We start from the raw sequence: 72,089 nt of genomic DNA on the forward strand, positions 1-72,089 counted from the left end.
TAGGTGTTTCTTCGCAAATGTTGCAAATGCCATTTGTCTTGTGGGTTTTTTAAACTTGAATCATCATGTTAAAAAGTAAGTAACAGAAATCATTAACAAAATTTCATACCATAATAATGAGTTTCTCCTTTCCTCTATAGCCAAGTACTTGTACATGGTATCCACATAGTATGTTCTAATAGACAAATACTTTGAGTGATTTAGATGTGAAGCCTGTCCAGATGTGTTCCGTATGTATGGACTGAAGTTTTTTATAGAATAAAATGTGAATTTACCTTTGCATTACCTTATGCTTTCATTCTGTCCTGTATGCCTGAAGATAACATTGCGCAGAAATTTTGGGAGAATATGGGCTGTATTTCACGCAGCCTCCAGGGGTACTAATAGACTCTGGCATATCAGACAGATTCAGGGCTCCAGATCAGGTGTCTCAGGTGTTTTGTTAACCAGTAAGGTTGCAAGATCACATACATTATGCAATCTCATTATTTTAAATGTGTGAACACAAGTCTGGGTCATGCCGTGCAGAAGTGGCAGTCGGTGGCAGCAATATGTGTTTCAGATCTCCATACGTGTTTGTAGCAAAGCCTCAGGGCTGAAGGAATCACACACTTTGGAATTTTCTCTGCTGATGGAGAGCTACTTTCCTTTCCCACTTTTCCAGCAAGAAATGTTCTGGTAAAATGTAGGAGGCACAGTAACATTGGTGAGAAAAATAAGTAAGTGTGGGAAATGCCAAAGAAGTGACTGGGTCTTCATACATAATTTTCTATCTGGTTCACTCTTTAAAGTAACCATCAAAAATGCAGAGCCCTGAGGATGTTCAGTCAGGAAGTCAAAGGGAACCTCTACTGATTTTTGTTTTGAAAGGGGTGGTGAATTTCAAGTACATCTTGAATGGACGTCCTCACAACCTTGTTTAACTTGTCTTCCTGACATCTTGCATGGAGCCTGCTGAACAAATCAAACCTGCGCCTTCTGTTTCCTTAGACAGGTAGCGTGTTCCAACATTAGGAGTGGCCCAGCTATCATGTGGTCCATCCAGCCCCGTATCCCACCTCTAACTATGAACCTTCAGGAAGAGTATAAGAACTAGCATGTGTAAAGCAGGCCTTCTCACCTCTGTCTTCCTAGATTTTGGTACGTTCATGCTTGTAAAGAGATAATACAGGCAGGCTGAAAGATAGAAATCAGTCAGGTCTACACGAGTGAATGCAGGCAGCAGTGGTCTGCTTCTGCTCAGCGTAATGCAACAGCCCCAAGTGCAGAGCAGAAACACCCCGTCTGTCCACTGGTGGAAGGACTTCAGGCACGCACAGAGCAATTGCATTCTCACAGCATTGTCCAGAAGCTGATAAACCACAGCCACTGGACATCCAGCTCCACGCTGGTAGCACTGGATGGAGCCCAGCAGTCTGGGAAGCCCTGAATTGCTTGCCCGGGGCACTTCACTCCGTCCTTTGCCTAGGAACTACCCTCCTATCTTCTGAGGAGCCTCCCAGAGGAACTGCTGAGTCAGGTCGGGTTTTGACAGTCACGTACCTTAGGTTCAATGACAGTTTAATTAATACAAGCTTCTCAGAAACATTTCATTTATTTAAATGGAAAAATCTCAGATGTTATTTCACAAAAGCAATGAGGGTTGAGAAAATCTGGTCCCTTTCAAAATTCCTGAGGATCAAAGCACTTAATACTTATAAAAGGTAATTTCTTGTGTTAATGTTTGTTTTCTCCTCTGATTTAACAATCAATTTAATCCATGTCTCCATAAACAGATCTCTTTTTCCTCCTACCCCACCTGCCCCCAAAATGAGATTATGGTTGTTGGTATCAATCAGCAATACAGAGCTACCCAGATTTTCACTGCCCTGATTCATTGTCTCCACCATAAATGAAGTTTTTCCATTGTTTGCAGAAATTCTTGAAATAATGGCTTCAGTTTCCTTGTTAATTATTCTTTTATTAATGATCTTTCAGATAGTTTTTCAAAGAGACTATGAATCTCTCAGTGAAAGTAATGGGCAGCTACTCACAGGAGCAATCCCATTACAATCAGCTGCACTACTGTTTGTCATTTGGAGTAAGGTGCTAGAGCTCTGACCCTTACTGATTTACCACTCTTCATAATTAGTTGCAGTGATTAAAATGCATTTTAGATTACACTGCAGTTTCCCTTCCTTAAAAGTTTTTTTCACTGAGGACAAACTCTGGTTCTGAAGGTGAACAATTGTCCTCCAGTGTAAAACAATAGCAGCGAAGAGGAATGCCACAGATAAGGCTTATAAAAGAAATCAGAAGCAGAGATGCTCGGGCAAAAAGGGTTGCTGGGGGCAGGGGGGCTGTCTTAGATGACAGAGACAGCTCATGCAGGAATTTAGCATACTAGCTTAATGAAACTGAAAACACTGCACAAAACACTGACAGCAGCACATGGAAATAAGGAAACAATCTGTTGCATCTGTATCTAATTAAGAATCATTATAATATAGCCTTTTCCTCTAGTGATCAGGATTAGTGGATACCCCACAGGAAAGAGGCTAATAAATAGATCCAAGTGCCAGGACATTTTACATCTTTATCTAGGACTGTGGTTCTCAAGCACTTTTCTTCAATGACCCCAAGTCCAGGCAGACTATCTCTCCTGTGAGAATCTGACACAGTCAGGATTCCTTTGTAGGGGTTTTCAAGGCACTGCAGGGGAAAAAAAAAAAAAGAAAGAAAGAAAGAGAGAAAGAAAGAAAGAAAAAAAAAAAGCTGATGGTTTGGATACTGCAAATAGTTTCTGGCAAGGACAGACATTCTACTTCTGCTACAATTAGAAAAGTAGTTTCCTTATTTTTTTCATTTTTTCCTCCCTCTCTTCTGCCCTTCCTCCTTCCTCCTCCTCAAAAAATCATTAAGTTGCTAAGAGCTTCATCTGCTTTAAGTCTCTTTGGAGATCTGTTATTTTACCCAAGGGTACAAATAACCCCGCAGGAGTCAGTATTACTAACTGGCACCCTACAGCCAGATGATATATACCTTGAGAGTGGACGGGATTCCTGTATTTTTTTTTTCCTCCTGACTGTTTGCAGAACATATTTTATTTATTTTATTTTGTCCTTTTTTTGGGGGGAGGGGGAGAGTGGGGTGGTTTTTGAGATTTTTTGAGGGGGATGGAGCAAAGGCTCCTCAGTTGGGGAAAAGGCTCTGCCATGCCTTTCTTTCTCCTGCCTGCTAGGGTTTCTTTTTTTTTTCTGCTATGATGGTTTAGATCCCAGGGGAAGCAATCTAGGATCATTGCTGAGATAAAGAGAGGAAAGCTACAGAGTGGAGTCTCAAAGCTGTCCCGCACGTCTTAGTGAAGCTCGAGGTAAAATGTTTCAGTGCCTCCATGAGGCCAGCTCTCCCCTGGGTGCTGAAGACAGCTCTGGATGGAGCCCGGTGCGAGGAGGGGGCGCTGGGAGCTGCGCCAGGAAAACACTAAACTGAGCATCATTTGTTGTAGCATTCATGGGATGCCTCTGCTGTGTCACACCGTGTGCAGTAAAGAGCATTGTTCCTCTAATGTTCATCTCTTTTGGAACTGCAAGTGAATGTACAGTCCAATTAGTGCAGCAGCTTAAAACAATAAACCCTCCAGAATCTCTGGTGGGGGAAGCATGCTTTTATCTATTTGGTAAATAATTTATTAATCACACTGATGTATCCTCCTTGACAGCGACAGAGCCAGATAAGTGATGGTTCAAAATCAATTTGTCATGGTCCAATGTGCACTCGGTGACCTACTTGGTCTGTTATATAGGTCAAACTTGTACATGATGCTCTGATAGTACAGGCACTTCTTAAAAAAAAAAAACAGCAACAGAAAACTCATGGCACGATTCAGACTGTGGGACCCTGTGCTGGCTGGCACGCAGCCACACAGCTCAAAAACTAGCTTACAGAGGGGGGCGAGGACAGGAGCTGGGTAGGTGATGTTTTGGGCTCTCAGTGAAACTGCCTCAAAAATGCCCCGCACCGGCAGTACAGCAGGAGTATCCAGGAGGTAGATCCATACTCTGTGACCTAATTCTATGACTTTGTTTTTGTCAGCTGCCCTTTGCCATTGACAACATCCCCAGCATCCCCTTACTCTTTCCCTCTTTGTCCTGCTTCAGTCTCTGCTTTTCCTGCTCTCCCCTACTCCCAACATCTTTTTCTTCAGATGAGGTGGAAATCCATTCCCTCCTCCTGTTTGTACCCCTGCTGTGGATTCCACAGTTTGAAGTCTGTTTCTGAGCAGGCTAGTTGGGTTAAGGAACTAGATTATTTTAAACTGCAAGGAGAGAGAAATTAAAACCTGTGACAGAGCTTTTGGGTAGTCAGTTGGCTGGTGCTCCCTTTGTGGCTTGATAGAAAACTTGGTTGTCATTTGTTGACTGAATTTGTTGCACTATCTTTCTATTTCATTAATGCAGGCTTCAGGGGTTTCCACCAGTGATACCTGGAGAACTAAGTGATGTGTGAGGTGACGTGTTGAATGGGCAGTGCTGACACTCCCAAGAATTTCAAGCGGTCTGGTGATGGTCTGCACGCTGTGTCTCATTCACCTGGCATCAGAAAGCAATGTCTCCCAAAATCATGTTGGTAACCACTGGTTTAGGGAGGTGATGTGGGCCTTAATCCTCTGAGCATTTCCACCAAACCAGTGCTCCGCTGCTGAGCGAGCTGGGCTTCCGACTGGACCCATGAGCTTTCTTCCTCTCTTCCCATTGCACATACTAGGGTGGTGGGGGTTTTGATCTTTTTACATAACAGCTTTATTTTTTTATAGATTGTTAAGGAGTTCTTTGTGGCCAATGGTATGTAGTGGTGTAGAGTGGGCATTTTCCTAATACTGAACACTAAACATTTATTCAGTAGTGACCATAATTGGAGGGTATTGCACTGAATGACCCAGGTAGGTCACTGCAGTCCTATATTTTACTGTGTTCCCTATGATTATCTTGAGATTATGAGGAGGAAAGAGGTTTTCTCTTCAATGACATGTGCATGTTTTTTAAGAAGTTTTCTCCTCACTCCTGCTTGGCACTGCACCACCGCAGGGTTGCAGCCTTCAGGGTCCAGCGTTAGGTTTCAGTCCTCCTGTATGTCCTGCATGGTTAGACCAATACACTGGTGACAGTGACAGCTGGATGCAGGAGGGGATGTATGCATGTATGCATGTGCATATGCAGGAAGAGCATAGCAGAAGTAAGGCCTAAAATTTGGGATTTTTTTTTCACATGGAACATGGATATTTTTTCAGCTGTGACTGGAAGGAGCTAATACTTTCTACAATAATGGTAGTGAATAAAGTCTAGGCTTGTAATCCTTCTTTGCATTAGTGTTATCACCCTGTTTGTGAATATATGCCACTGGTTCTTATTTTGTCCAAATTCTGTTTCCTCCATGGCTGGCAATGAGAAAAGCAGCCAGGCTGCCAGAAGGGCTACCACCGCCACAGGCAGGAACTGAAGGGACTGGAAATAAACCCACCGGCGTACAGTTTTGAATAAACAGTGTGTACCTTTAAGGATGTTTATAGCACTGACAAACACAGGACAGATTCCTTCCATTTTTCTTGCCATCTTTCCAGGCGCACAGTAAATTCTGGAAACCGAGAAGGACCTCTGGGGTTGTGCCATGAGCTTCTCGTTTGGCCTTGGGAAATCAATAAAATCCCGCTTGCCCCACCAACAGTCTCTGATAGCACCGTCTCCTCCCGTGGATTCCCTGAAGGGCACCCTCAACCCAGGATTTTGTACAAATCACAGAATACGCCCTGGAGACAGGATACAAATCTTTCCTAAAACCAACATCCAAGTAAACAGACAAACCCCCAGCAGGCCATTTTCAGCGCTTTGGAATTGTTTGTGTTCTGTCAGCCTTTAATAATTTAATTGAAGAGTGATACAAGATGCAGGCCCAGCATGACAAAAAAAGATATTTGTTGGGATATTTTAATAAGATGACTCTTAATGTTTTCCAGGAGGTGTCAGCAGTTCTTTAAACCAGGCAAGGGCTGCAACAAATGGCTTCTTTTGCTGAGAATTCAAAAGATATTCTTTAAAGTCTGCAAACTGCCAGTGAGCTTCAATAGAGCAAGTGTTCTCAAGGTGTATTTATGTTGTCTCTATAGCACTCCAAAGGATTTCTGCCAGCACACCCCATTACAATGAGTAATGTTTCCTTTAAAAGCAAATGAAGAAGACTTAGATCTTGGTTAATTAAATAATCTTCTCTTTTTTTTAATTATTTACAATAGGAGACTGACACCAACCTCCTAGTTTACCCACTCTGAACCTCAGGACATTATTGTGTTTACCTTGATAAAAGCTGAAGGGTCAAAACATTTGTGTTATCTACCTGTCAGGTAATGAAAGGGTAGAGAATGTGTAATTAAGTACAGATTAAGACTTCCACAAGATTCATTTAAAAAAAAAAAAAAAGTGGCTTCCTATGTGGTGGGATGTACTGGCAGCCAGTTTTGGCACAACGCATTGACAATGGTGGAGCAGCACCAGGTGAGCTCTTATCTCCTCATTTTTATTTATTGCCAATGGAGGCTGGCAGTTCTCCACGTGGAATGCTGCTTCTGGGAGATTTATCTGTGGTGTGTAAGTAGCACACTGGCATCATGAATGCCCATCTATCAAAAATGCTGAAGCATCCTCCATGACAGAAAAAGGATGTTTTTGCTGAATGCAGAGCAGAGAAGGAGAATGTAAACACTCTGAAAAGAGCAAGCAGCAAATATTATAGTCTCAAAATCATTTTATGTCAGGCAGGGAAGTATGACAGGAGGACCAAAGTGCAGAGCAGGGCCAACTTCTAACAGTTTACCGAAGTACCAGTCTCCTTGGTGTCTAAACTCCACAGACAAGAATGAACGTCTCTGTGTCAGTTCCAAAGTCCCAAAGAATTAGCAGTTCTCTTCTTCATCCAGTGCTTGGGTATAGTTTTTTTGTTGTTTTGTTTTGCAGTGTAAGACCTATATGAAGGAATGAAAAAAAAAAAAAAAAAAAAAAGGTACTTTTTTTCACTCTCTGTTTGCTATGAAGCCTTCTCTTTCCCGTCTTTCCTCTGGATTGGAAATTCTCAAGGTATGGAATATTGAATTTGCTGCATTTTCATTCATTATTTGTTACCATAAGCCTAAGACCTCAGGCTCTATCTCAGGAATGGTCCCACTGCAGAAAAAAACAAGGGAGGAGGGCAATTCTTGCCTAAATAAATAAAGAGATAAATAAATAAATGCACAAATCAGGATAGCTCATCTTTATGCAACTGGAAGTGCTTTTTACTCTTTTTTCTAAACAAGAATTTTACAGCTGGCAACGTATACCCTCCATTATTTGTTGCTGGCTCGTACCAGACTTTGTCCCAAGCTCTGGCACCTACGTCTCAAATGACTCAGTGTGCAAAAATACAGGGAAAGAAGCAATCTTTGGGGTACCTAGAAGATCGGCAGTCAGAAAATTGCAATAGATCAGAGAGAATCTTCATGAAAACTAACACTCTCCAAAGCACTTAATGAGGGCTTCCATTTGCAATTGGCAGCCAAAATGCACCTTTATCCTGATATAGAGATGAAGACCATCGGCTGCCTCTTTGGACTTCAGCTAGAGCTGAAGATGCTTAACATTTCAGAAAATCAAGTGAATGTGTCACAAGCCGGACATTCAGAGTTAGTGACTCTTGCTGAAAGTGTGATTTTATTTTCTGTTTCTCCACTTACCCCTCTTTAAAGTGGGACGAATGCTATTCACCTATCATGTAAATGTTCTGAGGCCTAATTAGTTAATGTGTGTAAATTGCTTTTGAGATGAACAGTGCTAAGTATTATTATTACTATATTAAAATATGGCCAGCAGCCAACCTCTCCATGTAGCTGCAGGGTAATGACAAAGCTGATCAACTGCAGGATTTTATTGCTAGTGATCTGAAACAACAAATAATTTCTGTGCATTTATCCAGGAACAAGTACAAACAAATAATATAAATTTAGTCTGAATGTTAGTAAACAGACAGGCAGCTGAATTTTTTTAATGCAATTTTTGATATCCCAAAATATTACCTCAGTACAAAGAGTCGATCTGTGTGCAATTTACCATGTAGAGCAGAATGTTTCTCTTGTGTACTGTTTTAGAAGGTCAAATTTCATTCTCTAAACAGTTAAAGAAAATTGAAGAAAAGGTGGACCTCTCAGGACATCAGTCAAGGAGGAGAGGACAGAAGATTGTGTAAACTAAGAAAGAGACACTGTTGTGACCTTACCTTCCTTATTCTAACTCCTGATTCACAGGCAATATAGAAGAGGTTTGCTGAAATCAGCAGGCATGATATGCTCAAGGCTAATCACACAGATCTGAACTAAGGATCTAGGTGAAGGAACACTTTTCTCAGGAGTAGTCCTATATTTTGACCTGCCAGCAGACTAAAGTCCAAATCCAGATATATTCAACGCTCCAGTATAAGCCAACAGGAAATCATATGGTGTGATTTCTTCCCATTTATCCCATTTATCTTGTAAGTGGTAGCTCCAGAATCTTTTATACAATTTGTTCCACCATACAGGAACATGATAATTCACTAAATTTTTAGTTTCTGGTGGATTTAATGAATCCATGAAGCTTATGCCTTGACTTAGTTTGGAATTTACTGTTCGAGGACAATATGTTGTTTCATTTGCTTTACACAAAGAAAACAAGGCAGAAATATGATGATAAGCATGACATACAATAATTTTTTTTAAAGTTATACCCAATTACATTGGGGAAAACAATTACGGGAAATCCCGAATGGGATTGGTTATGATCTGGAAACAAAGTGGATAGTTCTGTGAACTTTGAGAAGCCACGTGTCAAGAAACATTTCTGGCCTTGTACCATATACACTTGGTCCCAGACAAGTGATTTCTGGAGAGTTATCCCATCATCTGCATGTGAAAGTAAGAAAAGCCCTTTAGAACTCTGTAAATGATCAATAAGAATAAAAGCCTTTTTTTTTTTTCCCCCCTTTATTAAATTATCCGCTTTCAGATTCTAGTCCTGTAGACTACTCTTATCTATGTTCAGGATAAAACACAAAGTTCAAGTCAATAGAAAATCTTATAGTAGGACTTTAACCCAAGTATATGGTCTTTCATTTTCTTTTTCTTTCCTTCCTGTCTTCCTTCCTTTTCTATTCCTTCTTTAGCTACAAAATGCATCAAAATTACAAGAATAACTTAGGGCTTCTGATGCTCACTGTCTAAAATTAAACTCTATCTTTGGCAAATCTTTCAGAGATCGTGATTTTTGCTTGTCTGAAAGCAAACTGCCAAATTAATCTTGGTTCCTTTAGCCCCTGGGTCACCTCAAGTGGCAATTTTAAGTGAAAAGAATAAATTGATCATCTAATAGAAACCCTTCTGAGATTATGAAAAGCCAGGGCATCAATAGCATATTTCTACCAAAATACAATACTGAAATGATTTTAACCTTCAACATCCTATGTAGTCAGAAAACTGTTTAGGTTGACTGGACCATCACTGTTGTAAACACTTCAGTTTTCATCAAGTCTTGCTATGCATGAACAGACTTTATCTGCTGGACACACTAACCACATCAGAACCACAGCAGGCTGTGGCTCACAGCTGGACTCTGATCCTACTATGTGATTCGAGCATCCTACCTGTTTTTTCTGCAGAGGCTAAAGAGGAAATGTATGTATTTCATAACAGACGTGTATGAACAACATTCAGTCACATTCTGGACTATTAGTTCTAGTGAGAGCCAGAAACAAAACTATCCTGAATGCTTGTTGAGACTTTTTCTACACATTGTTTTGATCAGTTATTTTTGAAAGCACTAGTGTCATATTTATGTGCAAAATATTGCTTTACTTGTTTAATGACTGTTATTAAAGTATTACTTCAGTGTTGTGGTCATATTCCACTTACTATTCAGTACAATTCAAATCTTTAAACTAAATAAATATTATCTGTTGATGTCAGATGCTCTATGCTGGAGCTTAAAAAAGTCATCACGTGGTATAATTTTGACTCAGTGTTTAGACCTGTGAGAATAGTCTACAATACAGTTGGCAAATTAAATATTTCTTCTACATTTTTACAAAGGGTAGATTGCTGTCCACCGAAGTTTGGTGCCTGACTTGGGCAAAGCCCCACAAAACTTTTAAATACCCAACTGCCAGGGCAATTGCAATATAACAGAGCAGCCTACACGCTGTCCTAAATCAAGGGAGACAGAAGTGCTTCTGAAGATCTGAAGGAAGCAATCTTTTTTTCTTTCTTTAAATTCCTCCTCACACCATTGACCAAAATAGTAGCAATCTTTCTCTACTCTAAAGACAAACTATAAGATATGCTAATCATCTCTATTAACACTTTCCTTGCTGGTATTGCTTTTCCACAGTCACTGAGTGGTTTTGCACACTCACCCATGACCTGGGAGGACACGATGAGGGGAATTAAATCTATATAACCTTCCAAAGGGCCCTCATGACTGAGCTATGGGGTATCCTTAGGGAGAATGTCTCCAGCCATCTGATCAAAGCTGGGCCATCCTTCTGGTAGATGTACAAGAACAATGTGCCCTGAAAAGACTACAGACAAGGGGGGCCCTGATCCTCGCCTACGTTTCTCTGTTGCAAAGGCTTATACAGCTTTGGTCCCTACCTCTAGGACTGCTTTTGTTTCTTCTTGGAGACGATGTAATGTAAAATTCATAAATATTCCAACAAAGACCATAGTTTCAGATAAGTGTCCCAGCACCTACTTTATAATCATCTTTCCTCCTTCCCTCTTTCTCATGGAGCAAGAAGTCTTGCACATCTGTTTGCACAATAAGTTAGCTTCAGGTATAAGGGCAAAGAGCAGTTTTAATCAGGATATCTCATGGCTTGTGGTTAGGACATTTTCCAAAGAATATGAGGTCAATCCCATTAAAGCTGAATAACGAAATGTATCATTCTCTGAGTGAGTGTTCTGACCATGGGATTATGACACAAAAGCTGAGTAGCATCATTATTACTATGATGATATTAAACTAAGTTAACCATATTTGTAATGACATCTAACATTTTGTATTGCTCGGAGTTATTTTTGAGGAATCAAGTATTTATCAACTTAATCCTGAACATAGGAGAGCTCTAGTTGAGCGATAAATATAGATTTCCCTAGAGTATGTACAGTTGAATAAAATTAAGTACTCAGAGAATTCTTCTGGCACCAAATGAAATTAGATAGTCTACAGAGTTAGGTATTTCAGGCCTAAAAATAGGAAAAACTTAATTGCTGTCTGGAATTTCCATTGGTTTTAGGTGCCAGAAAAGTAACAATTTTAAGTGGGATTACAGCAGTCCTAAAATTTCAGTAGATACTATGGACCAGATTCACTAGAGAGATGCTTTCCTTAAAAATCTATCAATAAAAATATACAATTTTTATTTTTTTTCCCCCACATTGGAGTAGTGCAAAGCAGCATAAGGAATTGGGGAAGGTGGTCTTGTCTTTTTAAACATCGGAATACTCCTGGTATGTCTACAGCTTCACCATCTGGTTCTCAAAAACTTCACAATGAAGCTAATTAGGAATGTAAGAGGAAAAAAGTTGGAATTAGCTACTGTAGTGCAATTCTGTACACTTTAAAAAGGCTAAAAACTAACCAAGTAAAAAATCCAAAACATAACAATATAAGACATTAAAAATTAGTAAAGAAACAAATATTAAAGTTTACCTTTGGCTAAACTAAGCTTTAACATGAAGCAGTGATCTAAAGAGAAATGTAGACAGTGATTCATAAATTGTGGGAGACCACTGTCTCAGCAGGTTCCTTTTATCCTAATTAATCACTTTCTAAAGAGGTGATATAATTCATGAGTTGGGTCATTGAAATTGTCCTTACAAACAGTGAAGTATTCTTAATAGATCAGGAAGATCTTTTTCTAAACCATAATGATGAAATCATTTGCTTGAATAGATTTAGCCACATGGTGCCAGTTTCCATTATAATCCGAATAAACTAGCCATTCAAATTAAGAACATACCTGTGGTGATTTCAGGACAAAACAGAATGAAACCAGCCTCTGGGAATTTCCATAATGGAAATAACATTTGATATATCTTTCATTATGCCAACCACATGTTTCATTGTAATGTTCAATTTTTTTTTTTAAATCTCTTATTTTATTCTCGGTTTAAAGATCAGAAAATTTATACTGATATCTCCAAATTTTTCTTCATACATTATGAAACAGAAATATGCTATCTGAAATTTGAAAGTTATTATGATGCAACAGTGTCCTTGTATACTTATTAAGAAATCATGGATTATCAACCTGCTGTAGTATTATTCATGGATGTACAAGGAAATTGATTGTCCCTTATCTACATGTATTTACTCAGGTTTGGAGCTGGCCAGGATAAATAGTAGCTAGGAGCATAATAGGTTACCGCTGTCTCTAGGTTATATAGAATAAGTGGCTTTCCTATCATTTTGGTACGGGAATGAATGAAACTACTTGATGGAGATATAATACTTTAAAAAATCAAATATTTTGTATATATAATTAACACCAATCATAGAACAAACCAAGTCAAAAGGGAATGGTTATTTATGAAATTGAAACAGTTAATGATAAAAGAAAAAAACCCAGGTTATTCTCATAATGATTATTAAGGAGAATATGAAACAAGGAAAGTTCTTACACATTTTGGTCTTTTGCAAGGCTTAAATATTTTGAATAAATTAGCAAACACACTCAACTGCTCTGAAAATTTCCCAGGGCGTACCTTGAGGCATACGTCATATACATGCGCCAGCATGCCTCCTTGGGGAATATCTTTCCACTTCTTTGCGGTTCCTCCCAGAGAAAGAGGACAGGGCTTTGCAGGGCAGGATGTTTGCTCCAGGGCTGCCCACCTGCCGGCCGGCCAGGAAGCTTTGCCTCCCCAAACTTTGTCAGCGCACAACAAAGGATGTCTCACTGCACCACAGTGAAAATGAGAAATCAACATCTTCATGCAGAGTCACTTGGGAAACTGTAATTTTAGGGTTTTCCCATTTTCCTCACATAATCCTTGCGAAACACTGAAAAACTGGTTACCTTATGCAATTTGTCAATATTTTATGCTGTAAAATCATACAATCATACAGGAAAGGATCTCTGGAAGTCATCTGGTCCAACGCCCTGCTCAAAGTAAACAGCAGAAGTTACCTTGAGTTTCACTCTACAGTTTGAGTTTCAGGAAATCCGTTTCATTATGCCTCTAAAATTTCAAAAACTTCCAGACATCCTTTAAAATGAATACTATTAATCTGTCATAAGTAATATGAACAGACTAAAAGTTCAGTTAAGAATATGTATGAGCATATACCTCTACAAAACTTCCCTGAAACTTCCCTCTACCTATGAAACTAAACATAAACCTTTTGTCAGATCAGATGCATGACTCCTATTAAACATTCATTTGAGTAGTACTGTTGTACTGTATAAATTGAACATATTTAGAAAACATTAGATAATTAATAGATTTATTTCTGAATAATATTTTAAAATAATTTATTTCTAAAATAGTATTGTGCCATTTTAAAGCACACTCCTGCTATCTTTTAATCTTATTTTAATCTTATTTTAATCTTAATTTCTTAATCATATCTGTTTTTCTCTCTGTATTTGACAATCTTCTGTCTGACACAATACCGAAACTTTCCAATTTGTAAGCAGATTCATATTACTGATGTTTTGGGGTTTTTTTTAATTCACAGATATTAATCCAAGGTTCTGTCCATGAATGTGATTCTTTCCTAACTATTGTTTCAGGAGAGCAATTAGTCCATTAGATGGACTTTGCACAGAAATAAAAAAAAAAATATTTTCTACTTTCTAGATTTTTTGGAGGGTCCCTGCTTTTTCTGTTCCAGTTTTATGATATACACTAGCATTAGCATTGCTCCTGCTGAGCAAAATAAGAGGAAGCATTTGCCCATATATTCTCTGTAGCTGCAGCTTTGCTGGCTAAGGGCACTGTCTCCTCAGATGCTTGTCATTATTCCTACTACTATTTATTAACTACTCAAACCTGCTGTTTGTCCCTGCTGGTCCTCCTAATACCTTTTGGCAAACACAAACCATACTTACTTAAAGAGCTCTTTACAAACCTGGTTCATTTCAAAAGACCTGGACTAGTGAAACAGGTTAGGGGATTACTCATACAAGCAGCTCCTCTGCCTGTTCTGCTGGAGAGTTTCTGCTGGGGAGCGGGGGCTGAGCAGCGAGGGGGTGGCGAACTCTTCAGCCAAGACAGTAAAGAAAACTTGGGCAAGGAAAATAGACTGGTAGGTTTGGTGTGAAAACTCACCGTTAGCTGTGGACAACTACAGATGTGCTTCTACTCTTTTCCCGTCCATCATTAGGATAGGAGAAATTTAATATCAAAGGTTTGCTTTCAAAGTGATACACTCTGGATCAATTCAGTTTTTATCCTTTGGCTTAGTTTTTCACTTATGACTTCGGGTTCCTCTTGTATCTCCCTGGATTTTATATCTTTATCCATTTACAGTATTTAAAGGGAGAGATGTTCTGTGATGTGTTACGATATTTATCTTCCTTTGTGCAGACAGCGATAATTCATGACTGGCACAGCCAGAAGTGACTTATTAGGGCTTTCTTCACTAGAGAAGAAAAAGGTCGTAAAGTAACTCAGTACATCTTGTGCTTTATGATTATAGCTATATTGTATAATACACTTCCTCCCGCCCTTGCAGTTTACCAAGTATATATCTTTAGTCTACCTGGACCTTTCAAACAATATCTGTTGCCATAAACTTGGTGCAGTCAGATTCCACCCCTGTTTGGTTTCAAAAGTCACATTATAATATTCTTTTTAAAATATGTGACTAGACTGGGAGATCTTCAGAGTCTCTAGTGCCTTCATTATTCCTAAAAGCACAAATGCAATACCATGCATGTTGCTTATTTTGCTGCTTTCCCTGGACACTTTCTCTCTCTTTCTCTCCCTCTTTCTTTTTCTCAGAAAATCATTGAGGAAAAAATTCAAAGTCTGCTTGGCCAGGACAATGAACTGTGGGGCACCTGCAGACATGCACATTGGACACACTCAGTCTTAGAGGGCAGGTGGGACACAGTTGTGTTCAGTACAGCTGACTTACTGCCTGTGTATGAAACTCACACTTAGTGAGTCTGGCATGTCCCACCTACATCAGACACACTAACACTCATACATATATTTTCAGGAATAATTAACTGGGGATGCTGGGGAACCTCCTTCACTGACAAGCTTTGAGAAAGGGTGACACCAAAATGCTCCCAGAGCTGTTCCCAGCTTGCAGTGGAGAGGGGGGCTCCCCAACCCTGCTGCTGTGCTGGACCCCATGGCCATGCTGCCAGGCTCAGCGTGTGTCCCAGGCCACCGGACCAGGGTACGGTGCTTCACATACAGCTAGTGACGCAGTCACACACAACTGATCCCAAAGCGTTTCTATGAAAAAGGCTGCAGAGCTGTACTTCAGCACATCGTGCAGTGCAGCCAAGGTTCACACCATTTGTACATTATCAAACAAGGAAATGTTATTCAGGATTTGCTGAAAGAGTAGATTGTTTCGAGCTGCTAATTCAGTGATGGAAGATCTTTTGTCAGCTGGAAGTTACATTTTATTTTCACTCAGATTACGAATTCCTTAAGATATTTATATGAAGATATTATATTGTATTAGATTCCTGCCTTAAAAAACCCTGTGTCATTACCTTTCTTGCATAAAGGGATGACTTAAACAAAGGATTCTTAATAACCTGCTCTTCAAGCACCTTTTCCAGTAGATTATTCTCCACAAAGTCATCTCTCTGGTCTTGCAATGTTAGCAAGCACATCAAATAATATCACAGTTACTCATCATGATTCAGTAAATGATATTAAAGGACAAAGAGGAGCCATTCACACATGGGTGTGCCAATGAAAGAGGAGGCAAGTGGTTGGTATTTTTTATTTGTACTCTGAAAGCATTTTGGGACTGCACAAATACCGACCAAATTGTTCTTGCCAAAAGAGTTTATATTGTAAGAAAAAGTCCTTCTTATTCTGAGAAGTGCAAGCTAGCACTGTTATAATTGCCAGTACTCTGGGATCAGCAGGACAGATAGGGAAGGAAGTTGAATACAGCCCTACAATGTTCTTTCCAAATCATTGCAAAGATTCAATGTGAGATTAAGGGAGGTCCAAGTAGCCACGTTGCACTCATTCAATTTGGTTTATACATAGTCAGGACTCAGCAGTATAACTGAGTCATGCACAAACAGAAACAAATGAGTACACTTATTAAAATGCACCTTTTTCCCAGACTCTCATATATTTTTTTCTGTCTTCTGTGGTTGTCTCTTTGATAGTCTGTGCCCTTGAGACATTTAGATGATCGCTTTAAGAGATGCTGAGCAAACTTCCTGCTTCGAACCTGGTATGTGCCCATTTCTGTATCACTTGTTTCAAGAGTCTGGCATCCTCTTGAAATCAGTTGAATTTCTAGTCAATGCCCACTAAAATATCCATTTATACTGTCTTTTGTCTTACAGTAATTACCACATGGACTTCTGTGCATATTTGGGACTGTTATTGATCACACTGCTACAGTGGATTTCACTGCCTTCGTTGCAAGATATATCATCTTTAAAGTTTGATCCCATTAGAATCAATGGAAAAAACCCTCATTGATTTCACAGGCTTTGGAGCAGGCCCTAAATCAGTTTCTGGTTTAGTTTTTAAGACAAAATAACTTAAGTATTTTTCTACTATGTACTTGTTCCATTGTGCAGCAGTTATCTGGACAAATTACATAAAAAGATACTGTCTTTGGAAGGCTCACAATCTTCAGCCCTATCTCTCCATTATGGGTATTTTATCTTTGGGTTTCTAAACAGCAAAATCAAAGCTGTGTCATCTATAACTACATGAAGATGAACTTCATAAATGTAAACATAAAAGTGACTGCTGCATCCACAGACTACAGCAAATGCTTTATCTGCTTGCAAGTATTTCTGCTCCATGTCAATTAATCTATGACTGGCACTTGAAATAATATTTTTGCTCTGTACAGCCTGTCTTCACTCCTAGCACTGCTCATACTCTTGGAGGGCTGGAATTCACTACAGTTACTCCTTCCACTCTTCTGTACTATATTCAACACACTGCACAATTGGCACCAAAAAAAACCCCACAACTTTTTCCAAGGGTTAGACCACCAGTTCTTGAAGGTCCAGGGTCAGATCATAAAATTGGTGCATAACAGCAAAGCTGTCACACAGAAAGCAGTTATGCTGAATTACCACCTGAGCATCTAAACCGTGCTGTGTTCCTGGTGGGAAAAGCTCCGCTAAAGAGCCAGCAGTGCTCCTGCCAGAGGAGGAGCAGGGAGTTTGTATATGAGCCAATACCAGAACCACAGTCTCTTAGGGGAACATACAATTTGTTTTCAGTCCCTCAGTTGACAGTTTTTCCAAGAATTCATCATTTGCATTTAGCACAATGTCAATCAGAGAGACAAGCTGAAATGTTTGACTTTCAGGTTTCTTCTAGAGTCTGACTAGTAGACTGGGCCTACTTAAAATACTATGGGGCTGATGGTAGAGAGGAGTGTAAAAATTTAGAGTCAGAATTTGGAACAAGATTGCACAACATCTTTTCAATGAGCAAGCCTCAGGAAACTCTTCAATGTAATGCCGTTTTAATGTTTTTCAGAAGGCAGGAAATTCACTATTTTTCAGGCAGGCAGAATAAAGCTTATGAATTTATTTCTCTTTGCTGAGCTGGGCCCTGGGACTTAAATTTCTCTTTGGGTAGGAGTAAAATGTAGCTGAACAAGATGTTGCTTTCAGAAATAAAGCAAGCTTTAGAAAGTTGCCATTTTTCCCCTGGCTTCATATCACTGACTATTCCTAAGAAGGGGTTTTAACCCCTTCAGTTACCCGTTTTTCACGTCAGCCCCACAATGGTGTTAGTGCACTTGATGGGGTCAAGAATGAGTGGCCAGGAATGACAGCCTGCTCATAAACCCATTGCGCTCTTGGGGATCATCTAATCCAGCTCTAGGAGGCCTTTCGGGAGACCTCATCCAGCTGCTCACAATGCTCCTTTTTTTTCAGTCCTCCTGCACACACCCAGAAACAATTACTTTGTTGTGCTGAGGTCTCCTTCACTCCCAAGGTATTTCCATACCTCCAGTCCTCCCTTTCAAGACCCAATAATCTTTACCTGGGCATAGATCTGCAGCCCCTTTGTCTGGACAAGACCTGATTGGGTTGGGGCATATTTGGCTCCTTTCAGATCTTCTTTAGCTGTTCCCCGCATTATGATTCTGCCCAAAATGTATAATATTTTAACTGAGCTGAACACCTTGGGGTCGATCTGAGACTCACAAACCTATGGTCTAGAGGGTCTAAAGCACAGAAATAGGCTCTTTCCTCAGGGGATTGCTTTGGTTGGGCTAGATATGATTAAGTGGTCCACAGCCAAAGGAACATTTCAGATACGAAATATTTTGGGAGATTTCCCACTGAAACTCCCAAATACATCTAGACTGGCACAAACTCAAACCCTAAACTTCCTCCAGGGAACTAGCAGCTCAACATTTCATTGCTAGAGCACAGTGCATAAATTTAGGCATGGTAACCCATACTGTGACACCACCTAAGTAATTTGCAAAAATGTACATATACATGGTTACCTGAGATTATCATGGCAAGCCCAGGTGCTTTTTTATGCACAAATGTGAATATTACCAGGAATATATGTTTAACAAAAAAAAAAAAATTAAAAAATCTTAGGTATCATGTGAGTTATAGGAAGCTTGATTAAGCTCCACAAGAAGAATTGAATCGAATCAAATCAAATCAAATCAAATTGAATCAAATTGAATTGAATTGTTTGAATTTGAAGGGACCTTAAAGATAATCTAGCTCCAACCCCCCTGCCAAGGGCAGGGACACCCTCCACTACACCAGGCTCCAAAGCCCCATCTAACCTGGCCTTGAACACTTCCAAGGAGGAGCATCCACAGCTTCTCTGGGCTTCTTCGTGGCCTTTCTCTGGACTTGCTCCAACAGGTCACATTATGAAGCTGTTGAAACTCTTAACTTCTGCCATCAGAAAAGCTTCAGAAATTATAAACTGAAGGACTAGGGCCTCAAGGTAACAGAGAATACACAAGGCTCCTCAGATTTGCAAATTATTTTGCTGCCTTCGTTGAAGTTCTCAGAACGTAATTATTCAAAAGCTGAATGTGAAAAGTAAGGGCATGTAAACTCAATATGAATATTCAAAGAACCCAACCGATGTTTAGCACAAATATAGAAAGCAGAGAAGAAGCATGAGAAGCTGTTAAATCAAGCTATGTGTCTGCCTGTCAGACAAATGTGTGTAATCCCAAACAAAACGCCAGCGGGTCAGATCCTCAGCTGGTGGAAACTGGCTTAACTCCCCTAATTCACAAGAATTCAGCTGACTACCTGGTCTTATCCTACCAGTTTTCTCTTAGAAGTTTATTTTCATATTTATTTTAATAGCCTGTACTGTGTGACTAAAAGAACTCCCTGTCCATTTAGAAAATGACTTCCTGTCAGAGAGATGCTCAAGATCATTAAGAGCTTTCTAAAAAGAGCTTGCTAAAAAGAGCTGTGTACTCTGTGATTTTGAATTAAAAAAAAAAAAAAAGAGGGGGGGAGGGAGCGGAGGAGTGGGGATAATATTCACCTCTGCTTTGAAATCCAGCATAAAGACTATGTATGACCAAAACCAAGGGAATTTTATTACAGGTAAATGCCATGGAGTCAACAGCATCTTTCTCTTGAGGAATTTTTTGTTTTCAAACAAATTTCTTCAATTCAGATTATCTCTGTTTTAAGAATAGATGATTCTCTTTATTTGAAAGCTTTAATGAAAAAATATTTTCATAACTGATTCTCAAATTATATAACACATTTGGTCAATTTTGAGATGCTTTTGTCAAATGGTCTTTGGTCTTCCTGAGGTGTTTTGCTCTGTACATTGTTGAATGGAAGCTGGACATAAAGAGAAACTGCAGCATAGGTACCTGTAAAACAGATACTTTTTTCTTTTTTTCTTTTTAGGAACATGTTAACAGGTAATAAAATGACTTTGCAGTAATAAAACTGGAAACTGTGAAAAAGGAAAGATAATTCTCTTATATACTATGAAATGTATGAGCTAATAAAACTGCACATTTTCCAAGAACCTGGGAATTGAAGCAATATAGAAGTGAACAGAAATTTTTAAAATAATTGTTAATCAAAGCTAGTTCAAGGAGAAGACATCTGGTTAGATTAATATCAGTATGAATGATTAGTTTCATTTTTCCTATTTTGACTACTGAATCAATATTAAGGTCAAGCAGTTTTACTTCAGAAGGATTTAAACTTAGCTTCATTTAAATAGAAATAGAAAACAAGAAACTGTTTTTAAAGCATAAGAAGATAAAATGATAGATATGTCCCAGGATGTATAAAATAGCTATCAATTGGAGTAAATACAGTATGTAAGCATATACTGTGTTTACTAGGGTTACTTAAAAAAATTGCATGTGAAACACTTTCCTATCAGAAGACAGTTTTGTTTAAATAGAAAGAACTTGTAGTGCAACTGGTTTGCAAAGACATTGTCATTCGAAAATGTTTTGGTTGGGACTTACTCAAGCATAACATTTCAGTAGGGTTTAGAAACCACAAACCAAGAGTGTTTTGTGGGGCTGCTGTTTCCTCTATGTGCAATACCACGGTTGCCTATTAGCAAGGAAACGGATGTCTCCTGTCTGCACCGGGGCCTTCCTCAGTCTTCACATGCACTTTGCGAGTTTTCAAGAGACGAAGCTGCTGTGTATAACATTGCTCCCAGTTTGGGAGATTGCAAACCATGTCAGGACCCAAACCACAAAATGCTGCTGCATACATCCCAGCACTGCAAACTCCTTTGGCCTGTTGAAGGAAATAATATCTTTAATATGTTTGTACCTTTTTTACATGTTAAGTTTCTTTTAGACAAGAATGCCAGGGTAAGGTGGGAACTCTCTTTGGGGATCAGCTGAGGATGAGCAAGAGAGAAAACCAGCCAAACTCAAGGGTGCTGCAGAGAAGGGAGAGAGTCACAGGCATAAATTGTAACCCGGGGCAGCAGAGACAGAGGGACTTTTGTGATGAGGAGGGAGACAGCAAGAAACTTCAGAAGTGATGGAAGAAGCTCTGCTGAGAAGGGACTGCTCAGGGTTAGCTGCAGCTCAGAAAGCCCAAAGTGAACTGAAACCCAAACTGCAAGTGAAAGATGCAGAGTGCAAGAGAGTTTTAAATATAAAGTCCTTCTTCCTGATTTAGTGACTTTGAGTTTTCTCTGAAAAATCTGTATTCTTATTTATATTCTAATGCAATATAAATTTGTTGGGTTTTTGTTTGGTTTTGAGGGGGTTGAATGTGTGTGTGTGACCATTAAAACAACTTGGTTTTCTTTTGGCAACTCAATAGATGGAAAAAAGAATTATACAGGTCTGCCTCAAATGTCTAGTCAATTCAGGGCATCACCATTGGATTTCTGTTAGTTTTAAAGCTAGCCTTGATTAGAAATGGAACAAACCATTTTTAATCAAAAGATTGGGGGATTTTCATTTCCCTGTGAAGTTTGGGACTTAATTTTGTTTCATTTGAAGGTGTATCAAAATATTAGAATTTCTTAAAAGATAGAAATCCTATATTTTTTTCTTGATTTCTTAAGGAAAACAGGTTAAGAGTGTGCTGCTTCTCTGGTTTTTTTGTCCTTAATTTCTTAATATGGTGGCCAATTTCAAGTAATATGGCAGTCAAGAAGAGGAATGGAACTTCATTACTGAGTTTCATGTTGGAGGGAAATGTTAGAGCATGAACTCTTGTTCTATTAGATAGAACAGTGATCAGGCAAAAGAGAAATTTGCTTCTACCTGGGAAAAAAAATAAACCAGAGTTTTCGATCAATAACGAGAGAGAAAAACATGGTAATTCTTGTATTTAGGAAGTCTAGAAATCCAGCTTTCATTCACCCCAATGCTCATGGACTAAAAATTGTTTTGTTATGGCAAGAGTCTGAAAGAAAGTCCAAACTATTGTTAAAGTGGAATGCAACCAAGTCATACTTTCACAACATGTACACACAGGAACTTGGCAGAGTATTATATACTTAAGAGTGTCTAACTGAATAAAGCCTTGTCTAAACTAGCTTATCTTCTTCCAGGCTGATTTGCAAGTACAGGCAAGTCTAACTGTGAGCAAAAAGACAAAAGATGGGCATGAGTAAACAGCATATGACATTGCCTGTACAATTGACAACTATAAATAACAATACCAGTCAAAGACCAAAACAGCTACATGGCTGAGGTTATGTCAGATAACACACGTTTACACTGTACTGAGAAAAGTTGTAACAGTCCTTGCTAGTGAAGCCTCATCTCTGGTGTGGGCTCACTTTAAAACACCGCTTGTCCTCTGCCTGTCCACAAAAGCAGTGCAGTTTCATCCTGCGTAGCAGGAGTTGGCAGGGGTGTTTACTGACTGTGGAACCGCACAATTTTCACCGCTTGCTACAAAAGCCATTCATTGTCCTTACAAAAATCTGTTTGCTTCTCAAAATAGCAATGTACCTTCACTAGCCTGGACTTGTGGTAGGATATTATGATAGGAATCCCATAAAGTTCCATTGAGCAGTGTAACCTAAGAACTCATCATGAAGATTAGACTGTCTTCTCCATACACGGGGGTTTTGAAGAGTTAATTTATCCATTTTGACAGCATATTCAAATATGTTTATAGTGACTCTCAATTTATGAGTACATTTCTCAAAGCAGTTTCAGAATAATTTATATAGGATCTCCTTGTTGAACTCTTCTTTAAAGAAAAGGAAATACAGGTAAAGCATATGTATAACAATCCCTTCATGTTTGGTTTTGATTTACTTCACAGTGGAAAAATCTCTGGAGCTTCCTCTTCCCATGCATTTTTTAAGCAGTGAAATAGATGATGTTCATGCTAATTAAGCCACTGATCACTCTATCCATTCACCGGTAAAGCCTAGATCACAGTCAGGCTATCATTTCTTTGAAGCAAGGCAATATTCTTGGAAATCACGTTCTAAGTTGCTAATAGGGAAGTATACATACTCCACAAGCAGATTATTATTAACATGAGTACATAAATCAGACTTTATTAGCCACTTAATACTAATAGCATTTGTTGTTCAGTTTATTGAACACTCAGTAGCTCTAAAAAAAAAGTCCTATTGGTGTGCTTCAATTACGTTTGTGGGAGAAAAGGTTTTTACATCCCATCTGATTTCAAAAGTTAAATACCTGTGTGAATAAGGAACAAGAAATAATGACCTGAAAACAATTTCATTTTAAGTGCACTATTTTTCATGTTTAAGAATATTTATCCCCAAAGCATGAACATACCAATGTAGAGTGGAGTGGTTTCCAGACAGAGCTTATTTTGTAATACCCCCAGTAGCAAGATATAAGGCATCCAGCAGGTAAGGTGTTATTTTTTTTCCTGTTATGACTTAGCTGGACTGGGTTATAAAAAGAAAAAAAGACTTGTTTTGTCTTCTCTGTAGCTTTTGAGTGCTACAGTTAGGGTGTAGGAACAGCAGTTGCATTGTCCTCATGTTTTGATTTTGGAAATAAAGCCAGTCTAGAAGAAAGGAATGAGAAGTAACTTGCATTTCTCTGACTTCTGAGACTTCAGTTTACAGACCTTATTTTTTCATTCCATTCTAGTAAAAAATATTTTAATGTCAGCCCAAAGCAAAGGATCAAAATGAAACTGCAAAAGTATGAATTACTAATGTAGTAATAACTTCTGGGCTTTATTTACTTTGTTGATGTTTTCTGTTTAGCCAAGGAGTACAAACTTCTTTTAAAAATGAGAACAGGATTTTTCACTTATTGATCTAAGAATTGAAGAGAAAAACATTAATATTGGATAATCTTCAATAAAGAACCACAAGAGGTGGCCATGCTGTATAATAAATCTCCAGTTCATTTACCCTTTGGCATGAAATTTCCCATGTTTGGTCTTTGGCCAGAGGTGGCTTTCTGTTTTTAAAAAAATGTACAATTTTTTAGCCGTTTGTTGCTGTAATACAGAAATAAAAATGGCCTTTAGCTATTTTTCAGGTATGGATGCATTACAGCCTTATTAAAAAGTGGCCATGTCTTCTTAGACATGACTAAGCTGAGACAAGGCTTTTCATGAGCTTCCACCATCAACAGTCCTTAGCAGCTGAGACTGCAAAAGTTTCCAGCAGTGTCTCTCACTGTTCACCCATGCAACGCCTCCAGCTACAGAATACTGGTCTCTGCTGGGGTGCATCCGAAAATGCAAAGCAGGGATTCACAGACTCTGCCAGGTACTGGCCTGCACCAAGAATAGCTCTGTTAGCAGATAACTCTGTTGGGAGTGACAGGTCCTGTCTGTGTGCTGACATATTCATTACTTTGAAGATAGTCTCATACCATCAGTGGCACATGTTCTGCAGTTTGCTTCCTCTATTAAAAAAAACCCAAACAAACAATCTGAAAAAAAAAAAAGTAGATTTGGAGAACATGATAAAATCAGATTTTGATCAATGAGGACTGTTCCAGCTCCCCACCTGCAGGGTCGTCACTAAGCTTTGTCTGGCAATAACAATTTTTCAGGAGCCTCCTCCTGTTTGCCCCTACCTGTTGCTTACTGCCTCCTGGAGACAGAAGCTTGCTGAGACATCCTTACAGCCTGTGCATGACAGACTAGAGGAGAATGAAAGCTTGCACAGGTGGAGAGAATCAGGGCTGGGGGAACCTGGCCTGGAGAGCAGTGGTGCTGGGAGAAAGGAGGAGGACCAGCAAGCTGCTGCTGCTCTCTGTTAACATCGTCCTGCTGCTGGGGAGGAGGCCAAGCTGTCATGCCCACAGTCAGCCCCACGACACTGTGACCTGGATTGCTCCTATGTATCGCTCCTTGGATCTGCCAAAAATATGAGTAAAGTGATCTCCTAAATTATTTCAGTAAGGGATATGGGTCTTCCAACCGGAATATGGGAAATCCCCTATTATGTGGGCTGATAGTCCTAATAATAGCATGGAAGGCCTGTGCTTGTAAAAGTCAACTTCTCAGTAAGAGAACTATTTAAAGAGCTGAAGTAATTGCAGCTGGCACAGCAGCCATGCAGTACATGCAGACTGGTGACTTCCAAAGGAGGTTTTTTTCTACAGCACATGTTCTTTCCCGCAGCTCCAGTGAAGGATGCTCCAGTAGAAAAAGTTTCAGAGGCACAAGCAGGATCATTGTCAGCTTCATCTCTTTGCACTGTAATTATCCCGAGCTTCTTTTTGACCTTGCCTCCCTTAAGAGAAAAATAAATACATGTTTATGTGCTTGGATATGAGTCCATGTATAAATAGTTTTTAAAAATTCAGACAGACCATTCCCTCGCACACAGATTTCTCCCTGTAGAGAGGATGAGAACATGACAAATATTAGTTCTGTTGCTTATTGCTCTTCTGGAAAGCACCCAGATTTTCCTCCAATTAGTGTAAGAGAAGCAATATAAAACAGAAAGAAGGCCCCTGCCACTAAGGGGACGCAATCTTCCATCTTTATGTTTAAATCCTCAGTACAACCCTATTTGGAATTTTTATTTAAGATCTGGACACCCAGAAGGAGATGCAGATCCCACAGAGTGGTCTGTGGTATGTGTATCTAGGCCAGATGGGACAGGGGGACAAACATAGCAGCTCAGTGCTGCTGAACGGGGACAACCTTGCTGCCTCTTGCTCAGGTTGCCCGCTGCCCCCCGCTCTCTGCTGCAGGATCTCTCCCCCTCTCGCAGCCCAGCACTGGTGTCTGTCTGACCCCTGGGGAACGGGTTCCCATCGGTGTTCTGGCAGACTGCTGGAGCTACAAAAACTGGAAGTAGTTGTTTGCTGGGTTAGTGAGCTGAATTATCTCAGCAGGGGATCAGAAAACTGCCAGGACTGGTACAGGACTGGAAAGAAAGCTGGGAGAAGAGCGGAGGTGGAAGGGAGCAGAAGCATTGCTGCTGTGGAAAGCCCTGAGTTGGCAGGGGACATCGACCATCTCACATCATCGCTCCTGAGCAGACAAATGCTGCCCGGGTCAGCGAAACTGGGGAAGCCCTCAGGCAGGTCCTGCAGCTGCCGCGTCTCCTAGGGAGTGAGACAGGGACACGGCTGGTCCCCACACAGGGTGCAGCAGATCGCACCGTGTGGTGGGGAGGGGCGGTTAAACTGTGCCTGGGAACACGCAGCTGAGAAGTTTCTTCGTTCATGGGCCCTATGACATGGTTGACTCCTGAGAAAGACCCTGGGAGACAGTTACAGCTATGGGAAACAGGGGGGATGGTAGGGATCAGTAACGGGGTCAATGGCATGCACACATGACTCGGGGAAAACACAGACTGAGGGAGGTACGGTTACCACTATTGTCATTTTCCTGCAACAGCAATGCAAATCTTGTTCAAATGCATGGGATTCCTCTTCAAAATAACAAATACTTTTGGCTCCAACCCATAATCAGAATAATGGGAAACATAAACATCTCCCCAGGCATATGCTCTGGGCAATAATTCCCTGTTTGCAAGTACCAAAATGGCATAGAAAGAGGTGAAAAAATATTAGAGGGAAAGGAAAGAACACCAACTTGGGAAAATGTATACGTGTGCATGTATGTTAATAATTAACAAAGTATTGCCAAAGATCACATGGGAGTATGTTTTGCTTCTTATTCATACATATTATATAAATAACAATATTTAATCTTTGCTTAGGTAATGTTTTCCTCTGGGAAAATATCTGTCTGTACTCTGGTCACACATTCACTGCAGGCAAGCCACCGTTTCTTTTACTTTTCAGTCAACCTTTCAGTACTTCGAGCCTGATCATGTTAGGCGCTGTGTGACCTTCATTTCCATCGCGGTCAGCCACTTTGCAGGAAGAGGTGGGAGATTTCTCTCCTGTTTCAAGCGCGGCACATGCTCTACTGGCATGCAACCAGGCTGTTCAGCACCTTTCAGGATCAAGATCTTAGTTTATCATGCATGAAAATATTCTAAAAAAAAAAAAAAGGAAAAAATAGCCTGCAAAAAATCTTTCATGTCCCTGTAGGCAGGGCTGTTTGGTTTATATGATCTGAAGAGTTCAGAGCCCCGTGGTGGTGCAGCAGCAGGATCAGGCGGTGCATCTGCCTGAGCTTTCTGACTCCTCTTCCCAGGTAGGAGACATCAGCCTGAGCCATGCAACAGCTATGGGGTCACTCCATCGTGCCTTGGCAGAAGTGGAGCACAGCCATTAGGGATGCACGGTGAAAAACGAATGCAGTCCTACAGACTATGCTAAATGCAAAAAGACAAAGAAAATGTGACAGGGTATTGTAAGGTATTAATGGCTACAGCAGCATCGCTTGCCATTAGAGGATATTATTCTAATTTTCAAGCAGTTACATGGTAACCCCCATCCTGCTGAGAGAGAAAGAGCAAATGTGAGTGTGAGAGTGAGAAAGAGCATGCATGGGGAGCTCTAAGTGCTCGGCTTGAGGGACTCTTAATCTGGTCTTCCTAGCAGGTCAGTACCTGTGCCAAGCATTTGGCTCAATCTGACAAAGGAGATTGCTTATAAATGTCAACATGGATACTCTTTCATAACTGTTCTAGCCTCGTAAAATGTAGTCCTAGGCACATCTTTTGAAAAGGCAGTAATAACGCTCATTAGTATTCTCATTAGCTTGCCCTCAATAGCTACAGTTGTTTCCTGCTTTCCGTATTACTGAAACAGCCACTGGAAATATTCAAATCACGGTGGTGACCTTGTTAAGAAAGAGCATCACCCCTACCAGGACTGTAATCTGTAAGAAAGAATAACTTCTTGTAGTGATATTAGGAAATTTTTTTTATTTTTTTTTCCGGTCCATTGTTCTTCAGTGTTTCCCATAGGACAATGTTGGGTGTGTCTTTCCTCATACTATGCAAAATATCAAGATGGGATCTATGCAATCATTCATTAAATCTCTTTAAGCCTTAAGTAAAAATGTAACAAGTGCACACTTTGGACCTCTGAAAGGGTGTACGTGTCTCAGAGCAAACAAGATTGGTCCTCATCTTACTTTTATGGTCTAGAAAACCTTACTCAGCGATGAAATTCTTGGGTGATATTCCAGTTACCATGCCAGTCAGGGAGTTGACTAAGAAGTTATTTCAGCTATGTCCCAGCCTTAACTTGAACAGGTCTATGAGTAAGAGTCATATCTGAACTAGTCAGGGTTGGGGGATTCTGAAAAGTGAATTCTAGTCCAAATCTTGTATGGTTCTGAAATATAAATTCAACTCCAAGATTTGAAAAGGTCTGTTCTCTTATATTGTTATGAAGAAGCTTGGAAGGGACATTGAAATTTCACTTTCCTTAAATGGGAATTATTTTAATTTCTGTCTTGGGAAAAAAAGTTATTTCCATCTTGCAGTGGAGGCTTTAAACAGATGACATGTCACACAGATCTAATTTAGATGGGGGAAGCCCAAGGGGTAGAGGAACTGAACACTGCAAAACGAATCCCAAATAAATAATAGATTAGAAAATACAATAGAACTGCAAACTTGGTCTAACTGATCTCAGCACAAAACTGCTGTTTGCAATACAGAAAGATACTTTCACCTCTTTTCTGTTTCTTAATATGTCGTTCTTCATTTCATTGTTGTGATCAGTCTATAATCTTTTTGTACATGAATTAACTTTAAAATTCTACTCCTATTGAGCCATGTCTCCAGCAATACCTAGTGTACTAATGCTTAAATAAACTCAGCGTTAGCTACTGAGGTTTTGGGTTCTTTTTATAGCTGTTGTTTAATTCTTATTCACACATTGCAATGAATTAATATCATCCTGGCCAAAAAAACCCTCAGCTCAGTTGATTTGTCAGAGCTAGTTTACTCTTTCATGAAAGTTCAAAATATTGCTTCTGGTGTTTCTATATTTTTATCATGTTACCACATTAATTTTAAACTATCAAGTTAACTTTAATTTTATTTTTATGACTTCATGAATTTTTAGCTGACATTCCCATTTCTCACTTAGGACAGCTAACAAAAAGAAAATTAAAAAGGAAACACTTTTGATTATAGTTGGTTAATGGATTATCATAAAATACAACTGAATTCTTTCACCAACTTTGATAAAGTCATAGATTATTCAAGGCCTTTTATCAACAGAAGTACATCATCTGCATATAATAGAGCTTTATTCTGAATATCTTTATTTTAGATTCCTTTTACAACTTCCTTGTTCCATCTCGTTAAAAGATGCTTTCAAGGGTATCTTTTCCGAAAGGCGGGGGGGGGGGGGGAACAGTGATGAGGTCCAAGACATTGAATAGTAATGGTAAAATATAACTTGTTATTTACATATACATATATATTAAGTCCTTATCTTTATTAATGTTAAGTTGCATTACTGTGACATGTTATGCATATCATAAAGAGCAAATATGGTTTCAAAAACTTCTAATATGAAAAGACAAAAGGGAATTTTTTGAATGATGGATACTCAGATATATATATAGATGCACAGACTGATCACAACAGTAGATACATTTGAATATCAAACTGACCCCAACCTGTTATTTTAGATATTTCTTAGCATACGAACAACTCTATCACTTTATTTAAACAAAGTTACAGAAGAGAACACAATTCACACTGGAAAGAAAAGTTATCCTGGTTATGTAAATGTATGTACAATTATTTAGATAAGCAAATATGGCTTTGCAAATAGAGAAGTATACTAGGGTTTAGTTTCCATTTCTGCTTGTACTACTGACTGACTTAGTTACCTGAGCCAGTCCCCTCGTCTGTCTTCATCAAAATTTTCCCAGTGGTAAAGAGAGAATAAGACATTTCCATTACCCAGCAAAACTTCCTTACAAAGTGTTTCGAACACACGAGTGTCTATAAGCTAAGGTATTGTTGCATTATAAAGTAGGGAGTGGAAGATCTTTGTTTACTCATCCTCATTATCCCTGCTGACCAGTTAAGGTGAGATGCCCAAGGGCTGAGGTTTTCCATGGATACGTTATATCACACACAGCCTTACAGGACTCTTAAAAGGGGGGCACACAGGGGAAAGACATAATTGCATTATATTGTTTTTTATATTTGTTTCATTGGGCAGAACAGGCATGGAGACAGTACTATCTTCAACCTTCCATGTTCACATCAATCCTATGCATACATAAAAGTAAGATACTCCAAAGTCAGGAAATGACAAACTAAAGTTGTCCAGGCAAGGTTAAGTATGCTCTTTGGTGCCAAAACATTATGGTACAATTCTTAATAATATGACCATGCACTATTTTTAGCTCCCATAGGCAGTAGTCTTGTGTGGAATATTAAAACTAAACAGTTTGTGGTAGGTTTGGATTTCTTTTTTTTCTTATTCTTCTTTTCCTGCCTTCCTTCCACCCCCCTACCTGAAGTATATTTGATTGCTTCCAGTGTGAATACATTAAAATTAAATAGTAATAGTCAATTATCCAATCAAGCAACAACTTCCAACAATTCACAAATTCTTCCAAGGTAGATAATTATTTAGCAACTGAAAATGCTTGAACATCTTGAATTACAAACACATATGACCTTGCATTTTCTACAAGTTTGTTTTCTGATGTATATTAGAAGCATTCTACAGTGGACAGAGCATTGAAAATTCCACCTGTAGTTCCACTAGTCTTAGAAATAAATTTGCAAGAGGAGAGCCTCAGAAAAAAAAAAAAAAAAAAAGCCAAATTACTTTCTGAATTAATTTTGCTGATAACAAACCAGAAGATTCCATCTCTCCATTTTCTAATTAATTAAAGAGCATTGGTATGAGAACATCCAAAATGAAAAATTCTTGTTGTGTGAAAGGTATCATCAGTTAATACGTAGATCCCACAGCTGTGGCCATTAATTACCCTGTTGTTCTCTTCCCTTCCAAAGGGCTGACTCTTCAGCTGACATAAATCAGTTGTGATTTAATATATCTTTTCCAGGTTGAGGAAGTGGTCTGAAGTGTCTTTGGTAGTGTGATGTCCCAACTTCCCATTTACATTAGGTGTTGTGTAGTGCTCAATAGATATGTGTTGTACCCCGTGGTAAAATGATATAATTTCTGCTCTCATTTTATATATAAAGCATGGATATCATTCCATGTAAATTATGCCAATTAGACCAAAATTTGAGAAAAAAGTAAAAGAGGTATTTCCAGTCATATCTTTTTTTTTTTCTATTCTTGTCAAGAACTCTTCAGTTTTCTCCAGATGAGCAAAACAGGACCTCTCTTATTTCAATTAATGTAGCAGGTCCTGTATTCTTTGTTCTGCAGTTTTACCAAATTATGATATCTCTCCCTCTCTGAAGTGCTGTCACCCAGGCCACATCTGCACATGTTTATAAATGTGATCCTTCTGGTCCCCAGGTGTTCTGCTGCCTGTTTTTAATTATTTGCTTCCAAATTTGCTTTTTATCTACCTAACTTCAGAATCTTATTATCTAAGTCTTGGAAGAAGTACAGGGGAACTCACTGCCCTCCTGACAAGAGTGTCAGATTAGGCGTATCTGTAGGGGTAACACCTGGAAGATCAGGAGATATCCCAGACCACATGCAGATGCCTAGGATTGACCTCAGCTGTGGTCAACCCTACTGGAACCTGTCCTTTGCGCTAGCGGGTCAAGTACTGATAAATCTTAGTTTAGACTAGACTAACTTCCTTATTATCTGCCTTTCTCCCTGGATCGTTTTTACAACCCACACAGAATTACCTACTGCTGCTGTAGCTCTGCTCTCACCATTATCTGAGCCAGAAAATTTGAAGCCATTTGGAGATGTCTGAACGAGCTGCAGTCATTACAGAGACTATAGTTCATATATATCCTGAAGTGCCCTCTAGGGGGAAATCAAGAATTCTGTACATAGAAGTGCAAGAAATCTCTAGGTGTCAATATTTGTGGCACTGAGAAAAAACACTGGTGCACATCCAGGGAGTGTGAGCTTCTGAAAGTATCCTGAGGACATCAGCTGCCAGGGTAAAGTCAAACTCTCTTCTGCCTGATCTCCTGGGTCCCTTACTCTTGCATTCCAAGCTGCACAATGACCCAGCCCCTCAAAAGGGATGGTGCCTGTTCATTTAGTCCCTTAATTTAGGAACTCAACTGGGGAAGCTGCATTTTTTTTGTAACGTATTCCTGTCACTTTTGCAACTTAGGCAACACTTTTGCCAGTGGAGTATTAAGAGAAATAATATCTAAACCCTGCCATGACACTGAATCCCAGTGTCTTAAAGACAGTGAGCTGCAACTACCAGATAAGCACTAGGTCCAAGCAGGAAATGTTTTCTAAAATAGATTCTTTCTTCAGGACTTCCAGCAGGATGGCTGAAGTGTCCTAGGACTTAGCATGTTAGCAGCCATGAACCCCTGTGGAAGATACTCATATCCCTGCCTGTGGTGTATAATAAATGCCTGGCTTCTAAGTCAGCCTTATGATTTTTGTTCCTGCAACTTGAGCTTTACAGCACTCAAGTAGTTTCCTTGCGTTTAAATTGCTTAAAGTCTAATTCTAACAAATTCTCTATTTGGAAAGATTGTGTATGTGGAATAAACAACAGAGCGGCATGCAGAGGCTAAGAGCTCCTACAGCCAATACATTGTAACCCAGAGGCTGTCTCAGGTTCAGACTGTTTTCTCTGAAAATGTCACGTCCTTGGGAGCAGATGCATGTCCTGAATAAAGAAATCCTAATTGTAGCTTATGATCTTTGTTGTATCATACATACCACATTTATGAACATAAGACAGGAAATTACAAAAATTGGCAAAGTATGATTGTCATGGACCTTTGATCAGTAGGACACTGAAGGAACATAAACCACTCGAGCCATGGAAAGCTGAAGATGACTGACAATATTATCCAACTAGAAAAACATGTGCAAGGCCATATTCAGGTGTTTTAATGAAAACTTACAGAAATTTCAATGTCAGTGTTGAATAGGTAGTATATAAAAGGTGTTGGATAATAACTAGGTCTTAAAAGAGCAATTACACCCAACCCAGAGGGAAATATTTCAGTAACTAAATAAGTTAAGAGTAAGTTAATAGTAGATACTAACTATTAGTGGATAAGTTTATACTAATGCCTGTTAAATTCAACATTTGAAATTCATTATTGTAGTGCATTTTACTTCAAACAAGATATGAACATGTCTGTGTTACTTACAAAAGTCCCTTTTGTTGGGTCTTACAGTGGAACTTCCAAATTTCTGTGTTTTTCCACTCCACTAAGAGAGAGATTTTTAGGTCTTCTAGTAAACTATTAAGTATATGAGCAAAGCAGTGTATTATGCTTAAATTTGCTGTGTCAAATAAATGGAATAGAGTGAAATTCCTAGAATGATAACTTCCAGATGGTAGTTGTTATGATACAATATATTTCCTTGTATATTTAACTTCAGCATAAACTCATCCAACATACTTGAAGGTACTTATTTGCAGAACCTATCACAGGAGCATGGGGCAGCTATGGTATATAGCCATTTGCTTGTACAGCAAATGGAAAAGATGGAGACGTGCAATTAATCCTCTGTCTGTTAATGTTAAGGAGAAACTATAGAGACAAGATTGCTTATGTAGGCAGCCCATTAAGTTTCCGGAGTTAGGAAGAATGAAGCTGGGTCTGAAGCACCCTACTTTCAAGAATGCCGGAGAAAATCAAAACAGTGCACTGACTTGCCTTTCTCCTCTCATGCTTGCGTGCTGAACATGCAGTTTACAGGCATAAAGCTAAGTTTCATGAGTTTAATTGTAACATCACAGTTAAATATATGTCTTAAGAGGTTTTTGAGAGCATTTATATGTTAAGCTTTTCCTCCAAGTCTCTTCCTTTGGGGACATCTGATACAATTTCTCTTGCTGCGTGCTGAAGTTCTACATTAGTTACTCTGTTTTCCTTGATTTATAGGACTTCATGCAAACCTTTAAAACTTTTCCAAAGGTAAGCATGGTGAGTGGAATTTCTGAGAAATCCTGAGTAATCTAAAAGCCCACGTCCCATTCACTTTCAATAAAACTTGAGTGCTTGAGGCCCAGGCTTTTAAAACACTCAGTTACTTAAAGGTGAAAATAGTTGTCTAATGGGATTTACTAAAGTGCCGTGGTTAGTCTGAGACTGTTCTTTGCTTATCTGCTCTATTTATATTGTTTACTTTATTACTTCCCGCTTAAAATGTGTAATAAATTTTCTCCCATACAGTTTTGGGTTTGTTTTTTTGTGAGGTTTGGGGTTGGTTTCTTTGATATATTGTTCTTCCTGTGTAAAGTGGGACTGTCCAGAGCTTCCCCAAGTGACTGTTTTCTATGGAATTCAACCTTTTGCATTTATTACTTGTTATCTGTACAAAAGTTAACTTCTGTAATTTTGCTGCTTTTCCACAGTTCCCTGCTGACAGCAGCAAGACCCAGACTCACAAAGGAAATTAGTCACTGCCATGCTGACTGCCTAAGCAAGCACTGAGGGGAGTGTGCTTGCACCAGTGATGAGGTCCTTCAGTGACTAAGCAGGATATCTGTTAATCACTGTTACAGAGGAAAACTCTACCTAAGGTGAAACATCAGTGCCTGCCTTCTGCTGTGGCTGTTAAACGCTGGGGACAAAGTTCTAGTCTCACTTTTAGCTCTGTGAATTCGAAGTAAGTCGATTGACTTCAGTCTAGATTTATACTATTGCGGTCTCATCCAACTCCAATTTGGAAAGTTTCTGCTGATTTTAACTACAGTTGGACCAGACCTGGAGTCATTTCTATTGCAATAATCTGGTTACCTTATGTCAGGCTTCCTTCTTAAGTGCATAAACTTAATTACTGAACATTCATTGATTGAAATGAAATTAAATGTAAGGCTGATCATTTATGCAGGCTTATTCCCTACACCAGCATGAAGTTAATGGTTTCTTTATGTCAAAGTATTAATTTTCAGTTATTTCCAGGTTCCATTTCTAGCAATTTAGAATAAGTATCTAAACCTTGAAATTAAGCTGAGGCCCTCAAAGTTGAAGTCCCAATCAAAAATATTCAGGGCATCTGTGTTGACATCTTAGTCGAACATCACAATTCATAAGCATTTCCAATGATACAATACTAACCTGGAGTGATATTCGACATTTTTCTAGCATCAGCAGGGAGGTATGAGCACTGGACTGGACAGAGCCTTGCAGGTCACTGAGTCCACTTCCCTGGAATGGGGAGAAATAACTTCCGTAAAGTCTACTTTAGAAGGATTCTCTTCTACATGACACAGCCCCAACATCACAGACTTCAAAATATTCACCAGCAGCCTATAGGAAACATTAGCCCTGAAGTAAAAGACTAAAATCCACAACTATCATTTGCCACAGAAGGTAATAAGGCAGGATTAAGAGCCTTACCAGTAAATGTTTTACTAAAGAAACCTCCTAGGTGACGCTAAGAGGGAAGTCAAATCCCTGCTACAAAGGAGGCCAAAAGAGAAAAGCAGTAGTCTCCACCTATCTGACCTCAGGGAGACATTATTTCCTTCCACCCAAAGTCCTAATTGCTTTAATCTCAAGATCTGAGGGGATCTAATGTCAGTAAGAGCACCAGGACATGAACCTACAGCCTATTTCCAGCTGTGGCTAGTCTCCAGTGTTTCAGAAGATGACAAAAAAGAAAAGTAAAAAAACCCAGAAGCTAAATTATTCAGCCTGTGGGGAAGGAAAAGAATTAAAACCTGAGATGCCAACGTTACATATAGTGCCTCTGAGGAAGCTAGTGGGAACCCATATCAGAGTATTCCAAGGTGGAGAAGGCACAATGTCATCCTTTTTCATAATTATGTGGGAACCTGTATCTTCACTGATTTGAAGCATTTCTCTCCATTGTTTACCACAGCCATTTGCAAAGCAAGATGGAAAAACATTCCCCATCTGAATGTGGATTCCTGTGTCTGGAAGATCTTTGTCACTCTGTGGAGCTAAGACTGATCATTCAAATAGGCTGAGGGAGATCTTCAGGCCTAATCCCAAATGTCAATGTAGACATACCCCATAACACTTTCTCTCCACTGTCACAGTATCTCAGCAACTTACAGTTGCTAAAATATTTGTCCCTGTAACACTCCCAGGAGTGCTATATACCTCAAAGAGGAATTGATAAGCAGAGAGGATGAAGGGAGATTTGCTCTATAGAAGTTTTGGTAGTGTCTTTGTATGTTTATTGAAAGGAAATCAGTGCTTTTAAGAGATGATTTTGAGCACTTAATTGAAGTATCAGGTGTAAAATGTAGCATTCATAATTGCTGTTTGGAGGTGCCTGCCTCTCTCATTTATTCACAGAGAGACAAGGCTCTCAAGGCACTTCTCTGGCTGTTGGGGGTCAGTTCTTTCTGTAGTACTCCCCTAACAGTTACATTGCAGGCTAATATAAATATCAGTTCCACTTTTAAAAAAGTAAAAAAAAATTATGTATTTTAAATTTCACATAATCCATTTCATGATCCCATTGCTCGCATACTCTGTTTTTACAATATGGCAGAAACAAGAGGCAGGGAGCATGAGCGCATCAACCCAGGATTACCATGCAGTGTGAAACTTCACCTTCTTTTTGCCAGGGACCATGTTTGTGAGACCACGCAGGAGAACTGAGACATCAGCCTGGATCTGAGAGGTAAGTTGTGTCCTCTCTGGTGGCACATCCAGTGGCATAGAAATGCTACAGTCAGAACTATCACTTACTTCTGAAGAGAGTTGCTGCCTCTCAGCAGGCTCCGATGTCTTACAAAATTAAAATTTACAATATTTTTTTGTTATATTGTGTGCTATTAAGTGTGATTACATTTCTGTTCTCATTTTATTCTAGTAGTTCCTAAGAGAGTATTGCTTGGAGAAAGTATTACACTACCCAAGTAAAGGAGATGCAAGTCCAATGTCAGTAGATAGATACAGCAGATATCACTCTAGAATAGATCAAGGACTGGTCAGCTTTTTTACACTACAGGATAAAAATATTCCTTTAGATATTAGGAGCTTGTTTGGGTTTTTCTCATTTATGCATTTACACTAACAGTGAAATCAGCAGGCTTGCTCTAGATTTATGCCAGTTTGGAAAACTGATCTTGTCTGTTTTTACTAGGCACACTACAAATCACCTAAGCATTAAGTATAGAATCCCTGCTATTAAAATATGATGCTGCTGGCTAGAAAGTCTAATTTAAGAATTTATAGCAAAACTGAAATAATTTCTTTTCCATTTGTTCTAAAGTTTGTTGATATATTAACAAAAAACTGTTGGCTTAAGCAAAGCCCAGCGTTAAAGTTTGAGATATAATATCCTCTCGAAACAATAAGGAGCTATTATTATTCAAGGCCATCCTTACCTGGTCTTAATAACACTTTGTGGAAAAATAATTTATTTTTTTTTAAATTCCAGTTGTCATAACAACTTAGTGCAGTTGTTCATGTGACTTAATGGGATTCCAAAAGAACTATTTCATCAAGAAAAAAGCCAGATGAATGGAGATCAACTAAGAGAATTTTTTTTCCAATTACTGTATTTAAACATTAATAGCTAGTTGATGAAAATGCTTCCTGTAAAATTGTTGTGTTATAACCCAGCAGGCAGCTAAAACAACCACACAGCTGTTTGCTCACTCCCCCTACGCAGTGGGACGGGGGAGAGAATCAGAGAAAGGTAAAACTCATGGGTTAAAACAAAGATAGTTTAATAGGACAGAAAAGGAAAATTATTATTATAATTATAATAATAATAATAAAAGAATATACAAAAGAAGTAATGGCCAGCACAACTGTTCACCACCCGCAGAGCAGCGATGCCCAGCTAATTTCTAAGCTGCAGTCTAATCCCCTGGCCAGCTTCCCTGAGCATGACGTCATGTGGTATGGAATATCCCTTTGGCCAGTTTGGGTCAGCTGTCCTGGCCATGTCCCCCTCCAGCTTCTTGTGTACCCCCAGCCTCCTCACTGGCGGGGCAGTAACGAAAGGCCAAAAAGTCCTTGACTTAGTGTAAACATTGCCCAGCAACAACCAAAACATTAGTTTGTTATCTGCATTATTCCCATCCTATATCCAAAACACAGCACCATACCTGCTACTAGGAAAAAAATTAACTCTATCCCAGCTGAAACCAGGACAAAAAGCAAAAATACTTTTATATTCAGAGCTACCATACTCTAGCTCCTTCTATTATATAATCCTTGGAACCTTCACACTTGGCAGCAAATAGCAACTCAGTTTGAGGTATTTGCGTGCTGTGCATCAGCTCGAAAAGCAGTTGTCTTCAGCTTTGTACCCATTACCCTTCCCCTAAAAGGATGAATGTCCATGGTGATCTGTTCCTTAACACCACGAATACTGTTGTGTTGAGAGCTGCTGTCAAGGAGGAACCACAATGCCAAAACTGTTTCATGGTCAAAACCGTTACCCACTTACCTCCTATTTATTATTCATATATTTGCAGATAGACAGATAAATAGATAGATCAGAACAGGGCAGCAGCCCAGAATGGGTGTACAGGGGAATGCAGATGTGGGCTCACCTCCTGCCTTGCCCATCCCACCCTCCTGGAGAAGTGTTGCCAGCAGCACAGTCCCTCTGCTTGCCTGCGTGCAAGGAGCTGACACTGAGCTTCCTCATTGCCCATGGGAGGACTGCTCATAGGACCTCCAGTCTGCACTGGACCTCACAAGTCTGATCTGAAGGTCCAAAATCCCTCCAGGCAGAAACCTGCTCTCTTTCATTTTCTGCAACAGAACCAAAATTCTTTAAGCATCTCAAAAACTATTAATAAAAGTAAAAATAACCACAGTACTAGTCCTCAATGCACGTAAGTATAAAAACTAGTCACAATAAAGAACCCATCATACATTGATGATAAGCATAGAAATATCAGGACAGATGAACTACGTCATAAGAATCTCATATCTCCTGTGACAGTTTTAGGAAAATCTCCCAGTACAGTCCTTTTTCTTAACACTGAAATGTGAGCTTTCTTGCTAGGCTGCCTACCGGTGTGGTCCGTTGTTGGTCCCCGGCTGTGACTTAGGTATCTATCCTCTCTAGGCTGGACTAAGAGATCGCTCAAGTTATGCCTAAATTATGTATCACAGAGGTCATTAACTGCCAGCATTATTCCAACCTTTTGCCACCATATCAAAGAGTTGGATCAGAAGTGAATGGAAAGCTATAGCATTTTGACATCGGTCTGATTTGCACAGGAAGAAAACAATATTACAAATCTCGTTCTTACTACTGTTACTGCTTCATGTTAGCTAAAGCTGACAGAAAATGTTGGAGGAAATAATTGATAATGACAAATTAGGCATCTTTTTTATGCTTATGAAATATATCTGAACACTCTACAATTAGTTTTAATATATTTATTCTTTGAAAATAATTTGCAAATAATTCATAGGCTACTCAAGATTCAAAAATCAGTTATGGTAATTTCATATTCAGAATCTGAAATATGTGGTTAGCATTGTTTGAATTGGTAAGTCATGTGATACTGTTTTAATACAAATAAGTGAAAATGGTTTTGGATGAAAATATTTACATTATTAGAGCCAAATTTGCTGATTATTCATATTCTCTATAATTAATTTAAAAGCAACACTTCTTGCAAACCTGACTGCTAAGAAATACAACTGGGAGTATACTGGTATTTCATGTGAAGCAACTCTAGAGTAAATGAATTCAATATTCAGCTGAACTGTCTTAGGCAAATAATTTCAACATTGACCTAGGCCATCACATCAGCATTGACCATCAAAACTGAACAGTGACTTAAATAATAGTATTTTAAAAATTTAGCATTATAGCGATGATAAACACATAAAGGAAGAATTTCACATCAGGCTCATCAGTTGTTTTGTTTATGGCTGTACAAATACTTTATAGTTATTTTATCTCTTTTTCTTACCACACTATTCTACTAACTAAAAGTTAATTTAATCAGTCCAATAATATTATCCAAATGTCATTCATCCAGTTTTGATTTATGTTGCTTTTTAATTTCAAATAGCTTTCTCAGTAATCTGGTTTTCTGGGAATTTATCGGGCTTTTATCTCTGGCCTATAACCTATCCAAATTATTACTCTAATTTTGTTCATATTGGCACATACCACATTCTGACTTTGCATTTTCTCTTTTATGTTCTTGTCTTCTAACTTTTATTAATCTTCTGCTTGTCTCATGTGCTTTTCTGCTGTAACAGCTGGGAATTTAAGCAATTCTTGATGCTTTGAAATTTGGCACTGATAGTGTGCCAACCAGGACAAAGATTTTCAGCTGTCTTTGTTGTTGTTGTTTCTTTTTTTTTTTTTTTTTTTTTTTCTCAGTAAAGATGTTTTCATTTTATGTCTTTATGTACTGGTTAGTGCAATGCATGTACTATCACAGCCTAAAATTTCATGAATATGTAACAGAAATCATCACAATAAGCATTAGTAAACAAGATGAGAAGTAAGTACTCAGTTACTCTATGTTTGTTTTAGGCCATATTCTGATATTTTTACTCTTGCTGAGTAAGCAGTCAATGAAAAATAGTGTGGCCTCTTAATAATGTGGAAAGAAGCATGCAGGTGTGAAGTATCAGTTGCCAGGCATAAGCCCCAGCTGAAAGACTTAAATAACAACTGAGAGCAAATTGAGGAGCTTGGAGGATAGTGATGGGGAAGTAGGTGTTGTAGGTGGTCTTGCCTAAGCAAAGGTAGAGTGGTGTGGGTTGTCCTTTGAATTTGTTTTTGCTCACAGTTGATGTGAGTGGTAGGATTTTTTTGTTTATTTTTTTTTCAGACTGCCTGAAATTTTTGGTTGGTTTTGTGAAAATTTAGCTAATGTGGAGGATTGTTAGTTAAAGTAGTAGTCTGAGGCTGGAGATCAACCTAAAGTCCTGTTATAGGGAGTAGCAAATATCTTTGAGTTTGGGGATTTTTTTGGCCGATTTTTTTTGTTGTTGTGTTTTTTTCCTTCTTTTTTCAGCAATGTTTAGGCAAAGTATTTTTCATGCCTGGTGCTCCTGCTGGGTGATGTTGCTGTCTTTCCTTATGCAGCTGTTGTACTGTATATAGGGTTGACTGCACAGTGTAGTAGGTACAAGAATTCCTGTAGGTAGATTTGGATCCTGTGGATTTTTATTATTTTAATTTTTTTTGGGGGGGGGCTATACTATCTAATGATGTTGAAAGATTTGTTTTATGACAGTACAAAAGACAAAGCTTGACTTCTGACAGTCTTTGAGGGATTTTTCTGTTTGCACTGAGTGTTTTGGAGAAGCTTAAAAGAAGTACTTCAAATAAATATTACAGCTATGAGCAAGTATTTTATAATAATAATGTTTGGAGTACATTATTTAAAACAAACTTAAATATAGCTAGGCTTTTTTCATCAATTGTACTTAGCGTATAGAAAAATCAATACTGTTTTCAGGGCCCGCTTATTTATTGTCTCTCAGCTCAGTGGTTGAAATGGTCTGTATTAAATTATTTGTCTGTCCTTGTTCATTTTGCTTAGCAGCACGGTGCTCCAAGTGTGACTACCTGATCAGGCTGTGAGGCAAAGCAACTAAGTCATCTTCTGCTTGTTCTGGAGTTGGAAGAGTTCAAGCCACTGTGAGTAAATACCTTCTGTGGCCCTGATATGCTATTGCAGCAAGGTCGAACAGGCAGGTGTGCTGAAAGTCTCCTGCTTTGCAGGCTTTCTGTCCTCCAGCCACATCTGGTTGGGCTGTATTAGCCCACTCTCATAGACAGAATTCATTCTGCATCGCTGGCTTGCAAAAGATTTTGTACCCAAGCTACACTTATAATGTGTGAACAGTGCCAAGGTCTGGGGATTCAAAAAGTGGTTACAGGGGTATTCATTCAAGAGGTTATAGCATTTGTCTCCTGCTAGAGAGTAAGCAGATGCTTCCTAGAAAAGCTTTTTATTTTAAAAAATAAATCTATTCATAACTTCCTATATTCCTCAGTTAAACTACTTTTTCTGGCTCTTTCTCCCAGCTCTCAGGAGAGGAAGATCCCAGAGGTTAGTAACGCATCTCCTCTGAGATACTCTGGTCCTTGCCGTGACGGGGCATGCCTCTGCCTGCTCCCTGCTTCCCTGGGCTGCAGGCAAGTCAGAGAAAACTGTCTGCTCCTTGTGTGCCTGTGAGGGACTGGGCAGAGCTGGGCCACGCTGGGAAAGGGGACGGGAGGATTGGTATCGTGGTGTGACCTGTGATGGAAATACTGCAGTGCACAGAGGTTAGTGGGAGACAACAAGGAAGAGAGGAAGAAAACAGTTGGGCTCCTTGGGGGAGTGAGCTGTGGGGCTGGGGACATGTACACTGTACGTGTTCTGCTTGGTGTGCACATCTTCAGCTGCAGTCTTGGTATCACAGGTGCTACTCATGGAAATTACGGGGACCAGTGGTTCAGTTTTCCTCTGTTTGGGCTAATTTAATGGAAATACTCTGTTGCTACATTAGTTATAAATACAGAAGAAACAGTGATGAGAGTGTCACTAAGCTGACTCAAATTTCTTTAGAGAAGAACATCTACCTTTCTTTAATTTTTCTCCTTGAGGTGGTGCAAATTATACACTCATACTGCTATGCACAACTGGCAGCGTGCCTGTTGCCACAATCTTGTGGCCTGACTGATGACCCTAAAGCAGAATGTACGAAACAGGATTATAAACAATGAAAAAAAGCCTTAACAATAGCTGTCTGTTCTTAGCTAGTGGTCAGATATGGGCCAACAGACTTTCTCTTCCTAGAGATCACGATGGTATTGTTAAGAAAAAATTTTCAACACAGATTAACAGCTTAAATTGGCAAGTGTGAAGCTCATCCTCCTGATTTCCCAATCGACAGTCTCTGATGTCATGCCAGTGGAAACAGATTTCTCTAATGTCAATTACGTACAATGTTCAAACTGAGAGTTTTGAATATTTATGGTACTTGGCTGGATAAAAAAGACTTTACTGCTTTTAAAGATAGATCTTCAGAGATGAAAATCTGAGATCTCCTTAAAAAAGATTTTACAGGGAACTTAAGCTCTGAATTGTACTACATCCTGCATGACGACTTTCTCTTGACCGAAAGTCAAGACTGATGCCTGAACCTCTAGAAATAACATGGAAACAACAGTGTTAGTCATGAATTACACTTTTTTTAATGCCATTTAACAATTGTGAACAAAAATATAGCTCTGATTTACTTTTTTTTGGACTTCGCTAGAGTTCATTGTTTACTTTGATGGAAACAAAAAGAATTTAATCCAGAACAAAATGCTGTAGCATGCTGCCTGATATATGGAGCACACCATGTTAGTGTTGGCTCTTGAAGTACTGAAAAACTGTTCAGCTATATGATCTGTAACCAAAGCCTCTATTTTATTGCCTGTTAAAATGTGTTGGGCCAATAACGTCTGCCTAGTTTGAGACTTTTCAATCAGGCTACGTGTGCAGCTTGTTTCCACACAGGTTGCAGCTCAAACATAGTTTGAGAAACTTACTTCTTGGTAAGAAAATTAATTCTTGGTGTTATGTATAGGTAGGCTTTTTAAATATTTCTCCAGCTAATCCTCCTTTCCATGCCTTGGACTTTTTTGCCAGCAGTGCTATTGGGCTCATGACTCTGTGCCTCGAACTCCACAACAGAATTTTTTTAAGGCCCATAGCAACACTGTGGCCTCATATTGCAATCCCCTATTTTGGGAACCAGAAGGTTAAAGTCTTTAGGCTGGTCTGTCATTGTTTGGCTGCCTTCCTCCAGTTAAGGATCTAGCCTTTAGTTCATGTAATCATGTGTCATCTGGATATTTATCTCCATGTATTCCTCTGTTGCCTTCAGGTCTCTGCTTGGCAAGGCACGACAGTTCTCTTCCTAACAAAAGCTGCCTACAAAGTAAAGGCTTCATTGATAAGGTGTTAACAGTGGTTAGTTTGCCCTAAAGATCCCTGCATTCGTAGGCTGCCTGTCTTGAAATGAAGTTAGTTGGCTTTGTCAACCAGGACTTTTTCTACTTTATTTTTAGCTTTCCATTAAGATGCTGACATCATCACTGGGCAGTTTTATTTCTGATCCTCCATCCACTGCCCTTCCTGTGTCACTTCACACCTCCTGTGTTGCTGCTCAGCACTCGAGCTCTACAGGGAGATTAATACAGTCACTTTCTTCAAGAGAAGTATCTTTGGATGCATGTGTTTATAAGATAGTGGCAGCACAAGCAAAGGCAAAGGGCCTCTCCAAAGCCTTGGCCTCCACATCTGGAGGAGCACTGGCAGAAATAGAGATGAACTCCCACTGTGGCATGTGTTTGTGCTCTTAGGAGTAACTGGACTGCATACTTTGAAGGGATGCTACTGGTGCCAAATTCAGCATCGACACAGCTAGTGCAAAAAACCTCACTAACATCTCTTCCTACACCTGGATGGTCATCTGAGAGATTTTTCTCTACAGTCAAGAACCATATGAGCTAACACACTTCAATGTTGTGGGAGGACTCTGCTCACAGTTGTACTGGACTTGCTCTTAAGAAACCTGGTTATACTCTACACCTCTATGGGAGAGAGACATCTCAGTCTCACTGATGTTTCTTTTGTTTTTACCAGTGACTTTGTTTCTACCCTCTGCCCACAAATTTTCAGCCATATAGGAGTTAAACATCACGTGTTGCACAATAGACATGTATGGTAGGGTATAGGAGGTAAAGAAAAGAAAAAAATTAATACAACATAGTAATGTACTCCAAGTTTATTAAGGTTGAGTTCTCTTGGGGTAAATGGCTCAAATCAGATTAAGATGTTTCAGAGTGCATAAGCATAGCATTATAGAAAAGAACCTGTAAGCTAGTCCAGCCCTTTCTTTTAGCATATGAATTTAAAGACAAATTTGCTCTCTCAGGGACTCCCTAAACACTCTTTTCCCCCCAATTGCTGTAGCAGCTACAGAAACATTGTCCTAGAGAAATGCTGTGCATCTTCCCGGTTTGCCAAATGCCTTTCTGAGCAGCTCCTCCCTTGTCACCTGGAGACTTGCCTCAGGCAAAGTAGCAACCACCATTGTAAGAACAGCCTGAAGAACTGTGCATGCAGAGATGAAAAGATACCTCATTCTCTTACCTGTTTGTGCTTTTGAAACCCACCCAGCGAGCTAAATTGCAACCTTTGCTGTCTCCTCACTTGCCTGTTCGTTATCTCCCTGTTAACTCTTGTGCTCTTTTTCCTTTGAACTAATTTTGCATATCAAATGTTTTCTTGAAACCCAGGAAGATTAGATCTATACTGCCTTTTTTTTTTTTTTCCTCTCTGAAATCAGTTGTTTTATCTCAGGTTTGTGGCTACAGAATGGTGACATCCTGCTTTGCTTTACTTTTGCAGTTGCGAACTCACTGCTTACTTCAGCTCTGGTGTATCTGGCTGAAAGACCAGCTGACTCAGTTTGCTAAACTCAGAAAGCTTAATTTTTTTTTTTCCTCACTCCCTAGAAAAGGAGTAATGTGCCAGTTAAGTGAGCTGCACTGCTTTACTAATTGATCAGAGGAGTTTCAGTGCTAGTGCAAGGCAGAGTGAACCGTTGCTCAGAGAGAGTGGTGAAAAGTGCTGCTTATGCTGCCAGCTATTAGAAAGTGATCAGGTTAATTCTTGGTAAACCCATATTGCGGTTTACTCTGCTTTCAGTTTGTCTTGGTCTGCAATCTGCTTTTCAAAATGTCTTTCTATTCTACAGTTTGTTCCTTGATCCAGAGTCGTCTAATTCATTTTTCCCTGTGTTTTTTACATATCTGTACCCAACTTACTGTTCTCCAGGTACACGTTTACTACTTGATGCACTAAATGTGATTAACCAATATAGTACTTGACCAGCAACATGTAATATTCCTCTTCTAGAATCCGTGATGGAAATTATCCCTCTTTCACCTGGAGTATATTGACCTCTGAATTTTGCTTTCATCTTAAACATCTTAACTGTGACTTAGTTGGATATCCTGCCCTTGCCTGTATTCTTCACAGTGTTGCTCTCGTCACAAATATGAAAATCACAGGAATTGTCAGGAGACACTGAAAAATGAAGCTCAACTGCAGCATAGTGTACCAGGGAGTATTGCTTTTAAAACGGTACCTTTTAAACCTAAACAAAACCAAAGTTCTCAGGGAAAAGTGACTAAGGAAGGTGGTGATGATGACCGACAGGGTAAATGCAGCTTAGTTTGAATGCTTGTCCTTTGAATGGACTGGATGAATTTAGCGTGTTTGCACAGACACGGCACAGCCTCACAGCAACCAGGACCCCGAAGAAATCCTTTGGTAATAGGGAAAGTCACTAACACAGTAACGTTACCCCTTCGATTGAGGAGTACTATGAACTTCCATCCAGATTCCAAAACGTCCTGCAGAACTGCTGGAAATAATCCACCAACTGGGATGAAATGGAAGTCAATGCTAGAAATATTTAGATAAATATTCTTATTTTTATTTTCAAAAGCTTTAATTTTTTTGAATACATCTCATGGCTAAGGGACAACAGAGTTAGAATGCTATTTAGATTAACAAGCATACACTGTAGCTATAAGTCAACATTTACATTTTATCTCAAAATGCAAAAGACATAAAATCAGGTTGGGTTTGGTGTATTCAGAGTTATGTTGGCCTCCTCTGGGAGGATCTGTATGTTTGGACTTCCTTTGAGTTAAAAAATGAAATTAGGGTTTTCTGGAGAAAAACAAAAATGAAAAAAGTCCTGGTGAGAAATCAAATAGACAAGGAGACTAGCAAGTTTTCTACTTTCATGACCTTTAGCTGGGATTTGCCTTCACAAGTAAAAGCTAGGACCTTCTTTTAGCACGAAGAGAGCTAACAAAGTCAGAAGCACTCAATTTTGCAGTGAAGCAAAGTTTTTAGAAAATTCTTTTATTTTTTCTAGACAAAGCCTGAGAGAATCTTATCTTGAAATCTAGGTGAATTTATGCTGACTTTACATTTTGGGGAGAAATGGGGTTTTTTTTCTTCTTGCCTTGCATATAAAAAAGGACAAACTAAAACTTAAAGGTTCATATTAAACTCTCTTCCTTTTTCAATATGAAGTGATTGCATTTGAGATTCTCCCATCACTATGACAAAAGGTAAGGTCATACCTCTATTTTTTTTGTTTTCCCCCTGCTCTTAGCCCCTCCTACACATATGGAATGCAGCTCCTCCTCCTACCTTATCAGGGAAGACTGACATCCATCATCCAGCTACTGGATGCCAATCTGCTGGTCTGTCTGAGAATCTTAACCACGAGTGGAAGCAAGATCTAATAACTTCCAAGTCCTAGCAAGGACCTGAAAAGCCATCTCTTTTTTCTTTTTTTTTTTTATACGCACACCACCCCACCCCTGACCCCCAACTAAGCAGTCCTTTCATTTTAATACTTCCTTGTTCTAAGCAAGATGTGCCAGTTTGGAAGAGCTCTGGTAATGTGAAACTTTGGAAAGTGCCTTTATGTAAATTGTCCAGACCTTAAGCATTAATGAATTTTAAACTCTTTTTGTGCTTATCAAAAGTGTATTTAACTTATTTACATTCCAATGATAGTATTTCTATGAGAGAAAACATGGAATTTATTGAGTATTTTGGTGTATTGTTTGTTTCTTATCCATAATCTGAATCATAGAATTAAATTACTTAAAGCGTTTCTTTAAAAGACAGGCATTTTTGCAACAGCACAGAAACTTATGAGAAATATCCTATTTAATCTATTTGTTCAATAGCAAACTATTTTTTTTTTTTTAAATTTCTGGAAAGCAAATTAAGAAGGAGGACTCTTTTTCAAAGAGATATTTAAAAGGGAAGAGTGAGGAGTTATTTATTAAAAGCTTTAAAATAAAATTAAAAAACCCCACTTATTTTTCTCTGAAACAAAATTACATTCTAATTAGTTTTACTAATATGATGCTTTATAGCAGTGGGTACAAAACTGCTCCTAGTCAGACATTGCTTTAGTTAGACTAGTGATCCCCAATACTAGACTAAAAATGTATGGGGCTCATGAGCCTTTTATAGGGAAAGTTGGAAAAGCACAGTAAATTTTTCCATTCCCAGGAAGAGTGACATTTTCCCCCTATTTTCTCCACAAGAAGTCTTAGAAAGTTTATCCTTCATGAAGCTATAATATAGTCTCTTTTGTCTTGTGTGGGATGAGAAGTTTTCCTTAGCCATGGAAAACATTTAAAAAATATTCCCTTTTTGCCCATAGCTCTGTCAGCTGTTCTTTCTTTCTGGCTCACTGCTAGGTATTGGCCTCAATGAAATCATTTAGACCAGAAACCTTAAGCTTTGCACAGTACTTAAACCAAAGTTTAAATTAATCCTAATTTATCTTTTCAAGTGTATGGAAAGATTTTCTTCCATACAGGGCTGCATAACATAGTACACACTAATACTCATTTTTAATACAGCTTCTATCCTCTCATTTAAGCACTGATAAGCTGCACCTTATGATGTAACAATATTTTTTTGTTTCCCCTCATTATGTCTTGAGGCATAGAAGCTGTGTGCTGTACTAAGGAAATTTGGAGGATGTTTGAGGAGAAATTCGTTATTTAAATGTGTATAATATTATTCAAAGCACAGGTCAAGGAAACATGAATTTTTTTGTTCAACCTTGGTATCTCATTTACCAAATGATTTCAAGACAAGCTTCCTCTTTCCGTCATCTAATTTTTTCCATGCTTCCCATACATCAGTGGTGTAGTGATGGAGCTATAGAGTGGTACTGCTGACTGTGTGAGTGGGAGGGAAAAAACAGCAAATGGCAGCCCTTAACTGAATGCAACAGCAGTATTCTGAGACCCTACCAGTCACTGGTAGTTGCTCTGTGAAATATCTTCAAAATTTTCATTTCCAGGATTGCTTTTGTTGTTGAAACATTCTTCCTGAATGAGATGCTTGATTAAATTACCCCATTTCTAATTTCTTAATTCAAGAACACACTTCCCTTTGCCTTTGTATTGCCAAGCAAGGTACAGCTTGTCCAGAGAAGGAATGAATGAGCCATGCGTATTGCCCCATATTATTGCCACAGTGTGAGAAGGCAATGAATTTTTTTTTCCTCCGTGGTAGAAAAGAATGACTGCATGCCTTATGTAAGATCCAGGACTTCATTCTGCTTCCCATCCATCCCTAAAGGAAAAGAAATGAATAAATGACAGGGGATGGGGGGGTCTTCAAAAGATACCATACTGAAAATTCTTGATGCTGAAACCCTTTTCTAGGCTCATCCATGGGTCATCTCGATCCTTAGGAACCCCTATGAGTTGTTAGGACTGGGAGTCCTTTGCTGTGATCACAGGAGGACTTGAATGTGCAGCAGAAGCTCATCAACATCTGTGGGACCAGCAGTACCACCTCTGCTCTTCCCTTGTTACTTGGTTGGTTAGCTGTTTGGAGAAACACACTCAAATCAGGAATACAGACAGAAACATTACCTTTGCTTTTGCAAAGGTAAACTAATGCACACTGAGAAGAATGAATTGTTAGATCTTATTTATAGAAAGTGGGGAAACAGAAAAGAAGGGTTTGTTCATCATGGTGTAAAAAAAAAAAAATATGCAATCAAGATGAGAGCTTTCCTAGTTTGGGGCACAGAAAAAGAAGAATGAGAAAGTGGGCAAATCTAGGTGCAAACAGAATCAAGGGAAATCTTATTGTCTCCTGATGGGCCCCAGGAGAATGATTGTGTGGTATGACACAGGAAATGCAGGTCAGACAAGGTGAGGTTGCAGGAGAGACTCACAGGCACGAGCCATCCAAAGAGCAGCTTCCATAGAATGTCTTGTCATCAGAAATTGGCAGAGTCCAAAGTCAAACATATGTACACATGTTGGTTCAGTTCAACAAACCAAAATGTTTGTTTCATCTGAACTGAGACTATTTTCTCGTCCTTGGAGTATGAATGCATTTTGACGGAAACTGCATTTTCCTTTTAAAATCATTTTGAAAGAAAACTCCTTGCCAAGTCAAATACTATATATACTTGAGCAGGAAATTACTTTCTTGAAAACATTTTTTTACCATTTGTTTTAATAGTCCTTCATTATGACATGTCCCTGGCAGCATGTGGCATGTTGTTATATGACTTGGGTCACAACTGTAAACAAATGACAACTCTGCTTGTCAAGAGGTAAAGACATAGACATTAATGTTCATCTCAGGTAGTCACCTTAAGTCTAGTCAATATAATCAGTGTTATCAGTACTGTTGAGAAGATAGCTAAAATAGGTCATACCCTATATCTCTCCTTCGTATGAAAACATTTGTAGTTGATTTATTCCACTTAGTGGTGGAAGAATGTGATATTTAATTTGGTGAAATGTCTTTTTTCTTTTGAGTTGATTGCTTTGTGCTCCCAAAAGTTCAAAGTCTCCACAAGTCAAAATCTGAGACACCAAAGCACTTCTCACCCCATATTAACATGCCACCAAAATAAAAATGCTCCTTGGGCTCTGCAGCTACCCTGTGGCTTCCTGGGTGTCAGCTGTGTACTTTGTTCCACGCGGTGCAGGTTTAAAGCCTGTCTTAGCTCTTCCAGACCAAAATGTTTTCTCCATCCCAGGGGGTTAGAAGACCTGTTGGCACTCACTGCTGGAAGCATTCATATGTAGTGCTACAGAGTTGGAAGCCAAGCCCTAATTTTACCGGGGATCCTCACAGTGTGCCATCCTAGCTACCCTGTGAATCTGCGTGCGGGCTCTGCTGCGCAGACTGCTCTGCTTTGGGATAAAGCACTTCCCAAAAGCCCCTTCATTGCCTTCAATGAGTGTTGGCATAGATTCATATTACTGTGCAATTTTTCTTTTCATAGTGTTTATACGTGTCCATATGTTTAGCTTAGGATTTTACTGAAAGAAAATAGATTGACTGAAAGCGTTCATGACCATGGCATCCACTGTTCATACATATATGTATGTATATATATGCATAAAAAGAATACTCAGTACTGTATTACTCTGGTACAGTACAGATTAACTTCTCTTTTTAGATGTCATCCACAAACAGAAATGTACCAGATGCTATTGTGAAATGGTTTTAGGTTTACAGTATTCGAGTTATGCTATAGAAAAAGGAAGAAATAATCGAGACCTACTGAACATTTTGTGCCTAATTCTTCTTTCTTAAACTTTCCTTGTTGCACAAGTAACCACAGAGTATTTGCTGCCACAGCTGTTTCTCATGCATGATGCAATTGTTTTATTAAGCATTATTAGTTTGCATAGATCAGATTCCGTTATTACTGTGGATGCTCATTAAAACATGCCCTGTGCTGCTCTGAGGCTGGGAATTTCAAAAGTTCATAGCATTGGCTTAACTCTGCAGCAGTGACCTAAATGGTAAAGGCTCCCATCGGCTCCCTTTCCGTGTTTATAAACAGTTTATAGCACTGGCTGTACACAAAGATAGTTACATTAACACTAAAGACAAGTATAACCAGCTAGGACAGTTCTGCAAAAAAATAAATTTGTAGACATGACAGAGAAATGTCATTGACTATTCAAAACACATTCATACTTTAAAAAAAAAAATCTAGCAAAATGCTAATTTTATGTAGAGGACAATGTTCCTGAAAAACTTTTTTTTTAATACAGAGCAAATACAATTTGGTCACAACTGCTTTGTGCAGTTTTAAGATGGCTGGTGGTGTCTAGAATCATGCTAATTAAAATACGCCACTTTCAAATGACATTCAATTGCTCATTGTAGAGAACTCCTGATACCACGCTACCACACTGTCAGGGTTTGACAGGCACAGTGTTTATAGGCTGTGAAGAAGAAAATGGGCCCAGGACATAGCAAATAATGCTATCTGTGGCCCTGTGTTAATGCTTCTGGACTACAGAAGAGTCACGTGCGTTTGCCTGAAATGCATTAGCATGGTTAGCATGCTTGTTAGTCAGCATTAAGAAGGCTGTCATGTGAATCTAATTTTGTTGAGATTGTATGAAAATACCGATTTGCCTGTCAAGAGAGAACTTTAAAAATCTGTCAGAGGAAATGGATGAGGAAACACTATAATGTATACAAAGTAAGTGTAAAAAGGCAGATCTTGACCTTTTACTCATCTGTTTTTTTTCAAAGTATAAGCAAAGGTTACCCAATGGCATTCACAAGCAGTTAACAGAAATACTTTTTCACACAGGTCATGATTTCCTTGTGGAAGTCACTGCTGCAACCAATGGCAGATTGTAAGTGGAACTGTAGAAAGCATTGCAAGTTTTTATGGATAGCAAAAATATCTACATGATTAAATGTATCTGGGGAAATACTTCCATATCATTCAGACAACAAATCAAATTATACTGATCACTTCTCTTGTGGATGGGTTATTCCATATCTGCCAGTGATGGATGGCTTGTATCTTATTCTCTCAAGCTTCCTGGTCCTTTTCCAACTATAACATACCTCCCTTTCAGTCTGACAGCAAGAGTGAAATGCAGTTAAAATTTGTCAGGTTTGCTCTCCTACCTGCTCCTATGAATTCCTTCTTTTTCCACTAACAAGGGAAAATGCTTCTGGGAACTGCTGGTTTGGGAGCTGTGGTAGCTGTCCCCAAGCCAAGAAGGAAGTGTCTCAGATGAGGTATGAGCTTATTAACGGTGAGGGACAATGTGTTTCCCCGGCTCTGCGATGTGGTCACTTGGCTCCACTGGCTCCAGGGTGGTGTGAAGCTGCAAGGGGGGCTCAGCTGCAAAAACGGCAAGAGCCCTCCTCCAGAGCCCCGCTCACCTGCCACTCACAGAAGTAGGTATAGGATGAACTAGGATACAAGTCTCAGAAGTTTTGACAGCGCCGTGTCCTGCCTTGCTGTGTCTTTGTTAGCAAGAAAGCCACAGCTAGAGAAACAAAAATTTTATTCCAATGACATATAAAACAAATTAATTAAGTAGTTTTCCATCTTTTGAGATTTATATTGTGATTTCTGGTCCAATTTTCTTTAACAGACAGATTTTCCTCCTTTTCCCTAGTGGCTTTTCATTCACAAACACAAGAAGTATTTGTGCTCATCATCTGTAAACTGGCATAAGATATCTCGTGTATCTGAACTGGCGTGCTGACAAGATTCAATCTATTGTACTACCTTTATATTTCGGCAGTCCTGTTAAGGGCCTTTCATGATGTGGTGTAGCACACGCTGAATGTCAAACCATCAGAAGTACATAAAACTGCACGTGCAAAGAAAGATGCTTCATAATCTATAGAAAACTTAAAAAACCAAACATGGCAGGCACTAGGCTGATTCTGCAGTGCTGAGTGGGATGGACGAGTGAAGAAAAGCCTTGAAAAAAGACACCCTCCCTCCTGTAGGCTTTTTGCTCTTTCTGAGCTGATGTTTTGTGTCACTACAGGTTCTGGCAGTTGGGTCTCTAGTACTGGAAGGGTGAGGTGAGACTGACATGCTGAACCAACTGCTTCTGAGTTACTTCTCCGCTTAATGAAATCCACAAGTCCAGTCAGATACTTGGACTCTTCAGTGATGCATAGGGATAATTAGTTGTCCTAAGCACCTAAAAATAATATGGAAAGGTAACTAGAAAACACATACACAGCCCTCTGGGAAATGCTGAGAAGCAAAATAGAGCCATGGAGTCCTGCAGGCTAATTTCTGCTGGGGCTCTGCCTCAGTACAAGAAAATTCTGCTTAAAAAGTAAATAAAAACTCTCGAGGAAAAATAGCTCACTTAAACCAAGAGCCATAGCACTCCTGAAATGAGAGCATGCTGATAAAGTGATGTTGCATTTCCTAGTGGGTTCAGATGAATAACCAGTCAATCAATCATGCCTGGCTGTTTTCTAAATTTGTAATGTATCTGACTTGAGTTCTTTACCCATAGAATACAATTTTCTATTTCTCTGTCTGGTCCGATAACAGCTTATGTGATAGACACATATTCTGCTTGGATAAAATGAAGGGGGAGAGTTGCAGGAAGACATTTGAAACCAATTTTTAATAAAAAGGAGCAAGTAAGACTGCTCTAGCTAATTGCATAGTGACAGCTTTGTCAAAGAATTAATTTCTAATGGTTAAAGGACACACTAGGAACCTTAAGCTCTTGAGTCTGCACTGACCTACTTTGCAGTCTTGGATGAATCATTCATCTCTCTTTGGCTTACACCATCATTCAGCAAGCTAACTCTGGAAATACAGGAATGTAAACCTTTTCTTTTGGTCTACGTGGGGTTTTTAAGAGGCTTGACTTTTAGTTTTGTTTTTCTTTTTTGAGGAGACGCATACTGGTATTGCATATTCTTATTAGAAAAAATATAAATATTCGGCATTATGTTTGGAAGATGTGACTAAACTATTTGTCTGGCATACTGAAGCTCCTTGAACCTTTTAGACTTTCTCCCTCTTATACTGATTTTTTTTAAAAAAGAAACTGAAGAAAATATTGAGGACATTTGTCCAAATATTTTCTTTGCCTAGGGTATGGTCCTTATTAGTTGCTCCTTGACAACTTGGCCGCTATTATGAGTTTTGTTTTCATTCAGACTTTTGGTTTCCATGATACCTCATCACTCCTCAACTGTCTCTGCTCCTTTGGTTTGCATACTATGACTGGTCATATGACAACTATAGCTTATTGGTAACTATACTGTCTAGACTGTGTCTCCCCTGCCTGAGTTCTGGTTTCTTTCCAGACTGGAGAAGGCCTTTTGTCTTCTTTCAGTGCATTTCTTGTTTCACACGTAGGGTCCAACAGTTGCATTTCCTTATATTTTGTTAATTCTTTTCCTGAAAATATTTTTCAATGTACTCTGATATTACTTCTTATTTCTGGAATATCTTCAGTCATTCCCATTTAACTTCCTTTCTTCTCCTTTAAACTAATGCAGAAAACCCAATGTCTTCTCCCATGTCAGCAGAATGGCCACATTTTCAAGTATCCTAACGTTGTCTGAAGCAGCTGATCTTACCTTGGAAGGCTGAAAACAGGAGATGATACCTTCCCTAATATTCCCTTCTGTTTTATTCTCATGGAGCTCTGTCTTGCAAACCTCTCTGGACAGTCCATAACCCAGGAATACTGTGTGGAAGAATATTACATACACAAAGTTGTAAATCACACTGGCAGCTTCTGCTTGCTTTTTTTCTCTTTGCTGGAGCCTGTCTCAAACAAGACAACTGAAATCAAATGAGTCATTTACTAATTCAAGATAAAAGAAGGATCTGGCTTCAGAAAAGTCAGACACCTTTGTAACAAAGGACGTATGATATGACTCCACCCAACTAAAATAAACATGTTCCACCCAACCCGATTTTTTACCCCTCCACTTTTTTTTTTTTTTACCCCAGATGTGAACTATGTGCCATTTTTTCGTTGCAATATCAGTCTCAGAAGCCTCAGCTTTTTATCAATCATGAAAACATGTGATATCTAGTTTTCTGAAATTGGGCGGTCATTTTTTTTTTCCCATGGCATGAAATATTCTACAGTCCTTTTATTTTGGGCTGACTAAAATCTGTTCCTTTCTTACGGCATTCTGTTTTGTCTGTACTCCTACTCAGAGGTATTTCACTAGCTTATCTCCTTCTATTATTGTTTAAGGGGAGAAAGTGTTTCCAGTTGCCAGTTGATAAAATAAGAAGTGAATGGCAGCAACCTACAATTTTATGAAAGAATCTGGTTTTAAAATTTAAATGTATCTGGCATCACTTATCTTCGTATAGGTTCTATGTGGAAAAAAAAAATCTCTCTTTTTATAACTGCTTGTCAGCTGAATAATAGAATGGGGGGAGCCAACTTGAAAGACATGGCTGATTGGTGCGATTGAAAAGGGCTTTACAATTAGAGTTCTGGCAGAACACAAAAAAGAAATTGTCTGGCCATGAAGAACGGAGCCTACTTTAGAATTCCCTTTTCTCAGCCAGATAGCATGCATCACTGTTCATGCATTCTCTTGACATTGAATAGAGGACTTCAGAACTATCACCCCAAATTATCCCTTACTGTTTGGTTCTATTTGTGATATTTGTTTGGGGGAGGAAAAAAAAAATCTCTATTACTGACTGTAATGGCATGTGGCTAAATTCCATTCCATTTATGAACTTAATCTCTTAAGCTCGTTTCCCCTCCCCCCCTTGATATTGCAACACACATTTTACTTTGATTAACTCTTTTTAGATGATGGGGAAAAACCAAGATTCTTCTCTTATTCTCATCTTCCCTCCCTTTCCTTCATTTTACTTCCTTTTCTTTTCTTTTTTTTTTCCTTTGTTTTTTTTTCTCCCTACAAATGGTTGTGTTTCTGAATCGAAAGAGGAAGGAAGCCCGTGCAGGTGTGTTTTGGATTACAGTGGTAGAACAATAGGGCAGCCTTCAATTAACTCCATACCTATTCACAGGGAATATGTGTTCCCTAGTCTCCAGCGTTATTTAATATTTGAAACTGTCGCCTACTACACAATGTACCTGGTGATGAGAATAGGCTTTCAATTCTATTTGAACTCTTCTGAGCCACACAATTAAAGCGCCAGATTTTATTTATTTATTCTTAAATAATGATTCGTATGAGTGTCTCCAGGCACAAAGGAGTAACAGAAAACGTACAACAGGGAGATGTGTTTCACTGCCTTGAAGACAGTAGTGGGGGAGGGAGGAAAGATGTTGGTAATGGCATGCATTTGACTCCTTCTTGCATGTAAAATCAACATGCTAAATATTTATTTCATATTTCCATAAATCTTGCAGATTTAAAAGCACCCCTGTCAAGGTAGCTTTCATCATTTTTACACTATATGTTTTTAAATTGCTGTTATATATAACAACCACTGAAAGCTTAACAGTGACGTTTCTTTCTGACTGAAATACTTGCTGTTTGTAGTTACAGAGCTGCTCATTAGGGCTATTTTTATCCTTTCTTTTAAAGAAGTACAGGAGAGTGTGAAGCTCCCAAATCCTGGCAGTAGCTGAAGAAGGGGAAGGAAAGGGTCAGCCTTAGTTCTATTCTTTTTTTTGCCACTACTAAACCTGTTTTATGCAGAAAATTCATATGCCAACAAAGTGATTTTTTTTTTTTTAAAGGAACAAAATCACTGATTAACCTGACAAAAATCAGTGGTTTTGTTAAAGGAAATGTCACTGATCTTATGAACAACATCTTGATTTGGAGCAAGGGTAAACAAATATTTAAAGATGGGGGGGGATGAAAAATAAACATTTTCCCACGAGAGAGAGAATATATTTTTTTTAAACAGCTCTCCTCATGAATTCTCATGACTTGCTGCAGCCCTTTAAGAGAGTGTGAGATAGCTGGCATTGTTGGCTACATTCCCTGATCCTAACATTTCCTATGCAGCAGGGCTGAGAGAGAGGTGTACCAGTACTTGAATATTCACATTATGCTATAGATCTTTTGTGGAAAGCCTTAAAGCTTTAGCATAATTTGAGGACACGTCTGCATTTTGAATTGTGGCAAACAATAAGATGGATTCATCTTTTACAGTTTTGAACTGGGGACAACATGATTTATCTGACATGAGCCTCATGGAGGAAGGTATCTCATTATGGAGGCAGTTTAGCCTTGCTCCAGTGTCACGCTGAAGGCTTTCCCAATAAACATGGCTATATATGAGTTAATAAATGAGAAAGAAGTCATTTAAACTGGGAAGACAAAGGTGACACAAGTATCAGTAACCAACTTATTTTCACTTGTGCTGTTGCCTCACATCCTGGTGTGCCCTAACTGAGGTAATCTGTTGGGTCATCTGTTCTTGTACAGACCTTGCTTTTGTTTTTCCATCACAACAGATGAAGTCAGTCTAAGACCAACTTCTAGGGCAGCTAAAAAGATGTAACTTTAATTATCTGGTGGAGGTGGTTTTTTAATGCATCAGCTTTATGTTGTTCAACCCAAAATAGTTCTACGCCAGACTTGCAAAAGTTTGATCCCAGGAGGTTTACTCTAAGGTCTGGATATCCACTCCTCGCTTCCCCCTCCTCCCTCTTTCAAATCTAGGTCAGCCCAAAGTGACAGAAATGCAGGCAACTGGAATCACTACCCACTTTGCAAACTTGGGCCCAAGTGTGTAATGAAGGATGATTGTGCTACCTGGCGTGAGCAAGGGAATTTATCTTAGCGATATGTTATTCTCCTTGGTGCACAGCTGAGATTTCTTTGACTTGCTTCAAATTCTGAGTGCTTCCTATTGCTCTGTGCACTATCACTGGGCTGCCTTCACCTTTTCAAGCATGTTTTCTTAATGCAATAGTCTTGTAAAGAAATTATCCCCCATGAAAGTGGAGAAACAGGTAGGTACAATAACAAATGAAAATCCAAAGGCAAGTCTAAATCTTCATTCAAACTCACCATGAAAGTGACCTTTGCTCTGATCTGGAAGACCGTGTCTCTTATCTGTAAATGGTATTTCTCTGAAGGACAAGGGTGCTGTTTAACTGTATAAAGGTTTTCACTTAACAGTACCACTTTTATGCTGAAGCTCATAGCAAATTTTAATCCTCCCGCAAAGCTTTAAATCCTCTCCCTCCTATGTAAATTTCTTCACAATTTAAGCTTTCCTTCCATGGGCAGAATTCATTTTTCTGTAGTTGTGAATCAGAAATAGTATTTCAGAGACCTTGAGAGGTCAGCTAGTCCAATTTCTCCCCCAGCTCAAGCTCAGCTCCTGACTGTTTTCGAATTTTAAAAAACATCAAATAATGAAGACACTGTAGTTTTCTTTAAAAAATCTGTTTATCAAACTATCCTTAAAACTATAAAGTATTTTTTTAAATGTCTCTTCCAAATCACTGCTGTTGCATTTGGCATCTGTGTGGCTCACAAGCGCTCGGCAGGGGTGAGGTCCTCTTGGTTCTGCAAAAGGGAAAGCCGCAGCTCCAAGGGAGCACTGATCTGTCCTCTTCGTCTCAACGAAGGGACCCCTCTGAAGCTGAAGTGGGTGGTCAGTTAAGTGTCAGAGCTGCTAATGGCTTCCGTTCTGCCAGTCTGGGCAGGAGCGTCATGCTAAGGCACTTACCATTGGTTGTTAGGTGCTGGTGAGGAATGGGGGTATAAAATAGGCTGCAGTGAAGCTGGTCTTTCTCCCACCTACTAATGTTTTGAGTCAAACGTCAGCTGAGGAGCTGTTTCATTTTCATCCTTGGAAAATGAATGAAATAATTCTGTGTCAACAAACAAATGTAATTTGGTATATTTATGAAAAGAAGCTTAAGATTCAAGGCAACACCATTTTTTGTGTGTGCACAAATAAACCTACTTTGTTACCATAATGCAAATAACTATTAATTGCTGGGATAATCAAAGGAAGTGAGATTCTTATTTTCTCTGAAATGATTTATTCTTCTCAATTCCAGGCACAGAGCAGTTTCTAATAAATAATTTAGCCTATTTATGAATCCTCCAAGTTTTGATCTTCTCTTCACAGATTCCTCTTCGACATCTTTGGGAAAGTTATGGGTTTTTTTCTATAATTACACAGACAACAGGTCAGACAACCGATCATATGAACATTAAGAGAAGTGGAAGAAGAGAAGTTCTTCCTTATTATTTTCATTTATCACTAAAACACCTCTCAGCTCTGTTTATATTTAATATAAATATTAAATCTGGGTGGATTAATACTGATTATAGTCTGAACTTTAAGGAATCTTGACCCAAAGTAGAACTTTGTCTGTCATTAATTTGAATTACTTCCACTTCTGTCAGCACTATTTAAAAGGAATCAATGAAGGTTTCTGAAGAAAAAGCCTTGTCATCTACTCCCAAATGGACTAAATTAATTAAACTGTTGGAGCCAAATCTATGACATGTTTTATATATTGTTACTTTTTATGGATTTGCTGCCGACATTGATTGGCCTGAAAAGATGAGCTCTTCTAATAGGACAAAAAGGAGATTTGTTGGGGGGGGGGGGGGGTGGGGGGGGTGGTGGGGGTGTTTGATTTTTAATGTATTTGTACAAATTAATGCTGAAGAGATAAACAGAACTGTCCTAGCCAAGCATGCCAAGACCTTCACACCTCCAGAAGATAGGTGGGAGAAGATTTTTTTTTTTTTTATTTAATTCATCAGTTCCCAAAAGCACAAGCTGTGGAAGATAACCCTTTCAAGAAGTGTGTTAATGTGCTGAGAAATCAAACCCCATTTTGAACGGAGATGTGCTCACACACAGAGGTTTTCTTCCTACAAAGGACTGTAACAAAAGTTTATAAGGAGAGGAGGAACTGATAATTCTGTGTCACAGTTAATGGAGAGGGGAAATATCTATTAGGTTAAGCTAACCTGCGTTGTAAAGCTGCAGTGAGAGATACACAAAAGCTAATGTTGGCCCGGTGAGGTTAATCTGCCTAGGCTCCTTTCCATAATAAGTAGAGAGAAAGATAGACTGGACTGTTGCCTGAAGGAGTTCCCTGAACCGTCTGCTGGAGACCTCCTTCTCATCTCAGCCATGCAATAAACCTCTGGGAGAGGTGGTTTCATAGGCATCAACTAGTCTTTGAGAATACACCCGTGGATTCCCCTTGCAGGACAAAACTATCCTGCAGCTGATCCAGGCTTAGGCATAAAGGATAAAGCTAGGTTTCCATCCAGTATCATATGTGAAGAGCAATCACCTTTTCCGGTAACTGATGCCTGGTTCTCTACGAACCTAGGACATGGTCTCCACATTGCAGCTGCACGGTGGGAAAGGGTGAAACAAAGAGCTCCCAAACAGGCTTTGCCCACAGCTCCTCAGGTGGGTCCTCATTCCTCCTGCTCTCACCGTGCAGTGAGAAGGGCACTTGGGTGAGTGGCCTCATGGCAGCCCTCTCCTTGCCCTCACAGGACCTGGGCATCCTCAGGTGCAGGGCCAAGCTGGCTGCCCTTGCGCATTTCAGACAGCAATTTATCTTCACTCTTACAGAGGTTGTGGAGTGCAAGTGGAAAGAGGAAGCACAGTCTGACTGACTGAACAGCAGCAAGCATTGCCATTATTCTTGCAAAATCATTATGTGTTTCCAGGTTATAGGAATAGGCAACCATTTGGGAGGCACCCAAAAGCATATGCCTAAATCCTGTGTCTGTACAGAACATAACAGAGTGGGATCTTGACCTGTGATTCAGACACTTAGGCAATGCAAACAAATAAAAAAGTTAAATAATGATTAATAATTGACTATATAAGAGACTTTGGACTTATTCCTATTTACAGTAAAGACTGGGCTTGATAAAGATGCCTTGAGTTGCACAAAGATGCTGTAGCATAACTGAAAGGGGGCTTATAGCCCGCAAAATTTTCCCAATGTGCTTTCTGAAAATGCTTTTTTTACCTCTGAATTTTTTTCAGGAAAAAAGTGTTTGCAGCCCTGGAATGTCTTGCCAAAGATAACGGGAAAGAAGAAAAGAAGAAAAATGAAAAAGAATGTAAATGTCCACTTTAATTATTTCCGTATCTTTCAGCTAGATAGGTTTGCACAGTTAATTGCAAAAATGATTAAGACAAATGCTATTAGTCGCCATTTAAATACTTTTTAGAATAGGAGAAATGTTGATAACGGGAATAAGCTTATCCCAGGCCAATGCATTCTACCAATAATAGATTTACTGACTAGAAGGTAAATGAGGGAGAAAAAAACTGAAGAGCTGATAGAAAGTTGCAGTCGGAGCAGTTCTCCCAACACTCAGAAGGAATGGGGCAGCAAGAGGAATGTGGGTTAAGGTTTCCTGTATTTTGACCTTCTCTTTTTACACAGAATGAGTTGTATCTGGAAGAAATGTTCCATTATTTCCTAATTGTGTTAATTTTTGATGATGAAACTGTATTAACAAAGTGACAGCATCAGCGCAGGCATCAAACTAAAGAGCAAAGGGAAAGAGATTAGTTCTCAGTATAGAAGGGACTGAGGAACTATTTTTCCCGATGCAGACTGTGATATTACCCATGACGTGAAACCCTCACCGCTCATGTTGGTGTTCAGTTCGTTTCCTTTTGTGACTCAGTGACAGTCAGTCCAGGTGATTTTACATAGACAAAATGCCAAGGTGTTTGGGGACAAATTATTATTACTGGTATTGAAGCTGTGGTTGGTATGAGAGCAGGTAGGGAAAGGCACTGCTTTTCCAAAAAGCCCCGGGTGGCTGCTCCTCTGGAGCGTGGTTCAGGGTCTTTTAGCTGCAAAATCCATTCTGGGAGGGGGAGACGCTCCAAAACTTCAGCATCTGGTCTGAGTAAGTAAAGATCGGAGTTACAAGCAGCAGTGTCTCCTCAAAGCGTTTTACTACTTCCATGTCTGTTTCACTGTTTTCTCTTATTTTACTATGAATAGGTTGGCATAGATCCAGAAAATGTCTTTAAAATTTTTTCTCAGTATTGCCAGCTGTAATTTGGTCATGTTGATTTTCTCCCTAAGGCCAACTGTAAATTGAAATATAGCAAGAAAAAATACAGTAGGAACCTACTTAGATTTTCGATTTTGTTTTTTTCTGGTTGCTTTCACAGGTTGAACATTCAGTTGGTGATATTCACTGCTGTAAAAATTGACTTAAACGGGCCTATGAGCTGCGCAAGCTTTATGTTGGCTTTGTACCAACAGATCCGTGTCATGCAAAACACTGAAGGAATCAGTGGATCGGAGACTGACATAAGGCCTCAAAAATTCGTTGGGTGCTTGTATGGCTGATATGGAATAATACGTAGATTTTATTTTCTCGTCTTTTAGCCTTCATTTACTGTGACTTTTTTTTTTTAATAAATGTTTATGGCTTTTGGCATTCTCCAAGTAGATCAATAACATCATGCGGCTTTTAACATTATTTCTGGGAAAGCTGCTGACACTTTCAGGACATTCTGAGGGAGGAGTTTGTGTGTGACCAGGTTGTTTGTCCATTCAGTGTGAAGGCAGAGGGATGAAAAACAAGCCAAAGTTGACATTTTTGGAGACTATTGTGTTGTTTGTCTCAGAGAGAAAATGAGGTTGACATTTTAAAGTATGCAATGAATGGTATGTAAGTAATGCTGTGCCACTGATTTACTGTGCAATCAGGCAAAGTGATCTGTTTGATTTCACAAACAGCGATTTCTGGAGATGTGGGCAAGGCACGATAAAATGTTCTCACAAGCTAATAGGCTTGCGAGGATGGATTAAAAATATTAGGAAATATTTTGTAGTGTTGTTAACTATCTTTCTTCCTCGATCCTAGGCTGCCAACTTAGGAAGAGCATGAACAAGTGTGAGAAAAGCTTCTTTATATATTCCTGCCTGTGCACCTAACACCTTTCCCTGGGAAGGAAGGCAGAAGGTGGCTAACGCTGCCGAAACAGCCAGCGGAGTGCCAGCCAGAGCCCTGGGCTTCTTCATGATTGAAGGCATCTCCTTTATTCTGTAAGAATACGAACTTAAATGACTTACAATACCCAAAACCTAAGAAATGCTAACAGTAATGACCAATCTAGATTAATGCCCCCTTCCCCCCCACCACTCCCCCCACCACCCCTCCAGAAGCTTCGTAGGGCAAATTCTGGCTTTATTGTGTTGGAGAAGAAGGGATGAGGAAACAGGGAATGTTTTTCACTGTTTTCCTTATCATGCACAATTGTATTCATGACAGTTTGCCATAGGTTTTGCCACTAAAGTTACTTTTGCTGGACAGTTGTGATGTTTTAGTTTCTGCTCCTTTTTTATTTTTCTGATCTTTGTCCTGGCATGGTGTTTATCCTGAATGGAAGAAAGTAGAAAGTGCATCATCTTTGTTTAATTAGAGTACACCTCTGTCACAGCACTTTCACTTGACCGCTGGAAAGCAGTTCATTTCCCCTGGCAAATCCACTGTCGGTGGCATTTCTAAGCTCGTGGCTGTGTGTCTTTGTGAGCCCTCACTTCCAGAAGTGAATTTCCTTGAAGGTTACACGGGAAGTGCTGTGAGAAGTGGTCCAGCTGCATCCCCTCACCCCTGCAGCCCACGTCCACGACTTCGAGTAACCCTCCGTTTCGCTCCAGACCATGCGAGCGTAGCAGCATAACTCCTCATTATCCCTCTGAGAGTCACTGACACGTCTGAGATTTTGAATCTGTGTTAAAATACTTCTAGCTTGGATTTTTTCTTTTTTTTTCTTTTTTTTCTTTTTTTTTTTTGTATTAAAATGTGGGGTGTTAGGAAACATTATCATCAGCTTCTTACCTCCAACCAGAGCCTTGTTTGTGAGTAGGAAGTGTGAATGGTTTTGGATTCCAAACACGCGCCTGCCTGCACGCCCGGGGAATCTTAATTAAGGAGTATGCCACCAGCCCCTATACGTTTATTTTTCTTAAATATATTCCAGAAAAATCTAGTAGGTTTATAAAGATTACCATGCCATTAAATCATAATAGTAGAACAGAGTTTTTACTGAACCAGAAAACAAGCAAATGAATAGAGGCAGAGAGATGACAGCCTGCTGTGAAACCAATGGTTACAAATTGGTTTCCTCTAGTCACAGTTGCCTTTAACTGCTTTAGATTCTCAGCAGCTTTTCATTAAGAATCTCCATGTGCCCTTTTAAAGAAGAAAGTGCATGACCCCTTTATTTTTGGAAATGCAGGTACAACGTGCATAATATCAACTGGAGACTGGTAAATTGGTAGATTGTTATTTAATGTCTTTTAGGGGGCCAGTTTCTCTACAGGGCTAGATGGGTTTCCAACAACATGAATAAGCCACACAGTACAGTTATTTTTGCAGTATTCATGCAACTTGTGCTTCGGGCTGATGAAATAGCATTTTAGGTATTTTATAGGCTTTTGTTTGGTTTAGGTTTGTTCCCATTTTTGTTTTTGTTAGATAGGAACATCCCCAAGAAATATATATTTTAATACAATTAATTTTTTACTGAACGTGTTACGGTCTCAACCATTTTTTTTTATTATTTATTTTATTTTTGTCTTGGCTTGTCAATATACTCAGAATATTCAGGTTGGAGTTTTCCTATGTTTTGTTATATGAACTCGCATGTTTTCCAAGTTTTCTTGGTTCAGTGTTTAATTTTCAAAATCAACTTTTTTGCTTTTGTCCTTTTCTGTAGAACAAGAATTAGTTCCTAATGAACCCCAAGAACTTGCTCTTTCAGTAGGAATCAGATACCATATTTAAAGGTATTTCCCATAAAAATCATCACTGATGCTCAGTGCTGCATACGATTTGGATCTGGTCCAAGTATTGTTCACTGCTACTCAAAGAAGTGGTAATGGAAGGAATTTTCAGTGCAGACAGCATTGCCACAAAAAGCAAGTAACCCTGCATTTCTGGAAATAGCTGTTACTCAGAGATTTTCCCAAAACTCTGAGGTTAATTTCTGGTTAAACAGTCACAGACTTAGTAGCTTACCTAAATAAGCTAATCCTGATGTTACAGAAATTGGACAGTACTACTCAGAAGAGAATCTTTCATCCTTAGCAGGATTTATGGTATGGAAATTGCTGAACACTTCATAGTGTGCTAGTTTGTGACCTGGGGTTCAGAAGTACAAAGGAATTACAAAGATATATGATAATACAGGACAATAGTTTAATTTCTGAGGTTGTCTGAGAAGCTATAAAGTTAATATCTCATCTCTTCTTCCACCACCTACTAACCCACAAGATCAAAGTGGGTCACGCAGTCCTGGAAATAAGGAATTGCCTAATAGTTATGGACATCATTCCCCAAATTATCTCTACAGGGAGAATAAGGCTTGAAGAGATAACGACATATGTGATAGATCAGACACAGTTATAGTTCCTAGTTTGGGCAATTAGGCAAGACCTGGGCTAAGCACAGAGCTCACAGCACTTTCAGCTACAAGGGTGACCTACTTTCTGTGGATTGATTCAACTCCTGGAATTCAGTATTCTGTATGAACAGAATTCATGTGCAATTCAAAATGTTTTGGCCCAGGACTCCAGCTGATATATATACAGCTGGGTAGATCCAAAGGATCTAAAGGAAGAAGCAGTTTGAATCTGACCATGCATCTTCATCTCAGCACCTCAGCTCTGAAAGTGTGTTTAAGTTAATAAGTAATCCTTTGTGCGAAGTTTCACTCGCTTACATTGATTTCAAGTTGGTTCGGGTCCCAGCCAGATCAGTCAGCCCTAAACAGAAAGGAAACTCAATTCAGGGGAAATCCTAGAGCACAGGGCTGGAGACTGACCACCTTGAGAGCTTCTGCAAAAGCACAAATCAATCGATCTTTGTTTGTGTGTATGTTTGCCTGGACTTACCACTACTGTATTTTGAACTAACACCATCAGCAATTTGCTGCAGCTGCTCTAGCTTGACAGAAGCCCAGGGCTGTCACTGAGATTTTACAGTAGAGCTGCTCTAGAGATCTTAATGCTTCCCTGTATTAGCGTACTTGTTATCTGTTAACTTTTATTTACCCCACATGTCATAATGCCCTCCAGTAGGCTAACAGCGCGAAGGACATTCGGAGCCCACAACGCTCTTTTGTAGACTTGCTTGGTAGGAACGTCAGGGCAAATCTTCAAAAAGCAATGTTCAAAAGAGAGGCTGTTAAAGAAGCCTGAGAAATGCAAATCCTATTTAAATAAGGAAATGATGTTCTTCAGTGATCTCAATAAGACCAGCTTGAGCAAGCCAGGAATGCAAGCGAAATCAAAAGACGTACAGTCTGGCTTGACTGACAATAATACTGTATGTGTCGTGGAGAAACTGTAAATGATAATGAACTAGAATGCCTCAAAGTTTTGATGTGAAAGGGACCAGCAGGGTGTGATTTGATTGAGGATACTGTTGGTTCTGGACTGCTGAGATTATTTAGGAAGTGACCCATCCTGCCAGAAAGGTTTGTGAGGACAAGCAAAGCAAAGTCAGAAGGGAAAAATAAATCCCTGACATTTACGCTCATACAGCTACTGTATAAACTGAACTCATTATACCATCGGGGGTGTGTGTGTGTGTGTGTGTGTGTGTTGTTGGGTTGTTTTTTTTTTTTTTAATGTCTGTCTCTCTCATTCAGAATAGGCCTTTGAGGACTGCTGCTGTATTTATCCAGGCTACGGGGCCAGATGCATGAATTCCAACTCCCTCATCAAGAGTGTATAAAACACTGAATGAGAATGGGAGGAACCAATCAAATAATGTGGGCAGAGCTGGAATTCATCCTAATTTGCTGCATACCCTCGCCTAATTGTCGAAGAAAGAATGGCAGAGGATCAATTGGTACAAGAGGATACAAGTGAGACGGCTGAATATCTTTGAGGCAGTTTGTGCATTAATAATACAAACACCAACAATTACAATTCCTACTGTTTATTTATCTTTCATTGCTTATCTATTATAGTTGTACCCAGTTCTGAATCAAAGACCACATTGTGCTAGGCAGTATACCAGTATGTATCAAAGAAGCCATTCCTATCCAGACATTTTGATTTCCTGTAACAAACGCTGTACCCAACATTTGAGGAAAACAGCCACCAATGGTTTTGTTATACAAGGGCTAAAGGGTTGTTTCACTTGTAATAAAAATGTTGTTACGTGCCATTACATGGGCAAAATCATCTGCATACAGTAATTGAAAAAGACAGCATATGAAGTTGTATTTCACTACTCAGTTTGTCACCGTTTATGATGATGTGTTGCACTCCTTAAAGGAGAGTACTGGTCTGCTTTTGGGAGGAGAAAATTATATCACAAAAACGAACTCAGTAGTTATGTTTTCATAACGTTTTGGTAGCTCTGATCAAAAATAAAGCTTGCACACTGTTTCAGTATCGCTCTTGTACAAACACTTTAGCAGTGAAGGTGAAAGCTACTAAATGTGTTTGTTTCTTTTGCCTAATTGAACAAAACACAGAAGAACTTAAAAGATAATGAGATGCATTAGAATTTCAAAGTCTCTGTCTGAATAGTTAAATAATAAGTAAAATACAATATCATTAATGGTTATTCTAAATTTTAATAAAGTTTTCCAAACTGGAAAAAATATCAAAGTCCTGGAACTCTGCCAGTTTTCATCAGCTGAGGATCCGTTCCATGTTTGTTGGCTTGACGGTGTACTTTAAAGTGGAAGAATGCAGACATATTCTGCACACTAATTTTTAAAATATTTAGTGATAAATATGCTACTTTTTAACACAGCATAATGCAGTTATGTCTATTATGGAGGCATTCTGATTATTATAAGTATCTTTTAAAAGATGTGTATCAATCTATTCTAGCAGTAAATCCTAGATTTACTTAGATCTTCATGAGATCAATTGTGCAGCTTTCCAAGAGGAATGAATATTAAAGAGTTGATATCTCATACAGTGCCTGCAAAGATTAGAATAGCTTACCAGTGTACATCAAAGATTTATCCACCTTAAGCTCCTACAAGAGACAAGGTTATTTTTTTTTCACACTTGCACATGCTATGCATGCATAAGCGAGTAATGTTAAACTGAGATGAAGGGGAGGTGAGGTATATCTGATGCCAGCAAAGACAATACACAGATGAGAAAAAGCTATTTGGTAGCATCTAGATGCCATTTTCACAGGTAACAGATGTAGATGGAACCATTTCTGTCTTAATGCAGGAATATTTATTTGACTATTCTTTATCTGTCTGCCCTTCTTATTCACCTTAAATGTAAAAATGATTACGTGATTAGATGATATCCTCCTTCAGATGGAAAGGGAATATATTTTCTACAAATTAGTTTTATTTGTCATTTATTGCATTGTGCAGGGATTTAAATTAAATTCACAATTAACAAAGTATATTCAAAGTGTTATGAAACACAACCATCTGTAAGTATTTAATATAAAATTGGTGACAGATTAGTTCATGGATCACTGCTAAGCTTGAGTAAATGAAGGACTTTCTCACTTTGGGCAAGGAATGCTGCTTGTAATAAGAGAAATACACTGCTGACAGCAGAGTTGGGGCCTCTGTGTTTTAATATTTATTTCTTGATCCTGAGGGTTTTCCCCAAACCTGTTATAAATGGGAAGATCCCAGCTGAGTCCACTGAGATGGGGCTGAGTCCCAAAGAGGGCTCGCTGCCTGGACGTTTCCAGAGCTCAGCTCATCATCTGAGGAGCTATGTTTTTGATGAAGGCACCTGAATTGCCCCCTTCCACGGAGGACATTTTTGTGCTTAGCCCTGAGTCAAAGGCTTTCAGGAGCAGTCACTTTTCACACTCAAGTCCGATACACTGTACTGGCAGTGCCATTCTCGTTGTGCTGAGAGACAGCAGCAATTGCAGTTCTAGGTGTCTCTACGGGGCTATCGGAAAAATCAACGTAAGTACTTGACTGTTTTTTCCCTCAGTTTCTCTGCATCAACTCTTTACTAATCTCCTTTGAAAAACATGTTGAGATCTATGGTTTCCCTGGTTTCAGCTGGGATAAAGTTAGTTTTCCTTCTAGTAGCCGGTATAGTACTATGTTTCAGATTTAGTATGAGAATAACATTGATAACACACTGATGTTTTAGTTGTTGCTGCATAGTTGTAGTGCTTACACCAGGTCAAGGACTTTTCAGCTTCTCACACCGTGCCAGGTGCAGAAGAAGCTGGAGAGCACAGCCAGGATAGCTGACCCAGACTGGCCAAAGGGATATTCCCTGGCATATAGCATCATGCTCCGGATAGAACGGCGGAAGCGAGCCGGGAGGTGGGATCGCTGCTTGGAAACAGATGGGGTATTTTTCTGCATGCAGTGAGCAATTGCATTTGTGCATCACTTGTCTAATCATAATGATAATAATAATAATAATAACAACAACAACTTATTTTTATTATTTTCCTTTGTTATCCTATTGAATTGTCTTTATCTCCACCCATGAGGTTTTTTTTCCATTCTCACCATCCCCTTGTGGGGTGAGGGCTGAATGAGCGGCTGCATGGTGCTTGCTTACTGGCTGGGGTTCAGCCATGACAATGGTGTAAATCTTGCATACAAAAGGATTTTATTTACTGAATTTACCATGAACTGTTTCATGGCTCATGCATTCAAACACTGGGTTATGTTTTGGGCTGTGTTTCTGTACCATAAAAACTCAGAAATAAACTAAAGCCCACTGATCCATGTCTTATGGAAAAATTTTACTGTTGGTAGCTGGGTAACAGCAGGCAACAGCTACTGCTACAGTCTATTTTCAGATTTACAGCGCTGTTGTTAGGCATTAGGTTAATGGGAGTCATGGTGTAGTGTCAGCCCGTGATTTGACACAGGACCTGACAAAGAAGATTCTTAGATGAAGGCAGCGTTGAAAAGCAGGGTGGGGGTTAAGGGGAAAGGACTATATTGTTTGTCTACACTGGGTTTTCACTCCTGGAAAAAGCCAATTTTTAAAAAAGCAACCGAGGACAATGGAAGACACAACCAATATCACCAATATTAAAACAGCTTCATCAGAAAAAAAAAAAAAAAAACTGAATAATTTCTTTTTTTTTTTAAATGGGTGCAAATTGGAACAAATACTGTTGTGACTCAACTACAAATCACCAACCTTTGGGGAAAGAAAAATGTTGTTCAATTCCACTTTTAAGATAATTTACTGCAACTAAGCTAATGAAAGTCTAAATAAGCAGAAGTTTCGTTCTCATGAAATTTCCTTAAGTCTCAAAACTCAGCTATATTCTATATTCAGACCAGGGGAAAGGCAGTGATTTTATTTAATGCTAACCACTTTGTGTCAGCATTAGAATATTGTTAGCAATAACATGTATTGTGATATGTTTTTGCACATCATACTGATTTCTTAGGATAGCTGGGGATGAATCAGCTCCTGGAAGAGTTATTTGGTCTCCATCTACTAGAGATGGAGGTTAGGTACTGAGCTTAGACAAACACCTAACTTTTACACCGCTGGACTTGTGTCATGACTCTCGGTGTATTTCTCAAGGCTGTGGAAGAAGACAGTCTTTGGATATAGTTTACTCTTGTACAACAATTCAGAATAAGGTCTGCACACATCATAAAACTTATTTTGGTGTTTTAATACACAGAGGTACATCAACACCTTGGAATTTGTCAGACTGCCCAGTGGCAAACTTCACCTGTAGAACAAAAACCTGATTTAATTTAAGTCAATGAATGTTTTTGCTATTTCCCTCAATGGAAACACTAAAAGATAGAAGACACTGATAGCTAGCGATTGCTACTGACAGCAACTGATTGTGGTATCGCTATGTAGCAAATTGTCACTCATTGGGTAAGCCCTGGCAACTGACAACGTGTATGGTTTTAGCCCATCCCGACCGTGCTGAAGTAAAGCACAGTAGAATGAACGCCCTAAACCGCAGTAACCCATTAAGCTACAGGAACATGCTCTATCATGTTTGTCTTTCCATACCAAGGAAATATGTTGAGTTAGTCTCTTTGACTAAAAATATTTTAATTTATTTCTCCTTTTTCAGATGGTTTGCTTTACCAAGACATTTACCTTTAAAGGCAGATCCCCTTTTTACTGATCTCGGTCATCATTTTAGATATTTCATTTAGTGAAAGAAAACTGAATCCTAAAAATCTGGATCAAACTGAGCATCTGACTCAATATTATGCAGAGTACTGTGAAGTTTACTACTAGTGTAACATTTTGCTTATGAAGCTTGATTACTGTTTTCTTTTGAAACATCAAGATTTACATAACATTTTAAGGGGGAAAAAAAAAAAGTTTCCTTAAATGATATCTTCAGTGAAATTGTAGAGAGGAGAAAAGGAAAATCTTGTTTCCTCAAAAAAAATCTTAATAAAGTTCTAGAATGGGGACATTTTATGGCTACCTTCCATTTCTAATGTAGAAGATCTGCTTCACACACATGAACTCTACACTGAAGTTAAACATCTAGCTTTCGATAGGAACACAGTGAGCTTATGATTTTGCTGGTGGGTTTTCCATTAGCAATTTATGAGTGTCTCAGGTATATTTATCTTAATTTATTGCTAAGTATTTCTGACAAATAATTTCTCACGTATGGGTGGGTTATGGGCTGGTTTTTGACAATGTTCAGTAGTG

This window comes from Grus americana, chromosome 2 (genome assembly GCF_028858705.1).
Source record: "Grus americana isolate bGruAme1 chromosome 2, bGruAme1.mat, whole genome shotgun sequence".
Taxonomy (NCBI): domain Eukaryota; kingdom Metazoa; phylum Chordata; class Aves; order Gruiformes; family Gruidae; genus Grus; species Grus americana.